General features: G+C 31.5%; 8 protein-coding genes across 11 annotated transcripts in view; 5 read left to right on the top strand and 3 right to left on the bottom strand.

Moving 5' to 3' along the window:
- Positions 1–539, top strand: part of LOC133812709 (protein RTE1-HOMOLOG) — a 1,996-nt gene extending 1,457 nt beyond the window's left edge. For both annotated transcript variants that reach the window (XM_062246509.1, XM_062246508.1), the window contains exon 3: positions 1–539. This exon is cut by the window's left edge. In XM_062246509.1, the coding sequence (XP_062102493.1) occupies positions 1–230 (230 nt within the window). In that variant the 3' untranslated portion in view covers positions 231–539.
- A 2,112-nt stretch (positions 540–2,651) lies between these two features.
- On the top strand, positions 2,652–5,828 carry LOC133781260 (thioredoxin H1-like). Its single transcript, XM_062220293.1, has 3 exons — positions 2,652–2,777; positions 4,291–4,413; positions 5,670–5,828. Exons 1-3 carry the CDS (start codon positions 2,652–2,654, stop codon positions 5,826–5,828), a joined length of 408 nt encoding a protein of 135 aa, XP_062076277.1.
- Positions 5,829–6,556: 728 nt separating this feature from the next.
- Positions 6,557–12,340, bottom strand: LOC133812708 (beta-galactosidase 3). The gene is made up of 19 exons (XM_062246506.1): positions 11,854–12,340; positions 11,651–11,746; positions 11,414–11,526; positions 11,188–11,254; positions 10,994–11,086; positions 10,587–10,730; positions 10,301–10,389; positions 10,095–10,200; positions 9,880–9,967; positions 9,652–9,770; positions 9,397–9,561; positions 9,101–9,279; positions 8,681–8,790; positions 8,497–8,606; positions 8,237–8,347; positions 8,044–8,157; positions 7,750–7,952; positions 7,313–7,649; positions 6,557–7,214 (listed from the first exon to the last, which is right to left on the bottom strand). Exons 1-19 carry the CDS (start codon positions 12,022–12,024, stop codon positions 7,062–7,064), a joined length of 2,568 nt encoding a protein of 855 aa, XP_062102490.1. The 5' UTR covers positions 12,025–12,340; the 3' UTR covers positions 6,557–7,061.
- A 10,985-nt stretch (positions 12,341–23,325) lies between these two features.
- LOC133781998 (ribosomal RNA small subunit methyltransferase, mitochondrial) lies at positions 23,326–25,150 on the top strand. 2 transcript variants are annotated; one of them, XM_062221141.1, is made up of 3 exons: positions 23,326–23,830; positions 23,931–24,648; positions 24,998–25,150. In XM_062221141.1, exons 1-3 carry the CDS (start codon positions 23,450–23,452, stop codon positions 25,024–25,026), a joined length of 1,128 nt encoding a protein of 375 aa, XP_062077125.1. In that variant the 5' UTR covers positions 23,326–23,449; the 3' UTR covers positions 25,027–25,150. The 2 variants fall into 2 exon arrangements, with proteins under 2 accessions (XP_062077125.1, XP_062077117.1); XM_062221133.1 differs by lacking the exon at positions 24,998–25,150 and having other exon boundaries at positions 23,931–24,760.
- Positions 25,151–27,789: 2,639 nt separating this feature from the next.
- On the top strand, positions 27,790–30,151 carry LOC133812707 (uncharacterized). Its single transcript, XM_062246505.1, has 3 exons — positions 27,790–28,163; positions 28,557–28,675; positions 29,794–30,151. The coding sequence occupies exons 1-3, from the start codon at positions 27,896–27,898 to the stop codon at positions 29,956–29,958; spliced, it is 552 nt and encodes a 183-aa protein (XP_062102489.1). The 5' UTR covers positions 27,790–27,895; the 3' UTR covers positions 29,959–30,151.
- A 1,075-nt stretch (positions 30,152–31,226) lies between these two features.
- Positions 31,227–39,454, bottom strand: LOC133812706 (3-epi-6-deoxocathasterone 23-monooxygenase CYP90C1). Its single transcript, XM_062246504.1, has 9 exons — positions 38,973–39,454; positions 36,803–37,127; positions 36,582–36,731; positions 36,187–36,489; positions 33,506–33,601; positions 33,264–33,342; positions 33,066–33,172; positions 32,291–32,418; positions 31,227–32,160 (listed from the first exon to the last, which is right to left on the bottom strand). Exons 1-9 carry the CDS (start codon positions 39,200–39,202, stop codon positions 32,070–32,072), a joined length of 1,509 nt encoding a protein of 502 aa, XP_062102488.1. The 5' UTR covers positions 39,203–39,454; the 3' UTR covers positions 31,227–32,069.
- A 6,169-nt stretch (positions 39,455–45,623) lies between these two features.
- Positions 45,624–61,484, bottom strand: LOC133781244 (CDK5RAP1-like protein). The gene is made up of 4 exons (XM_062220292.1): positions 61,394–61,484; positions 48,436–48,883; positions 47,065–48,122; positions 45,624–46,343 (listed from the first exon to the last, which is right to left on the bottom strand). Exons 1-4 carry the CDS (start codon positions 61,482–61,484, stop codon positions 45,832–45,834), a joined length of 2,109 nt encoding a protein of 702 aa, XP_062076276.1. The 3' UTR covers positions 45,624–45,831.
- A 1,441-nt stretch (positions 61,485–62,925) lies between these two features.
- On the top strand, positions 62,926–67,920 carry LOC133812704 (D-2-hydroxyglutarate dehydrogenase, mitochondrial). Of its 2 annotated transcripts, none has more exons than XM_062246502.1 (15): positions 62,926–63,084; positions 63,226–63,581; positions 63,842–63,943; positions 64,134–64,181; positions 64,530–64,600; positions 64,964–65,082; positions 65,248–65,343; positions 65,423–65,532; positions 65,834–65,914; positions 66,207–66,307; positions 66,501–66,609; positions 66,839–66,944; positions 67,222–67,307; positions 67,386–67,511; positions 67,636–67,920. In XM_062246502.1, the coding sequence occupies exons 1-15, from the start codon at positions 62,985–62,987 to the stop codon at positions 67,723–67,725; spliced, it is 1,701 nt and encodes a 566-aa protein (XP_062102486.1). In that variant the 5' UTR covers positions 62,926–62,984; the 3' UTR covers positions 67,726–67,920. The 2 variants fall into 2 exon arrangements, with proteins under 2 accessions (XP_062102486.1, XP_062102487.1); XM_062246503.1 differs by having other exon boundaries at positions 62,928–63,084; positions 63,232–63,581.
- Positions 67,921–70,969: the final 3,049 nt, after the last annotated feature.

Here is a 70,969-nt window from a genome sequence, read left to right as displayed (position 1 = left end):
CAACTGGTGGGTGGAATGTGGTCAACCTGGCTGCTCTAATCTTTCTAAAGGGTAAATGGGTCAGCAAAGCTTCCATGGTGAAGTCTTTCTTACCATTTCTTGTAGTTGTCGGTCTTGGAGTTGCTTTTGGAGGCTCCACATTTCTAATGTTCTTGGCCTTCTTTACCTTTTTCCTTGTTGGTTGGTTTGTCTTTGGTACATACTTTTTCAAGAATTTAATTCAATTGTAACTTCTGCTATTACATGTTTATACTCCATCAAATAAGAAGATTGTAAAGTTTTGACAAGGTCCCTTGACAGTGCCCTTGACCACGGTTCTTAAAATGGGGAAGAAGAAGAAGGACACCATGTAATCAAAGGTTAAGCTATGGTCTCATGATCCTCTATTTTCTATCAATGGTGTATGGGACTTTAGTTTCCAACATTGTAGGGAATGAGTGTTTTTGAGTGTATTGTTATTCATTCATTTTTGGAAAATTTGTCAGTACAATGTGGTACTTTTTCGACACAAGTATACATCATTTCTCATTTTAAGGGCACTACTTTTGAACTATAAATACTAATTTTTGTAAGACTTGTCAAAATATGCAGCATTGAGCAGAAAAAAAAATGCAATGCATTGAGGAAAAAAAAGAGTAATGATATATGCACACATATTTTCTACCAAAACATTACACGGTAAGTTTTGTCTTAAATAAATATCACATAGTTGCCGGGTATATATCATTACTCAAAACATTATATACACTGATGTGTACATATCGTTACTAAAAAATTGTGGAAATTATCTCTTTTATATAAAAAGTGTGTAGATGTTGGGAATTTTTGATCTTCTATATAAAAAATGTGTAGATGTTGGAAATTTTTAATCTAACAGCGGAATATATCTTTAAAACTAATTAAAAATAGATATTTATTAGTTGTATTAATATAAACTTAAATATTATTATTATAATAATATTTAATATAAAACTACATTTATAATAATAATTATATTAATATAAATATTTAATCCTAATTTTTTACTATGAGAATTTACACTAAATATAGGAAACTTAAATAGTTAATATAAAAATGTGTCGGAGGGAAAGAAAAATTAGTATCAATTCTCATATTTTTTAAATTTCTTAATATATTTTCATATAAACAAATATACATATAATTATACAAAAAAAAAATTTGACAAAACATATAATTATACATTTAAAATTTATTGTAAGTTAAAAGATTCAACAAAATATTATTCAATTGAAATATAATAACTTATGTATTTTGAAAATAATATAATCCATTTAAAGTATTCTAATTAGCTTGGTATATAATATAAAATCATTTATATATATTAGGGTTGCTCATTTGATCCAACATTTTTACCCCTAATCAATTTAATCAAATTAAAAGTTAGATATTAGAAATCATCATTCAATCAAATCTAATTCGGCCTCAAAATCCAATCCAATCAAATTATAATTGGATTGGATCGGTTATTTTATCTTTGAAACGAAATTTTATTATTAAACAAATTAACAAATAAAAAAATGCATACAAAATAAATCATGCAAAAAACTAAAACTATTTAGTAATAATACTAAATTAAGTCCTTACAATTATCACATTAAGTCATCGAACTATTAACTTTACATCACAATTATTCAAATTTAAAACTAGTGTGTCAAAATCAATAACTAAAGTACTTAGATAGTAACAGAATATGAACACAACAACAACATCTCCAAAGTGTTAACATATCATCCAAAAATTACAACAATTAAATTAAATATATTTATATATAATATAGTTATATAAAAAAATATATATTAATTGTAATTAGATTGAATCGGTTCTTTATTCGATTTTCACATTCCGATCGGCCAACCGATCCAATTCAATTAGCATCAAATTTTTCAAATCCAATACAATCAATTGTGATTGGATATCCAACTTTTTGTAATTGGAATAGTACGAGGTAATTGGATTGGTTTTGATGCTAAACACCCCTAATATAAATATATATTTATATAACTATACTAAAAAATATATATTTTATTGAGTCATATTTTCAATGATAAATTAGCATTACGGTTTACTGGTTAAAGGTGTCATTAGATTGGATTATCCCTTTGTAACAATATAAGATAATTCAGAAAATCATTATATTAATTAATGTGAGATTTTGGTTTTGGATAACTGAAATGGGAATGTAATCCAATTAAAATAAATTATTTTTAATTTATAAAAAGGCTGGAACTGATTAAATCTAATCCAGCTTGGACCCTCAAATAATTAGCTATGGTAAGTAAAAAGTGGAATTTTTTAAGGTCGACCTAATTCATCATATTAATTTACAACCATTAACTTATAATTAACATTATTTTTGTTAACCCTTCGGAGTAATATAGTTCATTCACTTATACCAATATAAATATATAAATATTGTTTTTTTTGTTTGAAAGAAATTTAGTTATCAATAATCTGTTTTCTCTTAATCCAAAAGTAAATTTTCAGAGTTTATATACAGACGGATTTAATGAAATTCTCCCAAACTTTTGTGAGTGATAAACTGTAATATAATTTATAAGTGGACACTTTATGTTGTAATGTTAATTAATAATAAAAACAAATTAATATTAAAATTTTTATATTATCTCAAAATGTGTGTTCGTATTAGGAATAAAGGCAAGAAAAAAGTGGCACGAGATGATTTACATGTGATTAATTGTCACACTATTGAGATATGGAACGAACAACTTCAGAAAGGCAATGAGTCCAAAAACCTTGTAAGTTCTCTACTTTTATCTTTATTTTCTTTAATTATTGTTTTATGATTTTTTTTAAATTACTTTTATTCAATTTATAATTGCATTAATTTTCTGAAATATAATTGTATAGTTAATCATGTTTTCTTATTGTTGAAATGAATCAAGATTTTTGGTTCTTGAAAAATGCTATCAAAAATTTGAAAAATTGTTGATATTTTTTTCTAATTTTTTTGTGTCCAGATATCTAATGTGTGTAACAATTAGTTGTTTATTGAGAATAGAATAGAAAATATTCAAATAGTTTTTGTTGTTTATTACAAGAAACAATAAGTTTTTTGCTAATGTTTTCTAAAGATTTTATTTTTTATTTTTTTTAAACCTCAAATAGAAAAATTAATAAGTATATTTAGAAAGAAAATATTGTAAAAATGTGTAGTAAATAATGAGAGAAAGTATGTAAAAGTGATGAAAAAAATAGTGAGGAGAAAGATGAGAGAAAAAATGATAAGAGAGAAGGTAGTATGAAAGAAAATATTAAGAGATAAAATGATGTGAGAAAAATTAATAAAAAAAAATTCTTGAAGAACGCACATAAACAATTTTGTATTAGTTTTAAAATTTTCTATTTTTCTAATTTTATTTTTAAAAATTATTTTTTAAAACAATATCAAGCGCCTCTACTTATTTTCAAAAAATAATTTTTTATTTTTAAAAACAAAAAATAGTTTTCAGTATTAATACAAAAGAAAATCTTACTCAAAACCTATGTCTCAATTAATTGGGGTGTGGGTTTTTAATCATTAAGTTTTAAAACTCATTAGGGCATGGTTTCGAAACAGAGTACTTAATTTTGGTATTTCGACACTGATTTTGAACTATATAGTAGAAATTTTATATTTTCCAAATTCAAAAATCTTCTACTCAATTTCAAGACATTTTGTGTGCTTTCTTTCAAATGTGATTTTTAATAAAATAAAGTTGTATTTTTTTTTATTATTTTTTTTTTGTGATTTTCATTGGAAACTAGCTAGCAAGCTAGGTTTGGATTTATGATGTGGGAAATTTCTTTGGTAGAGCCTTCAAAAAGAGCCCTACCGGTAGGGCTCTTTTGTATTTTCAACCTATGAACAATTTTTGGCGCGATTTTTTTTATGACTGTGTATATTGTAGTTATTTAGAACATTCTGCAAATTTTCATAAAATTCAGAATAATTTACAGTGTCGAAAACTAATTTTAAACATGTTATTTTCCATGCGCATAAAAAAATTAGTCACGAGTGCAACAGCCTATGTTTTTATACTAGTTTTCGGCACTGTAAATTATTCGGAATTTTCTTAAAATTTGCAGAATGCTCTAAATAACTACAATATACATGGTCATAAAAAAAATCGGGCCAAAAATTATTCACGAGTTGAGAACACAAAAGAATTCTACCGGTATAGCTCTTTTTGAAGTCCCTACCATAAAATTATCCTATGATGTGTTATGTGGTAGTAAAATTATTGAGCTTCTCTTGTGTTGGTTGCACAGATGGTGATTAATTTCACTGCTTCATGGTGTGGACCATGCCGTCGCATTGCACCATTCTATAGAGAGTTGGCTAAGAAATTTTCCAATGTCATGTTCCTTGAGGTCGATGTCGATGATTTAATGGTATAAACCTTACTTCCCTACAAAGACTCTCACTATAACTATTACTACATTTTTTTCGCCATTTATAAAGGGACAAATAGTGATTTTTTTCCCTGAGCTATTTTTTGTGGTAAAATGCTTCCGAATTATGGAAATTATTGCAAACATGCTTATTTTGTTACATTCTGTTTATTTTTTTAAGTAGTTTGTTATGTAGTCACATGTCACATGCATAGTTACAACACGAGAGTCTATTTAATTAATTAAAGTTAGTCGAAATTGAGATTATCGACGTTAAACGTGCAAAAATTAGTTCTAAGAATACAGATACATATTCTCAAAATTTGTGATTATACTACTATATTATATATGTATTTGTCTGTTAGGACTGTCGAATCTTGTCACATTAGCACAACATGTTATATGAGCAAATTGTTTCAAAAATTTGAATAATATGCAATATAAGGGACATATTTATAAATAGTTGTCATAGTTTAGGGAGATTTTTGCCATGAAAAAAAGTTCAAGATGCAAAACTCAACGAAGACCATAGTTCTGGGAGAAAACTTCTAATTTACCCTTTATAAAGTTACCAAAATTATTTTATTTATAATTTTATACATTTTTGTTTTATCATTTTGGGACTAGGTTTAGGGGACCTAAGTTTGGTTTGGATCCGTCTTAGTTCAGAGTCAACTCTTCTTTGACTAACTCTTGTCAACGAGTGACATTTGAAATAAAAAAACTCATTTTTATTCAGTGGTCATTCCATTATTTTGTTTAACTCTTAAAAAATAGAATCATAATTTGTGTAATTAATTTAAAATGACGGATTATTTCAATCCTCATATCATAATAAGTTTTCCACCTCAAAATGGTTAAAAAATTATTATTTTACCCTTATTACTTTAATACTATTATTCTATTATGTATAACACTTTTCAAAAGTAAGAATATTTGTATTCATATACTATTTATTCTATTTTATCTAGCATCAAACCAAATAAAATAATTTTAATTTCAGAGTTTATTCTAAAAACAAACCAACCAAACAAGAGAATAGCATTCATACTGTCATTTTTATCTCATTTAATTACCATTCTAATTTCATTCATCTACACCACAGCATCTAATCAAAGAAGAATTGACTCTGAATTAAGACGAAGATAACTAAAATTATATGTTTATCGTGTTACATTATCAATTTTATAATTTGCATTAACATTTATAAATAAATAAATGAATGAGGTTGAGGTTGATTGTGTTGTGTTATGTAGTCGGTTGCTCACGATTGGGAAGTGGATGCAATGCCGACCTTCTTGTTTTTGAAAGAAGAAACCATACTAGACAAGATGGTGGGAGCAAGGAAAGAAGAACTCCACCTAACTATTCAAAGGCACATTCCCAATTCAACTCACCATTCTCATAATATTTAATAATATAATTGTATTTATATATATATATATATATACATAAAGACTAAGTTGCAGTCATTTTTTGGCATATTGGATGTTTTCTACACTTCAATAATTCTTTTTCATAAATTTTCAAGAAATTTCAAATAATTTACAGTGTCGAAAATAATGTTCAAACAGCTTATTACACGCATGCTTAATTTTTTGTTTATGCGTGTGAAATTCAATCGTTTGAATTTTGTTTTTGACACTGTAAATTATTCAAAATTTCTTAAAAATTTGTAGAATGACTATATCGCACACTGTGATATAAAAAAAATTATCGAGCGGCTGCACCATAGTCTCACCCTTTATATATATATATATATATATATGAGATTATCTATCTTTTGTAAATTTTATAAAGATTGTTACTTTTATTATTATTATTTTAAATTTTTTTCCTTCTACGGATTAAGGAGGGATGTATTAGAGACCACCGAGTGACTCAAAAGACTGAACTAAAATCTATTGTTTTCCCACATGTAAAGTAAATGAGAGACAAAGAACTTAATCATATCTGGGATATAGTAGAGACATAGAAAATAGGAAGGAACAACAAGAAATCTGTATTCATGAAATGGAAAGTCTTTAACGTTATATTTTAATCCAGCTATTAGTTCTTACAGTTATCTTCTAATCTAAATAAATATAAATGTAGTAACTTCGACCAGGTAAACAAATACATGGAATTTGCATAAGATGCAAAATACTTGTAAGGCACTTATAAATTCATTCATCAGATACTGCACATACAAACAAATATGGTCATCCTAGGATCCGCTCCTAACATGAACCCAACTGGGGTTTTGTGTTGTTCTTCTTGGTAGCCCCAAAAATAAAACAGAATAATTAATAATAAATCACTCAATAGACACCACAACCACCAACCCACCTCAATTCCCAGTGCCAATAACCCGTTAAAAGGCCGGGGACTGGGGCCTCAACTGAACTGAAACTCTCTACCTAAGTCCTCCTAAGGACCCAAAAAATTGTAGGACCTTAGGAATATACAAACTTTCTCTAAAGGGTTCAACATAAATGAGCAACTAATTGCCTTTGGCAGTAAAAACACTCAAAACTTAAGAAAACTATGGCGTTCCATCTAACTAAATCATGCTCTCTGACCTTTTACTGTCTTTCCAATCTTCACTCTCTCTGTACTATTTCTCTTATTCTTCTATGTTGTCAAGTAGTCAAGTCATTCTCCTGTGCTTAATTGGCCCCTCCAACTGGGTTGAAGGTTGTTGAAACCATCGGAGCGCAAACAGCTTCGACTGTCAGACGCTTCAACACTTTAGGACATGGATCTTGCCCAAAGTTACTATTGGATATGGTGACTGCACATCTTTGTTTCCCTATGCATTTCTGTGAGAATGAGGAATGAAAATGATTCAGTTTGGTTAGATGAAAAAAAAGCAAGCAAGCTAACTACATTATGCAATGCAATGCAGTCATTTTATTACCCTCTCTATGACAGAATATGAAGCAGGTGAATGGCAAGTTCCTTGCTGGTAACTTCCACAGGTTCCCAAAGGAGTTCCAAAGCTGGCGAATTTGATAGAAGCGATAGACTGGCCTTGATTACACCGCAGATGAACCTTTGGACTGTGGAACTCTTCTGATTTTCCATAGCTTTCAATGTGCCAGTTCTTTATCGTTGGGTGGTACTCGGCGACCTCAGCACACACACTGGACACAGACCTTTTCACAAGAGAAATTCTTGAAGGATCACCTCCAAGTTCCTCAAAAAGTACCAAGAGATTCTGTGTTGGCCTCAACCAAGACCGAGGAACATGGTACCTGAAAATGAAAGATTGGTGATTAAAGGTCACTAATTAATTGCTTTATGGAATCTAGTATACTCTCATATGGTAACACATGTTCTTTTAACTTCCATTACCATCGTTGAGTGGGCTGTCCACAGCCGAGCTGACACTTGGGAGGTTTAAAACCTCCAGCATAATGGCATCCGTTGCAGTTACCATTAGCATAAGCAGTCCAGTATCTCCCAATGCTCTGGCCATTAATCCATATTTGTCCTTTCCCCATGCCTTCCATGTCCAGGGCAAGCGGTTCGTCTCCTTCAGGCGCATTAAAATAAGTCTGCAAGGTTAAAGAGACAAAGTTTTAAGTACTTTGACAGACCTTCGGAACAGCTTAAAAAAACCGAAAAAGCATTTTTCTTGTTGCATACCTTGTGCCATGTCAATGGTTGTGGTCTTTGCTGAGCTAATGATCCACGCATCCATTCAACAGCGGAAAATTGGTTTGGAGAGACAAGATCCATGGATTCTCCTTTCAGACCAGTCTGTATAAATTAAAAGCCATGAGGGAAATATTTCTTTGAATAAATCATAACAATTTGATGTCAAAGTAAATCAAGTAACCTGATAGGTCCACTTCTGCCAGGATAAGTCCCACTTTCCTTGGTTGAGTCCATGCAGCGCAACTGGACCAAGGATTCCGGTGCTCCATGTTTCATAGTGTCCTCCCACATTCTTCGAAAATGAAATGCAATTTTAGATCAGAGATTAATTGAATAAATGCTAATTGTCATCTGTTATAATATAGCTTTGTTTCTTTCAGAGAAAGTTGCATGATTATATTTAAATGTAGAAAACTGAAAAGGCTGTGGAAAACAACTAACCGGTAATCCAACAGCGACACTCAGAAGCGCAATTCTGTTTGTTCCAGCATGAAGATTGACCTTGCCATTATATGTAAATCTCCTGCTTCGCCTTGTTCCAAAGGCAGAACCTGTTACAAAAAAAAAATTAATTTTCATACTGACTAAAGAAGAGAAAATGCATGCAAGTGAAACAAAATTTTACCAGTTAGCTGTCCGTTGATAAAGACATGAACAGCGTGGCCTGTTGATTGAACAATGAGAGTGGGAAGTTCCCCTCCATGCAAAAACGATTCAGATGCACTGATATCAACACTGTATTCACATTGACAAACAAAAGAGTTGCATTAATATCAACAAAAACTATTATCTAAATCTCAACCATGCCATTGAAATTGTCTAGCATACATGCCCAGGAACACACTTAAGTGCTATATGAACTTCAAACACAATTAGGCATTAAAGTTGACCAATTTGGGAAAGGTTTGATGGTCAAGTTAATATCTCATCTTTCTTCTGACTTATGAGGGTTAGAAGTTCTCAAAGAAGAAACTTGAGAGCAGAATCAAGCGTGAACAAAAGGTTGCGAGAAGTGAGTTGCTAAGCATTAGCATTTCAGTCTCACCTAGTTATGTACCACAAGTAATCACTAGTGTCTCTTGTGACATTTATCTGTTCCAAGAGACCTGGAGCTGTGAATGTTGATCTGTCATCTATGGAAGAAACATCTTCATTATAACTCTCCCACGAGAACAGTTCTGCATTAGTTGGCAACATTTCCATCTTTGATGTTTGAACACCAATCTGAAGAGAAAAAACAGCAAATTGGTAAGTCAATTTTTTTAAAAGCCTTTTTTAAGGTTGAAAATGTGAAAAATGAAAAGAGAAAAGGTCCAACTTTAATTTAATAGCTTACTATACCTTTGCAGTGTTAAAAACTACATTCCGGCAATCAGGGAGAATGCTGATGGACCAAGGAGGCAAGTTATAATGCATGTTATTGAACAACACTCTTGCAGCTGACTCTGTATCATAATTTGAGAGAAAAGCTGCACAGTCTCCATTTTCTGCGGTGTATACATGAGACTGGAATTCCAAACATAGCCCAGCGTCAGTAAAACTATCTAATAAACTAAACAGTCAGGAGATTGTAGTTAGAGATTAGAAGCTAAGAACCTGTTGGAAACTTCCCAGAGAAGTAATGATAGGATCGGCTGAAACTAGAGGTCGCTCACACATCTTAATAGCTCTATGAAGCTCCTTAAGATGACCATACTTGGGTTGCCTGATCAAACCTATCAGAAATAGCAGCACAGCAGTTAGCTATGCAAAAACTTAACTCTACAATGTTGTCATAACAACAGAATATTACTTGCAGAAATAAGCTCAGATGTCAGTTCTCACCATATTCATCTAATGGGGCATCATAGTCATAGCTGGTAGTGATGAAAGGTCCACCAGCTGTACGTCCAAAATTCGTACCTCCATGATACTGTTTGGCATTGAGGAAAAAGAAGAACAAATCAATTATTTTTTCTCTCTTTAACTTTGCAAAAGAAAAAATAATTGCATTATATACGAGTCTCCTTGTTTGCAAACCATGTTAGAGAAAATCTAACCATGTAGTAGTTAACAAATGATCCTCCTCTCTGAATGAATCGAGCTACCGCAAATGCCAAATCCTGAACTGGTCTTTGATGAAGTGGACCACCAAACTCTGTAAACCTTCATATTTTTATGAACAAATAAAAGATGAGTTGATTTCTCACCAAATGGTTTACTCACAAACTTGGGAATACTAAGAAGTATTGCATAGTACACATACCAGCCACTCCAAGCCTCTGTCCAAATGGTAGGTTTGTAAGGTTTATTGGGAGTGAAAGTGTCACAGTAGAAACCATTGCACGTGTTTATCTATCAATGTAATTACAAACAGATTTTCATAAATCCCTTGTCAAAAGACAAAATGCAGCTTAGAATGGAACTTTACAATAACTAATAAACAAAAGTTGAAAGATAATGTTTTGCCAACTCACTAATAAAATAAAATAAAAATGTGCAGCATGTGACAAGTCTAAGATCAGCTGAGTAGAGATTATTGGAGTACTTACCACTGGATCTGGGGCATCTTCTTCCTTGCACATAACCCAAGGCACTCCAGTGTCCAACCCAACAGCCATTTTTGCAGCCCAAGTCATGTAGTTATGAGCAGGAGGGCCAAATAACTTACTTTGTACTCCATATTCATTCTCAATCTGAACATAATAAAAAAAAACAGACTTTTATTGAAAATTGACCCTTGACAATAGTTTTAGTGCCAGTAGAGCTGAACTTAACATAGACTTTTCCACTTATTATATTAAAAAAGCACACAAAGTTCTAAGCTAGTTTGCATTAGAGTCACAATTTAATGTTTCCCATAATGATTACTGCTTCACATGTATTTGCAACTCCAAATTGCAAAGGAAGAAATCAGAACTGGAAGTTCAAAAGCTTTACAAGACTCAAATCCTCATACCTGAGACAGTATGATGGGACCTCCCTGAGACTCAAATAAATGTTCACTCTTCATCAGCCTCACAATCTTTTCAGTGAACCCTTGCATTGCATTCTGAAAACACCATAAGAAATTTAGTATAAAATTTGTACTAAATAATAATAAAACATATTAATTTTTGAAACTGGGCGTGCAATAAAATGAGTGAAGGAAACCTTAAAAGGCTCATTGTCTGTTCTGAAGCTGATTCCGGGAACATACTTTAGCCAAACAGGAAAACCTCTGTAAAAATCACAGGTGGAAATTTTTAAGGGTCAAAATGGTGAATTAATCTCAATTATGAAAATTCAAAGATGAACAAACATGGTCAAAGTTACATTAAAGAGAAAAGTGTGCATAAAGATCTAGGTAGAATGGGAAATGAAAAGGAGGAGTGAATACCCAAAATTCCACTCTGCACAAACATATGGTCCAATGCGAAGATGAGCATAGAGACCTGCTTTCTGTATGGTTTTTATGAACCTTACCAAATCATATCTCCCTTCGAAATTGTACTGTAAAACCCACAAGAAAAAAGCACAGTAAAATACAAAGTTGGGAGTAAATTAATAATGAAAACAAAGCCATAAACACAGTATGGACAGTAAGAGTCAAAATGAGTATGAAGAGAGCAAGTACATTTCCGGGAGAAGGCTCGTGCACATTCCAGAACACATAGGTTTCAACCACATCAAGACCTCCATCTTTGGCCTTCTGTATCAGATCTTCCCACATCTAAACACACCCATTTTCCCAAGAAAATTAGGAACAAAAAAGCAACCCCACAAAAAGAAAAGAACAAAATAGACTCTACAGAAAAAGAAGAAGAAAGGATTTTGTACCTCGGGGGTGCTTCTGGGGTAATGTATTGAACCAGAGATAAGAATTCTTCTTTGCCCATTAATCACAATGGCCTTCCTATCATAAGTGACACTACAGTGAATCAATTCTAAACTCAAAGCACAAACCAAACCCATCAACAAACACAACTTGGAACAAATATTCATCTCCATTTTCCCTCTCTTTTTTCCCTTATCTTCGTCTGATACCAATTGGGTAGTAGACAAGACTCTGCAACTGAATGCAGAGAATGAAAATGGCGAAAGAGAATAGGAAGAAGAAGAAGAGAGAGAGGTAACAAGAAAAGGGTGTCTCCTAGTTTTGGTCTACTTTTAAGAATGCGGTGAGAGAGGTAGAGCTACAGGGTCCATTTTCTTCTTCCACTCTCTCCTCACTTAATATGGTCTGGGTCTCTGGCAGAGGGGCTATATGTGTATTAAGTAATATATATACACAAAGGCACCAGCTTTCACTCATTCACAGTCCACAGGTGTCGAGAGAAGCTACACTGCGTGGCTGCCAATTATAAATGAAAACAAAAAACTTGTCAAACGTAATGAAAAGGGTAGCCAAAAACAGTAAAAAGAAAAATAATAAAAATCAAAGCTTTATACAGTTCATAGGTTAAGATTAATTAACTTAGTTGTTAACATGCGTTATAGAATCTTGTAAAGTGTACTTTTGAGGTTATTTCCTCATATAAGTTGTCAGTATTCCTTTTGCTTTAGCGCCAAATTTTCTTCATAGTGCTTTAGACTAAAATACTTAAACTATATATGTACATGATGTGACAGCTTTTAATACAAAGTTTCCAGTAAGTAATTTACTCAAATAAAAGAAAATGCATCAAAAGGGTATATATCAAACAACTTAATATGGCTTGGTGGAGATTAAACCAACCCAATTAATCAAATCTCATATCTTTTTTTGGACATTTTTCAATTGAATAGACCAAAAGGGCCTTGTAGTAATGACACAAGGAAGGTGAGAGAGAGTAGCCAACAACACCAAATCATGTCTTCATATCACATTTTGCTACTTCTGTCAAGGTCTTGGCTTTCCACAAAGGCATGACATACCGTACCATCTCCATGTGAACCCCAAAACCCCTTTTCTTTTCTTTTCTTTTTTTCCTTTTAATTATTTTGGTGCTATTCTTTGTGTTTTGGGGTCATGTGAATATGAAAAGGAAAATAAGGAATAGAACTCCCTCCATTCCCATCCATCAACTCATTCATTCATTCATCATATTTTCTTTGTCACTATCTTTCTTTTCTTTCTCAACTTTAATATTGTCTTAAACTCATTTCATCATATCTATACATCTATCTTCAACCTTCCATAGATAGATCTGTTATCTCTGCCTAAGATCCTCATCTAAGACCAGCTGTCACTTCAAGCTACATAACAATATACTAACATTATTGTTCTCTTGCCAATTTATTCAAGTGTGATAATTCTGACTCTGTTTTCTATGCACTACTAATATAGAAAATTTTGTTATTATCCCAATTCCTCAAACACTTGTAATAATATTATTAAAAGTAAATTAGTGAAGGTCAAAAGAAAATGAATAGCTCTTGCAATCTTACAAGTAGTAATAGATTCGTATAAAGTAGAGAAATGTTAAGAGCCAATACTGTTGCCAATACCATAAGACAGGTGATATATTGTTATTAGTACAATTCAATATTGAGTCTCATATATTTATATTTGAATTTAATAAGTATCACAAAGTATAACTAATCAATTATAAGATGTCAACTTATGTGGTATTGAGCTCCTTAAAATATCAAATAGCAACACTCTATAAAGTATTAGCCTATTATATGAAACCAAAGTAACATAAAAAGGTTGAAAGAAAATTTATTAATGTTGACATGTATTTCAAGCAAAAACACTAGCTAGTAAATTGAAATATATTGGTATGAATTTCACACCCTTTTAAAAAAAATACAATTAGTTTTAGTTTTAGCAATTATCATTTTATTTTATATTACTATTAGACCTACAAAAACAGCAGCGGGACATTGGAAGCATAACTTTGACTGTAAAAGTTTATAAGCATGATGTTGACTGATACATTCTACTAACATAACAATAATACTATCCAATCAAAACATGCCACTTCAGCAATGTATACTCTATTATTATCTTTAGTTTTTAAGAACTTCTTGATCAGTGGTAACAGACTGGTTCCTTTAGTTAATTATCAATTCCTAAAAAGATAATCAAATGCTGTGTGTGTGTGAGCTTAGCTTATATATTAATAAAAAGAATACTTATATTACTAAATAATAACACAACCCCCTATGCACTTTATCAATGAATTACTAGTCAAAAAAAATTGAATAATCATAGTCCACCAAAAACAAAGTCAACTGAGTTTTGTTGTGATGAGATGGTATGGTGGTGGGTTAGTCTTTATCTTTTAATTATAAATAAACTAAAAGAAACCATGGGTTAGTTAGAATGTGGAAATTGGTCTAAAATTAGAATGGGTTGTATGTTAAGAAACACGAGGTTCATCTCAAAACTAATTAGTGATAAGGTTCATATTTTTCATTTTCATGTGGGGTATTTTTTTCTAACATTCTCCCTTAAGATGGTGGCTATTTTTGCTCACTAATCGTTGACTGCTCTCTTTTACTTTTTTTAGGACTAGTTTTGAATTTGGATTAGATACACACTCTACCAATTGGTGACGAGTCGAATAAACTATACTCTTATGTATTTTTGAATGTATCCACACACTTTCTACGTGGCATATTTTTCTCTAACAGGGTTGTCTCCAATCTTTGTTCCCTTGCTAATTTCACTTTGGCTTTTTGGGTCTCTCTCTGCTACTTCTCCTTTCCTTATAATCGCATATACATTTTTTCACATAACATTCCTCGGCGTGAAGAGTGGAGAGAATAGGGAAAATTTGGTTACCCAAAGCCATGAGTGGGGACCTTAGTAGTCCACTCAGGCCTAATTAATTTGATTACTATCATCAACTTTTGCGCACATTACGCACTTCGTTTAATTTGGCTACCCACTTAATTGGTTCACACAACATATATTATCCATAACATAAATAAAAAAGATGTTATGTTACAACTTTTGGTATATAGATCATGAACTGTTTCTTTTACTCCCAAACTAGTTCTTGTGGGACAACAAAGCAATTAGTCTTATGTTATATATCTCATTAAAAAAAGTTGTTGTGTAGGGTTAGTGGTGATAAGGTCCTACAACTCCCATACCTAATATCTTTGTCTTTATAATATATATATCACAGAGCCCCAAAAAAGAGAATAAAAGGATATATATGTGTATATTATAAATGAAAGTGCAAACCCATTAAAAGCACAATGGAATTAGGCACATTAACACATACAGCATAACCCTAATTACTTATTGGTTTCACCATGGTTGATCAGTATAAATATATTTGAAGAGCTTTCAAGTTAAGCACTATTAAATTTGCTTACTTGCAAAGAAGAACATATATATTGGGAAAATATTAGTTTAGGCCCTGTGTTTTTTTCTCAAATACATGTCGATCCTTGTGTTTTGTTAAATAAAAATTCGGATCACGTATTTTACAAAATTGAATAAAATAGTACTTTATACTCAATTTTGGTAAAAAATAAAATAAAATATAATCTTTCATTCTCAGTTCCTTGACCACTTTCTTAATTTATCTGAACTCATCGTATCACTAACGACCCGAGAATTGATCTTATAATTAAAAATATTTTAACCGAAATCGAATCTAATGTACTATTTTGATATCACGTATTCGAAAAAATTACAGGGACCAAAATGATATTTTCCCATATATAGCTATAAATGTTGTAGGTATTTGTGTTAAAATGCCATCCAATTTATTGAATTGATTTCAATAGTGGTGAAATAGAAACACATGTACTACCTCTGCGGATGTGTGGCTCTTGTTCATATCATTTATATAAGCATATATATATGAATCTTTTTTTATTTCTGTGCCATTAATGATCACTAGTGTGACAGATTGACAAATTAACTTGTTGAGCTATATATACAGCTAGTAAAACGTGTTACTAACGTCACTACACTACCATAAGAAAAATAAAATATATGACATTCATGTTATAAATTCACATCAAACTTTTGGTCATCTTTTTTTGCTGGAGAATCAAATTTGTTTCCTTCATTTTCTCTCAAAATTTTCTTGGATTGTCTCTTCTACACACACAATTTCATATTTGGTCTCGTACTCGTATTATATTTTCCACACAATTTGCTTCTAAATGATACAAATATCTTAATCTTTCAAATGAGGTCACACATTGTCTCTCGTGGTCCTTGTCTCATCCTGGACCCTAGTTAAAATTTAACGTCGGAGTTATTTTAATAAATTTTTCAATAAAACTTATAAATAATTTAATAAAAAAAATTAAATAAGGAGGACCCTTAGCGTTATACCTTACCCTAGAATCGACCATGTGCGGCCCCTAAGTTAGTGGTGTTTGATGATCTACATCAAATTTATCGAGTTGTGCAGTTGCCAATAGTATATTTTTTATTGGTGAATTATATCGAATTAGATAATAATGTTATAAAAAAGTAAAAAAAATAAAAATTTGTATTATATTGTAATATGTAATGTCTAAAATAAGAAAATAAACAAAAAAGTGACAGCATATGTACTTAACTAATAATTACAAACTAGTACATGAATATAATATTGTCAAACTTACTTGTACTTTTAAATAGTGCTCAATTCTTTCCTATATTGATCAATTAGACAAAAACATAAACACTACCCCACATTTATTTATTTATTTATTTTCATTTTGATAAATACATTCCACAATTTAAGTGAACTTAAAGGAAATAAATTTATATAATTTCCTTAAACATATACATATATTGTACGGAATGAAGTTTCCAAGTGCTCATGCTTAACAAATCAAAGAAAATTATTCCACGATGGCTCCAATTGTTCCCGCGTGATTGGCTGGCCAGATCATGGTCCACGTGACAGCGAGTGGACCCGACCCCACTTGAGGTAGTTGAGTGTGGGGTCCACGACTAAGAAAATGCGTCGGTGCGGGCGTTCCACCGTCACCGACCCGTCATCTTATCAGACTCGATCTAACGCCGGTACTCGCCGTCACGCCTTTACTCTGGCGAGATCATTCCGCCGTTAACGTCGGCGAAAGCGATTCCGTTACTCAGAGTTGTTGCATGCATCAATGTGAGTGTACTGTACCTTTTCCTAATCGTCTAGAATCTTCGAAATATTGTGTTGTTATATCTCACGCGCTACCAACCAACGTGAGAGTACCGCTTGGCTTTTTCGTTGTCTTTACTTTCAATCTGGTCCGTCGCTTTGTAGATAATGATTAGTTGATTTTATGTGGACGGTTTAGATTCATTCATGATTGGGACGCGCGGTGGTACTGCGCATTGTCTTTTGCTCGTACGATTAGTGGCCGGGATGCACGTAGAGCAGAGGACAGGATCCCTGTTGGATCCTATGCAAATTTTCTGCCACGTGTCAGTTGAGTCAAAGACTATTTTTTTGGGATTTCTTTCTTTCTTTTTTACAATCCGAATAATGAATTATTTTATGCTTCTATGTATTTATAAATTATATGTACATAATTTTAGATTTTATTTTATGATAATGCTTTTTCAACTTTAAAATTGTATAAAAATTATTGTAATGAAGATTGGGTGATATTAAAATATAAAAGTGTAAAAATAAATTAAGACTAGAAGTTGAGAGGAAAATTAAACTTATAATGATCTATTAATATCAATAGTGTAAAATTAGATTCACTAATCTTTCATAGAAAAAGAATATATATTATTTATGATATTGCTATTTTATTTTTAGTATTATACATTCTTGAACCATGAATTTTGTTATATTACCAAATTGACAATTCAAAATAAAAACATAACCATTCTGTTTAATAAATGTGTTATTATATTCAATTTTTTGTCATTAAAATAAGATTTATGAATCTATTTAAATAATTTTATAAAATACATAATTTAAAAAGTAATTTATCAAAAACACATTATTAAAATTCAAAGAGATAATATACAAAACTATGCATCAAAAACTTATAATCTCATAATACTTTATTTTTTTTATAAACGAGTTCACTTAATTGATAAATATTATATTACAAAAATTTAAAACATAAGCATTTAAAAGAAAATCATTTGATGTGACATAGTGAAAGTGATCAAAAATAGTAATAATATATTGCAATAATTATGAAAAGGAAGTATATCCAATACCGTTAAGATCCTTGGTTATAATAAGACTGTAATTCTTGATAAAGTAATGCAAAGTAACAAAATATATGATTCTCTTCCAAAAAAATCATGAGATTTTGTGACTATGGCCTTGGACGGTGCAAACTATATTCAATAAAAATTCACCAAAATATTAATTAAAGATTTCAAATATATAATGTCTATGATTAGCCCGTTGAGGAATTAAAGTCCCTTAAATTTAAATAATACAAAATTGATTATTTATTATGATATCCAGGGGTGTGCAAACTATATTCAATAAAAATTTGATATCAAATTATTATTGAATCGAATCGAATTAAATTAAAGTTCATTAAATGTAAATAATGCAAAATTAATTATTTATTATGATATGTAAATATGTGCATGATATATTAAATCTAATTACAACTGATCGCTAAAAATTTGATATTAAATTATTATTGGATTGGATGGGATGTAATTTTAAAAATTCAAATTGGATCGATCGGTTGTTGGATGGGAGTCCAACATCCAATAAAAACCGACCGAACCAATCAAATAGTCATCCAATTACATATATGCTTCAAATTTAGATGTATCTATGTTGTATGCCTCTAAATTATTATAATTAAATAGTGTTTTTATTTAGATGAGTAATTTGTGTGTTTTATAATTGAAATATACATGAAAATTATATTTTAAAAAAACTCTAAATGATTGGATAGATCCGATCCAATCCAACAAATAACCAGGGAATGTATATAATAGATAGAACCGATCCAATCCAATTATCTATTTGATTGGATCGGATCGGTTGACTCAATTCTATTGAATTGGATTAGATTGGATGAGCTTAAATCTATTGGATGTGATCCAATGAACACTCCTAATGATACGAATAAATAGGAATTAGTTTAGGAAAATCTTTTTCACTTTTTGCCAAGGAACAAGGTTGAATCTAACATGATTAATTAAAAGAATAAAAAAGCAAGAAAAAGTTGGATTCACTAGGTGAATAAATTTCTCCAAATTAATTATGAACAAGCACATGCATGGCTATATCAAATTAATTTAGAGTTAATTAAACGTGAAAATTAATTAGACAACTAGTTATAGAGTCGTTGGACCAAAATCTTGCCGTTACACAATTATGATGAAAAATTAAAACAAAGAAAAACAATTAAATTATTATTCATTACTGGTTTTACACGCTGCTAAGTACTATTTCTTCAACTACAAGTTATAATATTTCTATTTGACCTTTTTATTTAGTAAAAAATAAAGCCATAATTGGTTTTGGGGGCATAGACGTTGGGGTTCCATTATAAGTTGTTTTTCTTTTCTTTTTAACTATTATTATTATTATTTATTTTAATTTTTACGTGGCAATGACATAATTATAATGTTACCTATTTAGAAACTATTCTCCTTTATGTTCCTTCAACATCACTCACTACACTCTATAAAAGTTAATTGAGATTTCTCTCTTTTATTCACTCTTTGTCCCAAAATAAACACCCATCATCGATCAAACCACTTTTTGGCCCACAAAAATAATAAATATATATATATGGGTAGGCACCCATTTGCTATCCCGCACCCACCCCACACTCAGTATTTTGAAATCGTACATATTTAGTACTCTGTATTTTAAAATCATACATATTTGGTACTCTAAACTTAAATTTAATTAATAAAATTTTATCAATTTAATCAATTATATAAGGTATAAAATTTAAATTTAATTACTTAATTACACATAGCTAATGACAGTTTGATAATATTGACAAAATTTTATCTATCAAATCTGAGTATAGTGTATCAAATATGTATAATTTTAAAATACAGGGTATCATATGAGCATTATTGAAAACAGAGGGTACCAAAATGATACTTTGCAAAGATATAGGGTACCAAATGAGTAAATTCTCTATATATATATTAAAAATTAATTTATTTTACTTAATATTGTTTTAACATGACATGACACAACTCAAATAATGCCACTAATTAAATTTTTGGTGAAAAATATAGAATGCCATTTTAATTCTATGTATATTAGTTGAATATCAAACTTAATTTTTTTACTTTAGAAATATTAATTTTCACTGTTTGTCATATATCATGATCAATTTATCTAACTCTCTACTTTTTTTTTAAATGTTTAGCTGAATGACCTGTCCGACTAACTAGTTAGATAGATGAATGTTAGTTGTCTATTAGTAAGAAACATAAATATTGTACTTTATATTATTTTAACATGACATGACACAACTCAAGTAATGCCACTAATTAAAAATTTTGGTATAAAATATAGAATGTCAGTTAATTCTATGTATATTAGATGAATATCAAAATCATGATAAATTTATCTAACTCTTTTACTTTTTTTTAAGATGTTTAGCTGAATCAATTATCCGACTAACTAGTTAGATAGATGAATGTTAGTTGCTTGTCAGTCAGAAACATAAACATTTTACTTTATATTGTTTTAACATCACATGACACAACTCAAGTAATGCCACTAATTAAAAATTTTGGTGAAAAATATATAATGTCCTTCTAATTCTATGTATATTAGTTGAATATCAACCTTAATTTTTTTACTTTAAAAATTCTAATTATGCATTTGATTTTGGTCAGTTTTTTAAAATAAGATATTATTTTTCTTTTATCATCATTAATATAATTTAATATATTTCATTTTTAATGTTTGAAACTAAAAGTAAATAATTATAAAAAAATAAATTATTAAGGATTTTTTTTATAAATAACAAATATATTTTTGTTTACAAATATAACTGATTTTATTATTTATAATAATGTAATATTATTGGGAAAAAAACAACCAAAGTGAACTAGAAAGTTAATTTTGATAAATTTTGCAAAATAGATGGTTATTATTGATTTTTTTAACTAATAGTTAAATTTAGTATTTAGTGAAAACGTAAGGATTAAAATATTAATTTCCATGAAAAAAAAAATTAAACTAGATGAGAAAGTACAACTTCTAATTAGTTACCATAGGTGAATTTTACATGAAAGAGCCACAAAGACAACAAATTAAGAGTACTACTTTTAATTACCACGGTAATAATTTGTATATGATATATAGTACATATTTACTTTATTTTAATCATATATATGTTTGTTTTTATAATTCTCTAAAAGAAACAGGAATTTATACATCAAATATTAATTCAGCTTTCATTATATGAAAACTAAGTCCCATTTGGATTTGGAAGGACCCGCTAAGATATATATATATATATATCAATAAAAGAGATTATATAATCAATTATATATATGTGTATAGTCTTAATGAAAATGAAAGAAAGAAACAGATCTTTGTACATTAATATATATATATATTAAAATTAATGTTGTCTCAAACCCTAGCTAAAGCAAGTATCCATTAATTACTAGCCATGGCTCCATTTGTTCTGAAAAAGTATATAATTAATAATAATCAAACGTACGTAGTAGTCATACCATGCACAACCACATGATATATATATATATATATATATTTATATGAGATAGAGACAGTAATGATCAATATTTTTCCATGCTATAATCATATCTTGACTTTTTCTTAATTATCATAATCTGGATAAGTATAACGGTTGAAACACTATATAACGTCTTTGTTGAAAATTAAACCCATTAACATATAAGTTAGTTTGGTTAATTATTTGATGTTTATAAATTTTATATGAATGAATAGACAACATTATTGGAAGAGCAACAATAATTTTTTTTAGACTTTTGTGAGTGTCGGTGCTTAATTATTTAAGCCATGAATTACTGATAAAAACTCATCTTATAATCAAAATTTTCATAAAATGAAATAGCGACAAAGATCAGATAAGAGGCACACCAAGTTATTATATGGTCCAAAAAAAAAAAAGAAGATATTATATGGTCTTGAACTTTTAAGACATTACTCTTTATATATTGCATTAATTTCTGATATTAATAAAAGTGTTTATGTGAATTTTAATAGGGTTCGAAAATGTAATGATATTGTCCTGTATGTTGTAATTTTCTTTTTTAATTAAGTTTTCAAGATAACCCATATTTGGATTTTTTTTTTTTTTAGTAGATGATGAACCAACTTTGTTATGTCTCAAGTTTCATCCACTAAAAATTGACAATTGTGGGGGTAAAATGGACTTAATTTTACAATTATTATTTTTTCTTAAAAATTTAATAGTTGTACTTTTGTTATAAACACAATTTCAGGTTCTTGGGGTTAAATTACCAAACATTACTTTTATTTTCTAATTAAATGTTTTTATTTACCATTTATCAATACTAAAAAAATGACAAAAAGATGAATTGAGCTTCATATAAAGATTATTATGTAAAAAATGGTAAAATACATATAACCCAATATTTCTAATATTACAAAACTTCAACTGAAAATAAATAATAATAACATGCTATCTAAATAATACACCCTTTGGTGTAGACTAGGCTTCTCACTTGTCAATTATGGTAAATTAATGCCCATCCCAGCTGCTAGGCTTGTATTTTTTAACCTGGGCCCAGAGCCCAAATTACAATGAAAGTCCTAGAGACTAGGGCTCTTCAAAAAAAAAATACAAACTCATATAAATCGCCCACACTACACCTCACCAATTAAAATTCTTTATGGTGCTATATGAGTTATACTTTTACTAAACCGCATGGTGTGGTAAGATTTGGGATTTTAAATTATGTAATTATCGTTCAAATCACGTCACACCACATTTTTATAAATATATCAATTTATATATATTTTTTAGCTTTATCATTTTAAAATTGTAATTTGACATCTAGTTTTGCATATATTATTTAAACTTGAGTTATATTATTAAAATTTGAAATTTTCATTGTATTATTCAAATTTAGAGTTAACTTATTTATGTTTAATTGATATGGATATAAAATGTTACTAAACTTTTCTAATGTTTAATTATAAACTGCACTGCAATACGATTTGAGGTTATATGTCATCGGAGTATGATTTGAAAATTTATTCAAATAATATATAAAATGTAATTTATTAAAATGACTTAACCTCACCGTCCACACCTCGAACAACCCGAATTATTAAGAGGTGAAATTGCTTGCTACAAGGCCCATGGCCCATTTTGTTCAAACAACAACAACAAAAGCCCAAGGCCCATATGGGGGCCCATCAAAATTCGGTCTTCCCGCGCGCACGGTGGATGGAGGGATCAATATGTTTCTTAACGCAGTGGCTTCGACGTTGATCGGCAACTGAATTTCAAATCTCAACGGTCGTTTTCTTTAGAACCAAAATAATCACTCGCCGGAGAAAACGACATGATTCGAGCTTCGAAACCTATATCCCGCCTAATCCCTGGCCAGTTTTCCGCGTTCCGGCAACTCCACTCGGGGTCTAGACGGCGTCGCTACTCCAAAAACGACAACGACGACGATGAAAACGACAAGGGAACCCATTTGTATTTGTACAAGAGCAAAGGCCAGCATCTCCTTACCAACCAAAGAATTTTGGACACCATTGTTCGAAAATCTGCTATAAAACCCACTGATACCGTCCTTGAGATTGGACCCGGCACAGGGAATCTAACTTTGAAACTTATGGAAGCGGCCAATAAGGTTTTCGCCATCGAACTCGACAGTCGGATGGTCGAGATTCTTGACAAACGGGCCTCGGAAAGTGGGTTACAAGATCGGTTGACTGTAAGTGGGTTGCTCATTACGTGTTCGATGAAATGCCTGAACGTGACTTTTGAGCTGTTGTAGTGACCAAAATAAGTTATTTTCAAATGGGGTTTTGCAGGTTATACGTAAGGATGCACTGAAGGCCGAGTTTCCGCTATTTGATCTTGTTGTTGCGAACATTCCATATAGTATATCTTCACCTCTGGTGGCTAAGTTGGTGTTTGGGTCAATCCCATTCAGGAGCGCCACACTTCTCCTTCAGAAGGAGTTTGCGAGGAGGTTACTGGCTAAGCCTGGCGATTCTGAGTTCAACCGTTTGGCTGTAAATGTGACGCTTGTGGCTGATGTCGAGCATGTGATGGATGTAAGCAGGAGGGAATTTCTTCCTTGTCCCAAAGTGGACTCTTCTGTAGTCATTATCCGTCCAAAAGCTCAACTTCCAGATGTTAACCTGGGAGAATGGTTGGCTTTCACAAGAACCTGTTTCGGTAAAAAGAACAAGACACTTGGAGCTACGTTTAAGCAAAAGAAGAAGGTGGCAGAGCTGTTAAACTTTTCTGAAATGGCAGCCTCAAATGCAGAGTACAATGTCAGTCTCAATAACATCATTAAGGAAGATGATGATGAAGAAAGTGCAGACAGTGATGGTGAAGAAGAGTGCTGTTCATGTTCCGGCTCCGAAATTGGGGTGAGCCCTTTCAAGGAGAAGATCATGAGGGTTCTAAAATCAGGTGGCTTTGATGACAAGAGGCCTTCAAAGATGTCAAACGAGGAGCTACTGCGTTTGCTAGCATTGTTTAATCAAGCGGGAATTTATTTCCATGGCAAGTCAAATAGTAAGTGTGGAGATAATAATAGTGAAGCATCTTAATTTCACAAATACATTGTCAAATCTTTTGATTACACTCATCATTTTTTTTTTCATATGTAAGTTTAATTCATCTTTCAGTTATGGCTTTTGGTCACCATACCAAAATTAAGAAACAAAAGGAGCAATTGGAATGTCATTATATATTCTTATATTGCTTGTGGTGTAAACTTTAAAAACATGCACATATTACACATACTATTTATACTGTAAAGTACTGTTTTTTTAATATCTAAAGCTGTTTACTTGCTTATTTAATTTCTATTTGATGAATGGTTGATATACTCGGATCCCTTATTTCTTTTTTGTTTTTTTAGGTTTTTCAAAAGTGAGACCATCTAACTAACATCAAAGAGGAGTAGGTTGTTCAAGGAAAAACGAAAATTTGCATCGAAGCCTTTGAATCAATATATTCTTTCAAATGATATCATGCTAATTAAATGAATTAAAATAATTGCCACATTACAGCATCTCCAATGGAGTGTTAAATTGATTATATATTGCTAAAATATTGCTAAATTAATGGTGTGTCAAAAGATGTACCAAATTTGGCACAGCTAAAATATTGCTAAATTAATGGTGTGTCAAAAGATGTACCAAATTTGGCACACAATATAGCATGGTGCAGATTTTGCATCACTATAAATGCTACATTTTTTTATTTACGTTTATGTCATTTTTATTATTTTAGTATTATTTTTAACAATCACCATTAAATGCTAGACTTTCTATCTTATTATTATCTCTAACTATCATCAATAAAATATAAAGAAATTCTTTGTATATTTTCAATAAATATCAAATAAGCATTAGTGAAATATTGCTTTTTACATTAGCTTTTACAATTGTGCATTGTAGCATAATACTAAAAATTGTGTCAAATATAACACATTAATTTTTGGGAAAATTACATAAAATACTAATTTTCGTTAAAAAATTACATTTTTACAGTTAAACATTTTTTTCTTTCAATTTTACGGTTTTAAGAAAATTTTTACATTTTAACAATTTTGTTTTTTGTTTTTGTGTTGTTTTCGTTTTTGTTTTTTTTTGTGTTTTCAAGTTGTTTTTAGGTTTTTTTTGTTTGTTAATGTTTAGTTGGTCCAATGAGTTATTTTCAAGTTACTTTCATTTTATTTTTTAGTTGTTTTTCCTAAAAACCATATTTTCATAATTATAAAACTTTGAAAATCGTATTTTTAACGACTTAAGTTTTTTTTTTTTTTAAAAACAACCTTAAAAAAGTAAAAAAAACAAAAAAAAAATGTATCCCCAAAAATCGGTACGTTTTTGTGTCAAATATAGGACAATAGTAAAAAGTGTGCCCATATCATTACTTTTTTTAATGAGAAAATTACATTTTATATGAGATTTTTAATAGAGTGTGCAAAAATATGATTTTTTTTCAAAAAAAGTTAATCTATGGTTTTTTTTAAGAATTTTCACTTTTATGGGTTTATTTTCTCATATTTTTGTATAAAAGTTGGTTTATGCCATAGTTTTACTCTTAATCAAATTTGGAAGGGTATGTTTGTAATTTGATTATTATTTTTTAGGTTATTTATTTTTTTATATTGTTTTTATATTACTAATTTTATATTAAATTTTTCTTTGGTTGTTTTGCAATTTTTTTTGTAATATGAATTGTTTTTAAAATTATTATTTATTTATTATAAACATGTTTTTTTAAGATTGTATGTTTTTTTTTTCAAATCCTGAGTAGTGTAACTAGTTACTTGATTGATCTTAAAAAATAATAATCCTAGAGCTAGGTTAAATAACATGTACCAGGAGGGGTAACCAGTTATCCTGAGATAAGTAACTTTCTGTCATAATAGGGGTAACCAGTTACCTAAGAGGGGTGACGAGTTAATTATATTAAATATGAAAAGAAACATCAAATTTGAAGGAAAAAATGGAAGAACACTTCATTAAAAAAGGAAGAAGAAGTAACTATGATTTTAGTAACATAAGTAACTAGTTACCATAAAGAAACCATAAATATACACACACCAGAACGTGAAAGTAACCAGTTACCCTCAGAAATATACACACAAAGAATGTGAAGGTAACCAGTTACTCATTCATGTTTTCATATTTTTATTAGTTTTCTTTCCAAATTTTGGTATTCCTATAAATGTTATAGTAAAAAGAAAATGCTAAAAAAATTGATTTGAATTTTTTTATATATAGTGGAAAAAACTATAAAAAAATTACAATAATAAAAGATAATAAGTAAAAAAAATAGTAGAATAATTATGTAATGTTAAAATATATGTATGAAAAAAAAGAAATGGAATAAGTACAAAAATGAAAAAAAAAAACAAAAGAAATGATGAATGAAAAAAAAAGATGAATAAATAAGAATGAAAAGAAGAAGAAAAAGAAAATAATGGAAAATGAAAAGAAAAAAAAATATGAATGAAAAAATTGGTAGAAAAAAAAGAAAAAAAAATGGAAGACAAAAAAAAAGCTCATATATGTGAAAAAATAAAAAAAAATGAAAAGAGAAAATAATAAATACAAAAATAAAGAAAAAATAGAATGAAAAAATATGAAAAAAAAACAATACAATACAAATGAAAGAAAAAAAAATAGATAAATGAATAAAAATGAAAAAAAAAGAAGAAGAAGAAGAATGAAAAAATGGAAAGAAAAAAAATATGAAGGAAAAAATTGGTAGAAAAAAAAAAAGAAAAAGGAAAAAATGGAAGAAAAAACAAGTAAGGAAAAATTAATAAAAAATGATGAAAAAAAATAAAAATAAAATTACCTTCAAAATCAAAGAAAATATAACTATGATAAAAAAATGTGATATTTCTATATTTTAGTTAGCTACTAATTGTGTTTCCCATACTTTAACTTTTTCTTTAATAAATTTCCCATACAAATTAAGAAAAGTATAACTCCTATATTTTTGAACATTAATAGTATAAAAACCATATTTTTGAAAAATTCCCTCTTTTTTTTAATTTTAGCATGAGAAGTGTGTTATATATTAGATTAGTTTGTCACGTAGGATTTGAGTTCATTGGGCTGAATTTAAAAGGCCCATTTTATTGGACCAACTCTATTTGGTGTTGTATCAATAAGCCCAAGTTAGTCCTCGGCCTGGCGTTCTCTTCCTTCGGTCACTGGGGTTCTTCAGTTTCGCAGTAAAGCTGGAGTCTTGAGTTGTTGTCCGACTCGAAGCCGAAGCCGAAATCGACAGAGAAATGGGATTTGGAGCTTTAAGATCCATTATTCGACCACTGTCGAGAACCCTAGCAGTATCCCGCTCCTCCGTGTGCGCAACGACGCCGTTTTCTGCCACTTCAGCCTCAGTGAAATCGGAGTTCCGATCAGTTATCGGTAGTCCATTTCGCAGCCAAGTTCCATGGTTTCCAATTGTGAACCATTTACACAGCTTAACAGATACTCGCTTCCCAAAGCGACGGCCTGTCGATAAGTCTCGTCGAAAGAGGGCCACCATGAAACCCCCAGGTTTTTTCATTTTTATCAAATATTTTATTTATTTCTTTGTGATTTTGTAATAAATAGATGAAAGATCAAAACCCTTTTGACTATTTGTAAAATTTTAATTTCTAATATTAAAGTTGATTTCTTTTGGCCGTGTCCCCCCAAAATTGAACAATGTATTATGTTAAAATATACCTTCCATGCAATCATGTTGATGGGTCTCTTGCGTTTAATTTGTTTTACTTGAATTTAGGTCTTTGATATTTGTATGTGGGGAACTTAGTATCTTGGTTTTGGTGGTGCTTCCGACTTTTATATTAAAGGGTTTAGTGGGTTTTGGGTACCAAGTTTCAAATTTAGAATGGAATCCGTATGAGGTTCAAATTATAATTGTTCTGAGAATTTTTTTGAGTGCAGGACCTTATGCCTTTGTTCAATATGTTCCTGGTGAACCAATACGCAACAGACCCAATGAAGGAAGTGTGAAAAGAAGGAATGAGAAGAAGCGTATTAGGCTACGTCTTGCTTTCATTTCGGTGCGTGTTTCGTTGATCTTTTTCATTAATGTTAGCTTGTCTTTCGAAATCATAATTTGAATTGTGTTAATTTTTATATCTTACATTCCGGTGCTAGGGGCTATAGGGGTTGCCATTGTATTGAAGCTGTTAATGGTTTTGGATAGACTTACTAGGAGGAATATGATTGAAAAAGAGTTGAGAGTTATAGCTTTTCATGTAGTTTGCCAACTCTCGAAATGGAACATTTCACCAAAAATGGCTGACATTTCATGATGTAAACCAAAACTTCTAGTGGGAATGGTTATTTTGATTATAGATGTTTAGTCAAAGAAGCCATTATCTTCATATTTGGAGCACTATATTAGTGTGAGACTGTGAGTTCGTAACCCATAAGCTGCTCGGGCATTACTGATTTATGTAGGTGTGATTTGTGATAAGGATAGAAATCTGGAAATAAATTTGGATGGCTGGTTCTTTTAGGTATGACCACTTCAACAACACTAGTTTGACCATACTTCTGCCTCTGGATATGAGGTTTCATCAGTATGCATTTTTTGAGTTGGATTTTGCAAGCAATTTGAGTATATGATTGGACTAATTTCATCACTTATACGATCCATAGTTCTCTTTAGTTATATTTTTGTCACATTACATTTTTATTATTTCATATATGATTAAGATTAGTTTTCCAATGGTAGTCTTGTTATAACTTTCTCAAAACTAGTAGCTGTAGCATTTTTATTTATGGGACTTTCAGATATAATCTTGAGAGCTCTGAATGGTATAAGCTATCCTTTTTCCTTTGGTTGCTCTCAAAGTTTAAGTTATTGTCTTTGTATACATTCGTAACGATGTAACAAATTGGGGTCCTTGATTTTCTGGCATAGATATATATCACTATTTTTCAGCTTAAGTTCTTGTATAGTCATAAAATCTTGTATTTCTTATTCTGTTATTTTTATCTGCAACTTTACAAGCTATTGCCATCAGTCGAGTTTTATTATTAGCTTTAGACATCCTTAGTTGGGCACACATTCAAATTTGGTGTTATACCTTGGAGCTCCTCTTTGTTGTCATCTTCCCATTCAGAGATGATGACCTTCCTTTAATTGGGACTTGATTTTGAGCTTGTGCAGTCAGAGAAAAGGAAACGGAAGGCTGAGGTGCAAGAAGCTAAAAGGAAGAAGAACATTAAGAAAATAGAACGAAAAATGGCTGCGGTGGCAAGGGAAAGAGAGTGGGCTCAAAAACTGGCTGAGTTGCAGCGGCTCGAGGAAGATAAGAAAAAATCCATGGCTTGATATTATTATCACATCGAACCTCATTAGGCAGCTAATTATGCTTTTGTTTGGGTTTTTTTTACCTCACTAGCAGTGAGAGCATATGAGAATTGATTTTTCTAGATCAATAACTTGCATTGCAACAATTTATATTTAGATGCACTTAGTCTGCTTGTGCGGCAGGGTATGAAAAGAGAAAAAGGACTTCATTTTTTGTTGTTGTTGTTGTAAAGTTAAGCTCAATTTTGCTCTATCATCTAGTAGTGACAATGCAGCATTTCTAAAGCCCGGGACTCATATTTTTCACTGTTCCAAATGATCTATAATAGGCATCACCTCTTGTTTTATAAGCTGACTTGGTCAAACACAATGCATGTAGATAGAGATTACAGTGTATAATAGGCATCCCCTCTTGTTTTACACCTCTTGGAAATGGCAGCTTATTTGTACATATGGAATGGAACGAAGGTTGAGATATATAGAGCTGTAGAACGTGTACTAGTCTAGTGAGTCTTTAAGTTTAAGTCTCACTAGACTCACTAGGCTAGTACATGTTCTACTATTAACTTTCCTACTCAAAAAGATGGCCAACTGACCTTTCATTAAATTATCAACTCACAAAATCCAAAACAGAACTTCTGTTACACGATTCTCTATGAGAGAGAGAGAGAGAGAGAGAGAGGGTGTTTTTTTGTGGGGGGTGGAGGGTCTCGGTGGTTGGCAACTATTTGGTTGTTGCCTTATGTTTTGTATTCAATCTTTATTCCTGCAATAAGATTTATCTAGGTTTTGTCTTTTAAGTGTCTTGTATAAGAAAGGCAGACTCACTAATTTATTTTTATGTGGAAGATTCTTGTTGTTGTTGCCATAAGTTTTGTATCCGATCTCTTTGTACTCAAATATATTTAGGTTTTTATCATTTTGGTGGTTCGTCAGTCCCATCAAAATGTCTTATCTAAGAAAGGCGAACTCACTAGTTTTTTTTTATGTGTGGATGATTCTGATTTGGCTTTAAATATGAGTTTGTATTAGGCTTGATTAGCCTACTTAGGTCATCTCCTTGAGTTTTTCACCATGAATGAATTTTCGTCTTTTGGCAAAATGACATTTTTTTTTAAACTCATTTTGCATTCTAACTTAATTTTAATAATTTTTTGCAAAATAGTCTCTCATAATTTAGACAGCTAGTCGAAAATTTAAACAGGTAGTAAAAAAATTTAGACAACTAATTAAATTTTAAACAGATGACGTTTTGCAAAAAATTATCAAAAGTAGATCAGAGTGCAAAATCATTTAAAAATAAATGTCATTTTCACCAATTTCTCGTAAAGATACCTACAAAAAGGGAAAATGCCATTACAACCTTAAGAGCAAGGCACTTGCTTGCTAACTTTGATCCAAGCTAAGGTAGAACCATTCAGAGGACTGGTTTTTAAATCTTAAAACCACTACTTCATATTGTTTTCTGAGCCAAAATAGACAGTTGTTGATAAGCCTGATATGATATCAAACTGTCTTTGCACATCTTATCTTTTTGGGGAGACCCTGGGGATTTTGTAATTTTTTTTCTTTTTCTTTTGTTGGTGTTCGAGTACAGTGTGCAGATGAAGGTGTGTCTTCGATGGATGATGTAGATATGTGTGGAGGGGTTGGACAAGTAACCGTGACCATTTTTGGCACCATTGTAGTGAATGGCTCCCACCAGTTTTCATATTATTGAGTGTGTTGATTGTACTGGTGGAGGGAGAGTCTGTGAGCCCCTACGAGTGTTGTATGCGACAAAGCACACTGTGAGCCTTATTTTGAGTACACAAACTATGCCACAAGAGTTCATCAAACGCACAAAAAAGAAAAGAAAAAAAAAGCAGAAGATTTATTATATGGGGAAACTTAAGATATGGGAGTTGGATTTGATCTTCCCCACTTCAAAATTTTGTTAATAAACCTCTTGCTGTAGACAAAGACAGTGACACTAGAACTAACACAATGATATGTTCCTCCCAATATCTTCACAAATATATATATATATATATATATAATGAAATGAATAGATATAGATTGAAATATAACAATCCCTAAATTAAATTATGTATTTGTACATGTTATGCATGATGGGTCAATCAAAAGACTTTTCAAGTGCTTATTGATGTGACTCTAATGGGCAGCTTCCTCTTCATCTTGACAGTTGGAAAGTGAACAATTTCATCCTTCTCTGCTATCCATCTGTGGTGTCATCACAAACATGAGTTTATCATTATCGTTACTACTGCTACTATTATTATTATTATTAACCAATATTGTGCATGTATGAAGAAGCAGCCCCAAACTGAGAGAGAATTTTATGTTAGATTACCTGTATTTGGTGACAAGTTGATGAAGAAATATTGCTAGTTCAAGTCTAGATAAGTCCAAACCAGGGCACAGTCTTTGTCCACCACCAAATGGTGTAAAGATATTACTATTAACGGTTGTACCTGTCTTCTGCATTAGAGTAAATCAAATTAAGAAATATGTGAAACTGATTTATATATATATATATATAGGAATTCACTTGTACGTCTTCACTCTAAGTCATACCGGTGGGGCTTTCAGTGTTCTCGACCCGTAAATAGTTTTCGACGCAATTTTTTTTTATGACCGTGTATATTGTAGCTATTTAAAGCATCCTGCAAATTTTCAGAAAATTCTGAATAGTTTACAGTATCGAAAACTAAGTTCATGTAGTTGCACGCGTGACTATTTTTGCTCGTGGAAAACAACATGTTTGAACTTAGTTTTCGGTACTGTAAACTATTCGGAATTTTCTGAAAATTTGCAGGATGCTCTAAACAACCACAATATACACGGTCATAAAAAAATCGCGCCGAAAACTGTTCACGGGGTCGAGAAACACTAAGAGCCCATTAGTAAGACTTAAAGTGAAGCCCCTATAAAAGAATTGTTATATATAGGAGAATTCTCCTATAGAAGCTTCACTTTAGGGTTAAAAAAATTGTTCACGGGTCGATAAATACTGATAGCCCCATCGGTAGAGCTTAAAATAAAGCCCCTATAAAAAAAATTGTGATATATATATATATATTATTAGTTAAGCCAAAGTTTAATGCAGAAACAAACTGTTTAATTACCTCCCATCTCCATGGATTAAACTCATATGGGTTTTCATAATTCTCTTCATCCATGTGAACCGAAATAAGAGATGCCAAGACACACCAGTTTTTCGGTATAAAATAGCCTAAAATAAAGAAAAGAATGACAACCTTAATTAGCAACAAGCTTAAATAATAAACTAATTAATTAAGACTTTTAATGTAGTTAATTATTACCTTTGATCTCAACATCTTTTACAGCTTTTCTCCATATCCCATTAATGATATTTGCTATTCTCAAAGTCTCACTTATCACCTATATATATTTTGTAAAATAACAACATGGGCATTATTTGGTACATTTTGCATTAAATAAATCAAAAGTTTTTTTTTTATCATATATAGCTAGACATAAGAGTACATATAGTGATAGTAATTTATATATATACATTATTTTATGAAAGTATTGGAAAACTCACATTTTGAGTAAATGGCAAAGACTCCATGTAATCAGTCCATGTACAATTACCCAAGTTATCAATCATTTTCTTCTTCTTCAACTCCATGTTTTCCTCCTGCCCATAAATCATAGTAAAATATTCCAAGTCAAAATAATAATAATAATAATAATGTATTTCACTTTAATAAATATTTATATTTAAATGTAGTATATGAATGTGACAACACTATGAGCTTAATTATTAGACTCATTTGGGTTTTTGGGGCAATGGAACATAGGTGTAATAATTGCATTTAGTATAAGATGGAGGATTAGAAACATCCTTAGAAAATATATGTTTTTCCTCTTAAGGATTATTATTATTATTAATAATTATTCCTTTTACTTTGTTTGATGTGTAGTATGGGGATGGTGACTTGTTTGCCATTTCAATCCAACTTCTGTCGTCAAACATTTATTTTGTCACAACTATTTTCGTCCCCAAGCTACCTATAAATCTATATATAGGTACTAAGTATATATATATTTATATATATATATATATGTATATCAATCATCACCCTTTTCTTAATCATTATCTTGTTAACATGTACTAAGTATTGTAGTTTTCAACTCCAAAAATTGGCATATAATCGTATTTATATATATATATATATATCAAACTATATATATAACATAGAGTTTATTATGTAACTTCATGTTTCTTAAATTCTGATCAAAGTTAACCTTTATTCTAGTTAAATTTTATCAGATCCAATTATGACTAAATAATACTATATGTGTTTATATTTGAATTTTTAATTTTAGTTAAGTGTTTTTTTTTTTTAAAAAAAATGCTAAATGTATTTTATATTTTGTTTTATTAATTTTATTAAATTTATTAATATAATTGTTTAAACAAGGGTGTTTGGGGATTTTTATTGAAAAATTCATCAAAATTTACTAGAATATAATTAAGAGCACTTTGGATCCTCATAAAAATAATATCAAAAAATTTAACTAGAATTAGTTCATAAATTATCTCTAGTTCCTTTTGATAATTACAGAAAAAATACAAAGCTATATAATCTAGTTTCTAGTTGAAATATTTAAGAGTATGAAATGGTATAATATATGTCCTATAACATAATGTGATGATGAATAATTTTAATTTAACTGCATACATATATAGTTTGAGGGAAAATTTTGGGTGCAACCACAAAAATGGGTACTTCAGTGCACCATTTTCTAGTTTTTGACTTGGAGTGTATTTTCAGCGCAAATACTTTTTTATGGCCTAATTCGAAAAGAAATTTTTTGTATTCCTAGTCTTTGACACAAGAAAAGATGTATATTGTATTTAGGGTTTATACTTTTTTGGATTCTGTGTTTTTTTCCATTACTTGTTTGGACCCTATGTTTTATAAAATTGTTAAAATAGAACTTTAAACTCAATTTTGATGAAGAAAAAATTGAATATAACAACACAGATTTTAAGCAGAATGATTTTATTTTTGTTCTGAATTGTTAGTTTGGTAAATTATTTGTGATTTTAGTTGAGAAAACATTGACCAAAATCGGGTTTAGGATTCTATTTTAACCATTTTACAAAACATAAGGTCCAAAAAATAATTTGTCAAAACACAAGGTCCAAATAAGTAATGGAAAAAAATACAGGGTTCAAAAAGGTATAAACCCTTGTATTTATTTAAAACATTTTACAAATTTTTTAAAAATTTCGAATAATTTACAGTACCGAAAAATAAAATTAAAGTAATTTATTACACACTTAATTTTAATTTTTTTTATATGCATGGAAAATAACTTATTTAAATATTATTTTCGATACAGTTAAATTATTTGAAATTTCTTACTCTGTACAGTATATATATAATTATAAAAAAAATTGCAACCAAAATACTTCCCCACCCAAAAGTTGGAAGAAAATATGTCTTTTTTCGAAGGGTGCACCAAAGAAATAACCATAGTTGGATTTACTTTACTACTGTGAAAAGTGGAGTGGTGACTTTAGAAGAAGGTACTGCTAGATTAGTACTATACCGACAATAATAAAATATACAATAAATAATGTGGTCCACTTCAGTACTCACTGGTCCTCACCTGGCAGCCGTCCAATCTCAATCGTACGGCTGCAAATTGTCCAGTGACAAAAGACGAAGAAGTATACCTCAAAAACAAAAACAACACCAAAAAATTGTGGGCCCCTCCCATATTTAATCATTAATTATCTCTCGTCCATACTCTATTTTTTCTTTTTATTTATACATCTATTTATGAATATCTAATCCATAAATAAAAATAATCAAAGAAAACTACGGTTATAATAGTGTATAGTTTTGTGTATTATCGTAGTGAATTATATATTTGACTCCAATTATTTTACTTAATTATAATCGCAACCAACCACTCCTAAATTAATTTTCCTGAATAATTTAAATTATCGAAAATAAATTCTAAAATAATATTTGCACGTGTGAAGATACTAAAAATTTAGAATCTTATTTCAACATCTTAAATCATTTAAATACAATAATATATAAAAAAAAAATAATTACTAAAAATATGTTCTAAAATAATATTTGCACTGATATTTCAATTTTTTTTTAAAAGTTGCAGAAGAATCACTATCAATACAATAATATATAAAAAAGTTTATGATGATAGTGTAAAAATATGATATATATATATATAGGTGCGTACCCTTAAGTGGTCTAGAACGACGGGGTTGTCACTTAAGTATTTGACAGCCAAGGTCATGGCCATGGGAACCGTTTCCTCACCAGGGATCATCATCTCTATGATGTTTCCGGTGATGAAATCCAACGGCAGTCGTCGACTCTCGTCCGAGTCATAGCTTTCCTGTAGTAGCACGTCCACCACATCATTCCCTACACCTCTTTCCTTATTATCATCATCATTATTATTATTATTATTTCTATTTTCCATGGCTGCTTTTCTCTCTTCTACTATTCGTCCCACTATCTTTAACAACCTCTCCTTGGCCTGCACCCCCACCAAAAACAATCACTTTGATTCAATATATACATACATATCATATATATATACATACAATATATGTATATATATATATATACCTTGAGAGATTTGTAGAGTCTTGTTCCAGGGAGCTTGACAGGTAAGCAAATTAACCCTTTAATGAATTCTTCAAAGTCAACTTTCAATGAGTTCAAATCTTCACCAGGACCAACGCTCATTAACACTTTCACCAACACTTCAAAGGTAATCTGAAACAGTAGTTTTCATCACACACACACACTCACACACAATATTATTATCAATATATATATGTATATACCTTTTGGGCTTGGTCTTGGACGTAAAGGAGTTGCATGTTGGACCAAGAAGCCAAGTTGAGTTGAACAGAATGGTGAATGGCTTGGGTGATTCGAGCTTTGAAAAGTGGTGTTCTGAGAAAGCCCCCAATGAGTGCATGAACTCGTTTGTGAAAGGCTCCATTGATTTGGAGAATGGAGTTTTGACCTAACAATTCTGTGATGGATTTTGGATAAGCTGGAATGAATGTGTTGCCCTGGTTTTGTAAAACCACTTTGTTCACCTCTGCATCTGTTGATACTATTATGGCTGTTCCCAATATATGTGTTTTAAACACCTTCCCATACCTTATTAGACCAAAAAAAAAAAAAAAACACAGTTTTTATATCAATTTAACATCCATATATTAGAGAATTGCTTTGGGAGAACAGTAGTTAAATTTAATATTGGGTACACTTATTGGGAGAACAGTAGTTAAATTTAATATTCGTACACTTATTTGAATTTAATAAGTATTATGATCAATTATAGATATCATATCATGTTTTGATAAACACCTTAAGATACCAAATAACAACACTCCATACATTAAGAGTTTGATTGTCATAGTTTACGGCTGTTGAGGTTTTAGTTTCTTATAAGCACTTTTTCACAAAGGCACTCCTTGTGGCTTCAGCAGGAAGAACTTTTTTAAAATAAAAGTTTAAATTTGTCTTTCGGAAGTCTTGCCAACCAAATACTATATGTACATATAATAATAATAATAATTCAGATATTATTCTCGTTTTGGTTTGAAATAATTAGATTTTAAATTATAATTTTTTAATTTAGTCAATCAAATTATTAATACGATATTTATTTAGTTTCATATTAATTAAGTTTTCAAAATAGTTTGTTCCTTTTTAGATTATATATTTTATTTTATTACTTATTTGAATACTAAAATTTAAATATAAAAATTAAATTGTAAGACATAATAATAATTGTAATTTTATTCTACATTGTGAATTTAATAAATTATTTATAATTTTAATTTAAAATACTTTGATCAAAGTCAAGTTTAAAATCTATTTAAACTATTTTACGATATAATATAAACCCTTTCAAAATTTCAATAATTATTATCCCCTATGTGATTAATTTAATCCAACCATTGTAGAATAACCTTGGAATAAAAATTCAGTTTAGTTTTTTTTCTATTTTAGGAAAAAGAAATAAATAAAAGATTTAATTGTTTATGGGAGAATATATATAAATTTCATTGGGAGACTGAAATATATTGGAGAATGGAGATAAATAGGCTGTGGTTACTGTCTGCACACGCAATAGAGTTTCAGACAGTCTAAGGTCTAGTTAGGGCACAGATCTAACCAGCCTTAATTTATTGTAACTCATCTCTATCTTCTTTTTTTTTATTATTATTATTATTACAATATATTTATATATATATATTATACTCTCTCATCAATTTCTTTATTTTTATTTTTTGCTGAAAAATATAATTGGACAAATTTTGTTGCTTCCATATAATTGTTTCAACACGTGTGGAGATATTAATGTATTATTGTTTTCTTATTAATTTTATCTAACGTGTATTGTATTGGAGTTGTATATATAGTTACATTTTTCAGTCCTTATCTTGATTTTAATTATATTTTGTTTTTTATTATCTGTTTCACATGATTTCTCTACTACTCGTACAAATTACAAGTTAAAAAAGAAAAAATTCAATAATTAATTAAAGATTTTTATAATAAGCAAAGTAATAAATTAAAAAATGCATGCAAAACCATCTAATAATGGTTTTTCAATTTTCAAAATTAAATTATCATATCTTTTATCGCAAAGTAACATGTAATAACGTGATCATACTTAACGTGATCATCATCATCATTAATTTAATTATTAAAATATTAGAACCAGAAAAAAAGTGGCTAATTAATTAGTATAGACAGCACTTTTACAGCAATAAATACACGAATTTATTATTCTCTATATATAAATATAATTAAAACCACAACTGGACATAGTGATATATAATGATGACGATTATCACAAATTGTTAAACTAATTAAAGGTAGTGTTCCATCGATCTTAAGATATATATATATATATATATGAAACTAATTATTACCAGTTTTTTTTTCTTCATATAATTAATTAATTAATAGTGGTAATAATAGTAAGCTTACTGAGATCTGCGTTTTTCCATGAAGCTGACAGGTTGAGATGTGTAACCAGAAGCAATGAACTCAATGGTTTCTCCAAGAACAGGCCAACCCTTGTTCCCTTTAGGAACTCGATGAAGAAGATGAAGTTTCTTCTTCTTATTATTATCATGATTAGACCAAAACCACCATAGCCAAAACGACGTCGCTGCAACAACAATTAGTCCCATCCATAAAAACACCAATTGATCCATATCTTAATTAGATCAACTACTTCTAATGACTACCCTTTTCACCTATTTCATCGAACACCCTGAAACCCTAATAATCAACAGTTTTTCTCATCTACTCCATGCAAAGCTAAGCCAAGCTCTAGGGTTTGGCTATGGTGTATATAAGAGATTGGAGAAGAAAGAGATGAACACACACATATATGGAGGAAATGAGTGTGAGTATATATGTAGTAGTAGTGGCAAATAAATGTGTTGTTGTTGTTGAGTGGCTCATAAAAAGAAAAAGAAAAAATATAATTAAAGAAATAATAATAAAAAAAAAAGAAAAAGAAAAAGAAAAATGTTGAATGAGAGAGAGATTTGGAAGATCTAGGGCTTTGCTATGGTAGTATGTCATTTAATGAGTTGGCCATGTTTGGGTGTACTAATACCACACGCTTGCTTTCTTTGTCTTCACTCCATTTTAGATAAACTGAAAATCAAAATCAAACTTATATTCATTTCCAATCGCACACACCCTCTCCTCTATGTACTTTCATGTCCCCCTAGATAAAAAAAAAATATATTTAAAAAAAAAACTTCAAATATCCCTCTATATTAGTAATATTCAGATTTTATGCCAAAAAAAATTATGGCTCAAAAAATCTGATATCTTACAATTAAGGCAACCTTAAAAGAAAAAAAAATTGCAGAAATAGAAAAAGTGATTGCTGATTAGCATGGTATTGGTAAATTTCATGTCATGAGATGTAACTTTTGGAAATGTTTGTGTGTTATTTGGTAAAATATCTTGATATTATGAGGAAATGATTCAAAAACTGTGTCTCAATTTTTTTCTTTTGTGGAAAGTTATCACCTGAAATATTGTATTTTGGAAATTTTTGATACACAGAGATCTCCATAGATATGGAAATATCTTTTTTTTTTTATTATTCTAAAATAATCTCTGTGAATTTAACTATTATTGAATCTTTCCATTTGAGAATTATGTTTGTACAAGAACAATTTGTCCCTTGATAATTAAAAAAAATAACCAAACAAACAAAATTATACATAAATTTGACACACAATCATTATCAAAGTTGAATGGGTAGGTTAAAGCATTTGATTAAAAAAATCCCAAAAAAATCAAGATTATGTGATGAAAAAAAATAACGAAAAGTACTTAAATTTAAGCAACTTATAAAAATATTTTAAACTAAATTAATTATAGTTGACATAATTATTTGTGTTAGAATGTAGAAAGTGATGCATGGTAAGAAGTATGAGGTTCCATCTCAAAACCAATTGGTGATGAGTGGAGTAACTCATACTCTTATAAATGGTATGATGATCCCACATACTTTCCATGTGGGATTCTATTCTCTAACATCCCCCCTCAAGATGGTGGCTATTTTTGCTCACCAATCTTGGACGGCTCGATCGCAAGTGGCTCGTTGGCTCTTTTTGGCTCACTATCCCCGAATCACAAAGGGCTCTTTTGGCTCTCTTTTTTTGGACCGGTTTTTGGATTTGGATCGGACATACTCGTTAGAGTTTTCTTTGGCTCTGATACCATGTTAGAATGTAGAAAGTGATGCATGGTAAGAAGTATGAGGTTCCATCTCAAAATCAATTGGTGATGAGTGGAGTAACTCATACTCTTATAAATGGTATGATGATCCCACATACTTTCCATGTGGGATTCTATTCTCTAACAATTTGGTTCAAGTAATTTGTTTAGTTACTATTATATAACATTTGACAATTAAATTTAGAACTAATAATTATATTAGCAGACATTGTATTGTTTTGTTTTGAATCTTCGATAAGGTTCATGCATTTCATGATTGCAATCAAGGGGTGATTTGATAATTAAATTAGAAGGTTTTTTTTAAAAAAAAAAAAGTAAAATTAACAAAATATAAGGGTTTATCAATGCTCATAATTTTTCAAAATAAAAAATGATAATTCTTCTAGCCATATTAGTGACGGAGCCAGTAAAATGTAGTGGGGACCAAAATGAAGAGTGAAATTTGTGTGGTAACAAAATAAAGAAAGAGATATATATATATACTCCCAATTCTTACTATTTAATGATTGCTATTATGATACTAGGAAATTTGCCATTTCATTTTGTTGGGTTATTTGAGATTATAAATATATATATAATTTTCTGAAATTTGTTTAGAGTTTATAAAAATATATTATGTTAAGTACACAAAGTTTGCACTTTGTATATATGTGTACCATTTTGAAAATTTTTTGGGTAATGATTGTTTTTAATCACTATTTATAGGTATTTTTTGTATTTTCCATATATGGATAAGTTGTAATTTTTTTTTTTTTATTATATGACAGGGTACAATGTGGTTACATGAGACTTCTCATAAATTTTTAGGAAATTTTGAATAATTTAGGATTTCGAAATCATGATTAATTTTAATAGCTTGTTTCACGCGTGCGTATAAATATTGAAAAAAATATACGTGTAACAAGCTGTTTGAATCTTGATTTCGACAACCTAAATTATTCGAAATTTTCTGAAAATTTATAAAAAATTCTTGTAATTACATTATACACTATCATTGAAAAAAAAATTATGTACCAAAAATATAGTCACATGATACCTATTTTGTATGGATATATATATATATATATATATATATTGTAGTGAATTTAGAGAAACTAGGTGCACAAGCTAAATTCTTTGGCTAAAATAGCTGTGATGCTTCATTTTTCTAACTCCAACCCTTTTGTGTATCATTAATTATTTTAAAGATTTCAAATAATCCAAGACAAGAGAGTCGAGAGTCAAATGATGCTAGCTAAATCTGTTATGTTAAATTCTCTTTTTTTTTTTTTTTTTTTGCAGAAAAATAATCTATTATGTTAAAGATACAAGTTTGCATAAAAGTAAGTAATTTATTTAAAATATATATATGTATTACTTCTTTGATTTTATTTTATAAAATATTAGTGATTAATTATCTAAAATAAAGAGGATGAATGGAGCAACATACTAAAAAGTAGTAGTAGTTAATTTTAAAATTTAGAATACTATGTCTTGAAGATGCTCTCTTGTAAATCGAGGTGATTAAGCAAGTGTAATATATATATATATACTTATAAGATATAAATTTTAAATACATAATAAGTAAAAAGATAAAAACAATAATTTTAAAAGAAAAATCTATTGTACATGAAAGATTATTATGAACACGAAATATTATTAACTCGAAAGCATATAAAAATTAGACAATAAATTTTGTCATTTGAATATATTTCCTTATATATATATATTACATTTTAAGATATAATATATATTACAAAATCTACTCACATAAAACTAATATTATTTTTTTCATATAAATATTTTATAAAATAAGAAAAGCTGAAAGTAGAAATTAATAGATGAATAGAACTTTGAATCCCACGCTGGTTAAGGTATGAAAATTGATTCATATAAGAAAAGAAAAGAAAAGAATGGGACATGAGAGAGAGGAGCCCATCTTGAGCCGAAAGAAGCCCATTGGGCCAGGGCGCCGAAATTGTCAGTTTTGGTATTCATTTTCTACTCCCCACCACCCACACCCACACCCACACCCACACCCACAACCACTATATAATAATAATAAGAGAAAATTTCGTGTGCAACTCAAAAATGGGCATTATGTTGTACTCTCTTTCTATTTTGGTTGGTTCCTATTTTGGTTGGTTCGGAAAGTATTTTCCAAGCAAATTTATAGTTATTTTGAACTTCTGTAAAAATTTTTGAAATTCTAAATAATTTATTGTGCTAAAAAATAAGGTTCAAATAATTTGATGCATGCGAAATTATTTTTTTACGTACGTGAAAAGTAATTTATTTGAATATTGTTTTCAGCCCTTTAAATTATTTGGAATTTCTTAAAAATTTGCAAGATGTTATAAATAACTATAATATACACTGCCATAAAAAATAATTCACCGAAAAATAATTAACAAGCCAAAAACTAGAGAGGAGTGCACCGCTATGCCTCTTTTGAGGTGTGCACCGGAGAACTATACCCTAAAATTAATAGTATAATTAATAGAGAAAATTGAAAAAATGTCCTATTTCTTGAAGTTATTCTATCATTTGACATAGTTTTGATAATTATTTATAAAATTGTCTCTCTAAAAGTTTGGACTAAATTTCTAAAAAATATTTAACCAACTCCGTGAAATAAAGTGTCGGATATCAAAATTAGACTAGAGTGTAAACTCTCGTTCTGAATTGCCAATAGAGTCTCATTAATATAACTTATTACAACACTCCATTCTCTCTTACTGACACACACAACACCAAAACCATGGTCTTGTCTTCCATCAATCTTTGGGCTACGCCATACTTACAGGCTCCACCACCACCACCACCACCATCACCATCACCATCACCATCACCACCACACCAATATACTCATAACCCTCTTTTCCATGCACTCTTATTCTCCTTTATTTTCTCTTATAACTTATTCCAAGTCTGCGCACCTTCTTTTTGACGAAAACTTGTACGTGACTTAGTGACACACACACACTATACTAAATCACAGCCATGAGAAAATTATAGCCTCCTCATCAGTGAGTGAGTGTTCTATCTTTCTTTCTCTTCTATTCTATGGCTGCATGTGAAAGTTGTTAAACCTTAGTTCATGTCATTATTGGTTGACCACTTTATATTATAGCCTTCTTTAGAGTATTTTGAATCTTTGTGTTGTGTGGTGGTGTTAGTTAGGTAGGTAGGTCTCTCACCCAAATATATATATTCTATCATGATGTAATGACTACTATCACAAATTATCTCTGATAGAGACACTTTGCACTTTTTTTTTATTTTTTTTATTTTAAAGATACCTTGTTATCATGCTTGCTTGCTTGGGTCAATGCACTATCATCATTCATGTCATATTTCTGATTTTTTAAGATGTTTTAAAAAAAAATAATGAAAAAAAAAATTGTCAGACTTAGTTGAGCTTTTATGATGAGGATGTCTCAGATTGTATTATACCTATGTGGATTACTACAACCAAGAAACAGTAAAGATTCTCACTTTTCATTAGTTTGGTTTCTTTGCATTGCATTCAATTAGTTTCAACAACATTATTAAGTTCTATCTAACCTAATAATAATCTTTGCTGGTTTCTTTCATTTAATGTTGTATGTTTATGGATATTCACATACAAGTCTCTTAGTTCACTAGAGAAGCAAGCATTTTTGTCAAGCTTTATTGGGTAGTATAGGGAAAGAAACAAATGTCACTTTTTTTTCTTCTTCAAGCTTTAAAGTGATTTACTATCTAAGTATTGTGAACTTATTGAACTAGCAATTTAAGATTCAATAAAAGCTTAAATAACATGTAAAAAATTATCACACAAAGTAATTTTTACAAGATTCACCATTACACAAAGTAATGGCTAATCATTGGAACCTAGTCCAGAGAAAGAAATCTACTAAGATAAAAAATGCAAGTTCTATAAAGTATCTCTGATTTTACATTAACAACAAGAAAATCTTCTATACTTGTCTCTCTTGCAAATTTCCTTAAATTAAGTACTTCAAGTCTTCACACTTGAACTTTCATAGATCTGACATTCTTTAAATACTTCACCTGAAGAACATTATTGTCTGGCATAAATGAACATTCTTCAAAGATCAGAGTTCTTCAACCTGTCAAATCAACAAAAAAAAAAAAATACCAAGCCTAGCAGAGTTAAGTTTCTCACCAAAAGATACAATCAGAGTTCTAACTAACTCGACAAGTCAAGACACCACTATAACAGAAAATCGTTAGGAAATATAACACAGCACAAAAACCCAAAACCAAAAAACCAATCAATTAACCATAACAGAAGCTTTAATCCATACCGCGTAAGCAACAAGAAGACGTTATGACAACACCAAATTTCCAGATGCAACTAGAAAAACAACATATGAATCATAATATTGCCACAATACAAAACAAAAAGTATGACACTTACAAAACTTAAAGTGTTGCAACAACTTTTTTTTTTTAACAAAGTGTTGTATCTTCTTTAATTAGCAAAGAAATATATATCAAATACATTCTTTCTCCATTTCAATATTTTACATATGAAATCTAATGGAACTCCACTTGTGAATTAGGAATGAGTTTATACTAATTTAAGTCCATCGATCTCTCTATTGATACTAGTTTGAATTATCGGTTATTAAATAATTACAAACAAGATCTTTTGTTTTCATAATTAGTTAAAATGAAATTCTCAGCTCAAATTTCAACAGCAATACTCTTTTGTGGCAGACTAAGTCCTTAAGAAGAGAAAGAAAACATCCAAGTTGTTGAACTGAGGTTATAATTCTTTTACAATTTATAAAACAAAGAATTTTATTTGTAAAAGTATATTGTGTTGAACTCCAGCTATAATGCCATATTGTATATTCACATTCATGGGAATAGATTCAGTTGTATTATGAATCAAAGTGCTCCAGTTAAACTCAATTACTAAACATAAGATGTGTCATGATGGAATTAATCAACTTTTTACAAATGCCTGTAATCAAAATCCCCAGCAAAATCTGCTCAGCTATTGCCAAAACAAGAAAAAAAAATTTATTATGCAATAATTTTGAGTAAAGAGTGCAAAAAAGAGAGGTAACTAAGTAAATGATTCTCAACTTCTGCTTCCGCAAGCAACAGCTTCTTCATACTCGATGTTGTAAAATGAAGTCAATTTAGTAATAGCAAGAGCTTCACCAAATAAGGATGCTCTTGTAGATTTCAATATACGAACTTCCACATAATCACCCACCATTGGCTTCCTTGTGCCATTTGAATCACAGTCTCGTTGTGGGACCGGAGCACTGACAAAGATAACTCTATGGCCTCTGTCACTCTTGCCAATAAGTTCTGTATCTGGAGCTCTCTTATTAGGTCCCTCAACCAACACAAGTTGAAGAGTTCCTACTTGTGAGTCATAACGCTGACCGGTACTTGAACGAAAAGCTTCAATAAGTTCGGTGAGCCTTCTCTGCTTAACTTCCTCAGGAACGTCATCAGAGTAGTTTCTATTTGCATGAGTTTTGTCCCTCATGCTATATGCGAACATGTATGCCATATCGTAACCAACAGCCTTTATAAGACTTACTGTGTCTGCATGTTGGTCCTCCGTTTCTCCACAGAAACCTATAGAAAATTACAAATTATAAAGCTATTACTAAAAGAAAACAAGATGGATTTTACACAAGTTTGGAGAAGCCAAAATATGAAACCACCAAATATATATATCACATTCATGAGTGAAGGTAGGCACATGAATATTTTGCAGACAAAGTGTAGATGAGAGAGAACAAAGAACTATTCCCAAGGAATGGAATAAGGTATGTGAAAATTCAGTGCAAATTGGAAGCAGGTATGAATTTATGAAGAGCAATTCTGGATGATAAGCTACATAATATAATCTAAAATCCTCACAGTGAAAAAGTAATACTTACATACTAAAAGGAGGAAATGTAGAAGGCAAGACAAGAACAGAACAAATAGGTAGCTAAAAAGTACGAATGGAGTTGCACCATGCACCAAAGCTCAAGTAAAATACTAGAGTCAAAGTTACAAAGTTTTAACTATTTAGCAGTCCTGCTTGTTTCTGAAGAAATTTTTCTATCAACACCGCAAGAAGTTTTGCAAGATAATTTGATCCCCACTATATTAACACCACAAAAAGTTTTGCAACTACCCAATGCTTGTTTTTGTTTCTATACCTAAGTTCATGATATGTCACAAAAAAACGAATACAACATTTTTACTACTGCGATCAAATTTAAAATAGCTGATAATGACATTTCCTCAAGTTAGCAAAGCTACCAAAGTATTGCACTGTAATTTGTCAAAATGGAAGACGCCTTACCACATATGAAATCACTGCTTATCCCCATATCTGGAACAATCTTCCTTATCTTTTGCACGAGATCCAAGTATACTTCTCGGGTATATCCCCGGCGCATTCTTTCCAGCACTGTGCTATTCCCACTTTGTGCAGGTAAATGTATATATTTACATATGTTATGTCTGTCTCGCATTAAATATAGCAACTCATCTGGGAAATCTTTAGGGTGCGGGGATGTATATCTGAATCTCATCTCAGGAAATTCAGTGGAAAGACGATCTAAGAGATCAGCAAAACGTAAACCCACTTTCTTCACCTTGCACATGCTGGAAAATCCTTCACTTAGGTTCCAATTAGTTCCTGCTTCAACTTCATCCTCATCTCCAGATGTATCATTATAACTGTTTACATTCTGGCCAAGAAGCATTACCTCTTTCACACCCTCTTTCCAAAGCTCACCCACCTCTCTCACTACAGACTCCACAGGGCGTGACCGCTCTCTACCTCTAGTGAAAGGAACAATGCAAAATGAGCACATATTATTGCAACCCCTCATTACTGAAACAAATGCAGTAACAGAATTTTTTGAGATTCTAACGGGACTAATATCAGCATAAGTCTCTTCAAGAGAAAGCAGGGTATTGATCCCTTTCTGGCCATAGTCTACCTCTTCAAGCAACTTAGGCAAGTCCCTGTAAGCATCAGGCCCACAAACGACATCGACCATTTTATCTGAATCTAGTATCTTGTCCTTTAACCTCTCAGCCATGCATCCCAAAACGACAACTTTTGGGGGGCGTACGGATTCTGACCTACCAGTAGCAACATTGCTCTTCCAATGCCTCTTAAGAAACCAAAAGTAATTCAGTCGCTGCCACACCTTCTGTTCAGCATTGTCCCTAATAGCACAAGTATTGATAAATATTACCTCAGCGCTCTCTGGGTCATCCACAGTTTCGCTATACCCAGCATTTTTCATTATGGAAAGAACGATCTCCATATCATTTACATTCATCTGACACCCATAAGTCTCGTGATAAATACGACCCTTTGAAGAAATTTCAGAAGTTGCTACATGGCTAGACATATAATCAAACAGGAAGTGGGCATAAGATTCATATACTATCTTCTAATAAAGTAAGTGAAAATCCCAATAAAGTTCGGTGTGTTTTTTACTATCCAAATATAAAACTGAGTCTTTAAGCTTGTACTAACAATCATTCAAAATGTAAGGCCATAAAGATCAGTGGTTTGAAGTTACTTGGTATAATTATTGCAACCCAATTCTAATTATACCATAAAGAACCAAAATATCTCCAAATTAAACCTAAATTCGAATAATTCAATATCGAATAACAATCTCTACACGAGTATCAGAGAAAGAAAACTCACTCTTGTTGAGCTTCAGAAGATATGAGAGCTGCTTGAGCAATGAAGTGGTGGAGACCTGGAGTCTCGGGCTTGCTGAGAGGAGACTGAGACGCAGAAAAGCTTCGGGAAAGTTTAAAACCGGAGCCTCCATGCTGCGTGCGGCGGAGGTAGCACCGCGAAATAGGCCTCTCAGGTTGCGAAGCGATGAAACGAAGCCTGAGACCGAAGCCGCATCTTCCGTGGAGCTTTAGCAAGAGACCGCAATGAGGCTGGTTAAGGATCGAGGAGAGCGAAGCCGCCATTGAAGAGAGAGCATGCGTTTGAGATTTTTGTGTGTTCTGAAACTTGGATAAGAGAATACGAATACGGTGGACGAAAAGATAAATGAAACGTTTCGTTATTTTAATCCCGTAAAATGAAACGAAACGGTAAAAAAGATAGAAACCATTCCCCTTACAGGGTAAGGTGACTTGGCAAAATGAACTATTTTGATAATTTTGTACAAAATGGCTTAGGGTCTGATTGGTTCGCGATTAGAAAACTGTATTTTTGAAAAGTGGGATTCTGAAATGAAAATCTGAATTTAGTGACTGAAAACATGTTTCTGAAAATGTGATTGGTTTAATGTGAGTAAACTGTTTTTGAGTTTTAAAAAACTGAATCTGTGATTGAGATTAAATTTGAAAATATAACAGAAACTGAATATGTGATTGGTTTAGCTGAAAGTAAAATTTAATTATATTGATAAATTAAAATTTAATAATATTGCATTAATTAAATTCATAACAATATTGCATTGTCATTAACTTTGATTTTTTTTATATTAAAGTTATATTTTTTTAGGACACGATTGATTAGTGATTTAAAAATTGTATTTTGAAAAAGTATGATTCTGAAAAAAGAATCTAGATTTAGTGTCTGAAAATATGTTTATGAAAATGTGATTGAATGTATTGTCCGTTAACTATTTTTTAGTTTTATAAAATTGAATAATTTTTTGGTAGAAAATCTAAAAATTGAATATGTAATATATATATATATATATTTTTATTTTTTGTATAATAATAATTGAAGTGAAAATATATTTTTATTTATTTGTTGTAATTTTTATTTGATCAATGATTTTTTTTAGCAAATATATTGTAAATTAGAATTAAATTATATTCTGTTATATAATTTTATAATTAATTATTTTACTAAATTTATATAGATAAAAATTTTAAAAAGTAGATTGACTTGTAAAAATGACAAAAGAAAAAAAAATCAAGACTATAAGAAAAATAGCAAGAATTTTTTTTTTTTTTTAAATAGTAAGATTATACTGAAAACATTAAGGGGCTAATTGGTAGTTAATTCAAAAATATAATTTTAGAAAATTATTTTCAAATCAAATGATTTGAAAATAAAGAAAACAACAATTTGTTGTTTTCTCTTTTGCTGAAGGATTTTAACTTAGTTTTCAAAAACGGTTTTTTTTATTTTCTAAAACAAGTGTGCCAATCAAGTTTTCATTGCTGTTTTCATTTTTTTAAATCTGAAAATGATAAAACTGTTTTTGAATCCCCTACCAATCACACCCTTAGATACTTCAGCCGGTTGAAATTTTTAGATAGCAAATTAAAATTTTAAACAAAGTATATTTTACAAAAAATTATAAAAAATAAACCACTTTTACCGATTACTCTAATTATAATGCAGGGGTGTTCTCCAGTTCACCAAAAGGACACATTGCTGCACCCGAAAAGGGCATACTGTTGCACTATTCTTTAGTTTTTGACTCACGAAGTATTTTTGGCCTAAAATTTTTTTATAGTCGTGTATATTGTAATTATTTAGAACATCCTACAAATTTTTAAAAAATTACAAATAATTTACAGTGTAAAAAACAATGTTCAAATAAGCTACTTTCTACGCGCATAAAAAAATAGTCACGCGTGCAACAAATTATTTGAATCTGGTTTTTTGGCACTGTAAATTATTTGGAATTTCCTAAAAATTTGTAGGATGTTTTAAATAACTACAATCTACACGGTCATAAAAAAAATTGCGCCGAAAATTCTTCCCAAGCCAAAAACTTGAGAGGATTGCACTGGTGTGCCCCTTTTTGGGGAGTGCACCCGAAATTTTTACTTATAATGTAAAGCCATAAATTTGGGTAGTATTTTACACTAATGAACTCGAAAATAACAAGCATGGTATTCTACAAAAAAAACTTTGAGTTGTTAGAGACAACAAGATGTTGTAGATCGAGTTATGTAATGACCCAAATTTCCTAATAAGGTTTATGACATTGATTAGGAGACCGAGAGGGCCATAATTGATAATTATGTTATTAAATGATTATGTGAATTATATTATTATATGATGATAAATGCATGCATATGAGTCGACTTTTCATTGTAAAGACATTTTGGTAATTTGGCCCGTTGATGGCGGATTTGTATATTTTCATGCATCTTGGTGAATTATGAATAAGACCACATTATAATGTGGATTTGTTTGAGCTATTCGGCATGAGACGATCTTTGAATACAAGTTAGCGGTTTGGTCATAACGGGGTAATTTCGGGGCTCGAGGTGAGTCTCGGAGCAATTTGATGATTAGTACATTACCGGGAATTAAAGGGTAATGGGTTATGATTTATTAGCATTTGAGAATATTGGGAATAACGAGAATTGGATGACGTTAATTATGATTAACGGGATTAGAGGATAAATGATGGTTTTACCCTTGGTAGCCTTAAGAGGGAATTAAATGACCTAGGGCCATTTTGGTCTTTTGACCTAAGGGATTATATCAACCATTAAAGGCTGTAGAAAACAGAAACCAAAACAGAGCATTGTTTTTCTTCTCCCGATCATCACTTCTCCTTCTTCTTTCTTTGAATTTTTGAAGCCTCAATTGAAGATTCAAGCTAGGGAACCAAGCCTTGAGGGTCTAGGGTTGTGTTCAGCCATTGAAGAGGGTTCTATATTGAGCTTGAGGTAAGTTTTCAACCATGGAAAAATCTGGTTTTACTCTGTTTTCTTATTGAGTTTCAGTTGGAATTTTGAAGTTGATAGTTGAGAATTGATGGAAGTTTTTAGCAAAAATTGATTGAGTTTTGATGCCTAGGACTTGTAGAATGGGTATTTGGGTTCATTTGTAAGTTTGGTTGAGGTTTGGAATCAGTTTGTGAAGCTTGGAATTGGAGAACACGAAGGAGGAAAAACTAGGGCTGAAATACCCTGGTTGTAGCGCTACAACGCCCAAGGGAGGACGCTACAGCGCTGTCCAGGGCAAGCATCCCTGCTTGTAGCGCTTAGGAGCTAGGGGGCAGCGCTACACTTTTTTTCCAGGGTCCTATTTTGGGCACTTTTGAGGGTTTTTGGCTCGGGGTTTCAATTCCTAAAGCTCGGGATCAAATCTACTAACCGTTTGAGTACAATTCGAGGTCCCGGGAGTGAGGTTTACGTCAAGAGTCTTTCATTGTTGATTTCATTAATTGGATTCCATATTTGGTTATGAATAGGTGACCACTAAGGGATCAAAGGATCGATCGTTCTCAATGGCCGTTCATTTATTATTTATCGCTCGAACCAGAGATAAGAAAACTGCACCCAGTATGTGACATGCATGATTTTTGATGTAACATGTTGAATGCTCTATTTGTACATCTGGAATGCATATCAAATGCTTGGTAATTTGCTTACCTGTGAATGGTACTTACTTATTAGTCAGAATCGGCAATGGTATCAGTATTAATTGTGAAGTTGTGACTTATTAGTCAAGTTCGGCAGTAGTACTGAGCACTGGTCGTATAGTATAGGCTTATGAGTCAAGAACGGTATTAGCGTGTTTAACGCAAGCCGAAAATATTAGATCTAATCAACATAAGCATTATCATCAGAAGCATGAAATGTGTGACAGTCAGAATCCCGTGATCCGTAAGGAGAAAGACCGGGTAAGCTGTGCAATCCCACACCGCCTGGGGAAGGTGAAGTGTGATGATTTTAAGACTGTGTAGGTATGGGACTACACAGTTGAAGATGGCTTAAATAGATTAATGGGTACTACCTATATCAACAAGATGCATCTTCTTTTCGGTAGCCCATCACTTGAGAACTCCAAAGTTAAGCGTGCTTGACTTGGAGTAATCTCAAGATGGGTGACCTCCTGGGAAGTTTTCCCAAGAAGCGTGCGAGTGAGGACAAAACACACTGGAAAGACTCGTGTTGGTTTGTAGGGCCAGTCGTCATTCCAGAAAGTAGCCATAGTGATGTAGGGCGTACAAATGGTATCAGAGCCTTGACCCAGCTAGAAGTGTGGTCGACGGGGACGTTGGACCCGTAAGGGGGGGTGATTGTGACAGTCAAAATCTCGTGATCTGTAAGGGGAAAGACCGAGTAAGCTGTGCAATCCCGCACCGCCCGGGGAAGGTCAAGTGTGATGATTTTAAGACTGTGTAGGTATGAGACTACACATTTGAAGAGGGCTTAAATAGATTGATGGGTACTACCTATATTAAAATTAGTATTTTTATTATTTATTTTTAGAAAATTAATGATTATGGTTTTCCAAAAAAAAATTAAAGATATTAAAAATTTTAAAACCAAAGTCCTATAATTTCTTATTAATTCTAAAGTGTCACATTGAAACAAATTTAATTAATTTAGAATTAATTTGTTGCTAATCAATATTTATGTTTAACTAATATAATGAACCTGTACAATTAAGTCCAACTTAGGTAAATGGACCTTAACAATTGAGCTTGTATGGAGGAAGGCTGGGTCCAGTATGTCGTTCCCACTACAAAGGCCCCCTATCTTCCATACAAGGTCCAAAAGACAGGAATTTAAACCTTCTTTTTATTAATTGTTATTAATTGATTAGGCTTATTATAGTCATGCAAAGCAAATGAGCCTTCATAAGTGGAATCACCCATAAGAGAGGAATTTAAACTTTACATTTTCTAATGGGCCCAAATAAAACTTATCATTTTATGAATATTTTATTTGGCAAAATACCATATATCTAACAAACATATGAGCCACTATATGCATCTAAGCCAAATTGCAAAAATACCACATATAGTGCAAACATACATGTTATATTTGGATGAGCCTAATCATGTAACTATATGAGCAATTTTATGAATTTATGCAAAAATACCACAATTTATTTCATTTGCAAAAATACCACATTTAATTATCTAGAATTTATCAAAAAAATTCAAATTAATTAAATTTTTACAAAAAATAAGTCAATTGGTTTTAGGTTAATTTGATAAAAAAAATATTAATTTAATTTAAATATGATTTATCAACAATTAACCAAAGTTAATTTAAATCACATTTATTAAAAAAATATATTTTATTAATTAGCTGAAAAAAATGATATTTTTAAAAAATTTAACCAATTTTAAATTTTAAAATCAATATCTTAACTATTTTCCAAAATATCTTGTGTTGTTACAACTATTACCTAATATTTTAACCATTTAAAAATAATAAAATACAAATAGTTATAACAACCTTAAAATATCTCAAATAGTTAAACAAATTCAAATATCCATAAAAATATCTAACTAACAATGTTCAAATTTCAAATAATTTAAATATTAAAAACTATAGAATAAAAATATATTTATATTTTCAAATAAAGATTCAATAAAAATATCAAGAATTTAAATGAAAATATCTTAAATATCTGATATCATAATTCTAATATTTTAATATATTAAAAGATTTAAAATTAAGTTGTTAGTCTATTTTGAAATTTGAATTTGAATATTTGTAGAAAATATCTAATTATTTAAATCCCAACTAACAAAAATATATTTATTTTAAAAAAAAATTAAATGATAAAACAAAAAATATATTTTAGGTTTTGATTATAAATAATAAATTTCCACAATTTTAATTTTCTTTGTTTTTCAAAAAAAAAAAATCTGGATAAACAGTACCCGTATGGTACTGTTCACCGTGGTGTGCTCTGGCTGCTGGTGGCGCGCGCACGGGGCTGGGTGGTGGCGCGCTGGGCGCGCGCGCGAAGGGGTGTAGTGCGCGCGCGTACGTGCGCTGGTGCGCACGATGTGCACACGCGTGTGCGCGCGCGCATGGGAGCCAGGCCAAATTTTTCCAAAAAAAAATTTGAGCAATTTTTCAAACCAAAATCATTTTCTAATTAATTTTTAATATGTTTTACACAAAATAAAGCATATATAAAAATTAATAGCATAGAAAACACAACAAAATAACCTAAAAATTGCTAAAATTCACATAAAATCAATATGCTCATAAAAACATGAAAACCATCCAATTATTCAAACATATTAAATAATCCAATTTTAAACATGTTCATGCATGAAAATAAAGATTAACCTGTCTCTGAGGCCAGTTGTTGGAAAAAGCTTATACATGATCTTTATTTATTTTCATGTATATCTAATATTAAACAAATTAATACGAGATAGCTTAAAACATGTTTCTAAAATTGAATTCAAAGAGAAACAAAAATAGAATACTTACAGTATACGCAGCGGAATTAAAGAATCCTTCCTTCAGTTTCTCTAACTCTTATATCCTCTCTGTCGCAGAGTATTATCAAGAAACTGAACTGATCTTCTATTTTCTTCACAATCTTCCAATGTATCCTTAGAACCACCTAGACTAGTGTGGGCAATTCTCAACACATGAGATAGATATAGAGAGAAGAAGAGAAAATAACAAAGTGGCTTAAAAAATGACTTGTGTTTAGAGAGAATATAAAACTATCAGAAAATCTGACTTGTGACTTACAAACTTATGTTTTGACTTCTCTATAAGCACTCATTTTATAGATTCAATTAGGCCATTTAATTTAATTAAAAAAATCAATAAAATAATAGCTATTTTGAAGCTCTAGATCGAAATTATCATGGGCTATAGGCCCGTGAAATTTCCCATTTGATTATAAGCCCATTGGACATAAAATCAATGCCTGTATTATTTTCTATTGATTTAATTAATTAAATAATTATTTAAATCCTTTATCAAATTAATTATTTATAATTTGAACCTTGATTTAAATTTATTTATTAATTTAGATACCAATTTATCTTAATTAATAAATCTGCCATAATTTCTCTTTTTTTCTCAAAATTACACAACTCTGTGAAACTATCCAAAATTGACCTGATCAACTTTGATAATTCTAATTGATGATTAAATCAATTAATTGAGACTATCTAGATGATTTTATCCAAGGTACAATGGGGACCATGGGCCTATGAAATCAAGCTCCAATAAGTTATCATAAATCTAACAAATAAATTTACTAACTTATTAATTCCTCGTGACTCCACTATAGGCTCGGAATTGCACTTTTGAATTCATAGAACGCTCTATAACAAATATAGATACGCTATTAATTATCCATTGTTACAACCATAATTGTCACTCAATCCTCTATAGCGGTCTACAATGAGATAGGACTAAAATACTGTTTTACCCCTCATTGTATTTTATCCTTAAAACACTTAGTTCATTGTAAATGATATTTCAGTAAACTAATTTAATTACTAAAATGCGATCTCTATCATTTAACACCTTGAACCAAACTAAAAAGAAACCCTCATTTCACTTCTTCATCAGAAGCTATAGATGTTCATATCTATTGTAACGCCATGGTTACCCCAGAACAGTTACGGTGAACAGTGAACCGGAAATTTGACTCGCTACCCGAGTCCTTTGGTTAAAAACGTGATCTAGGTACCATTAACAGGTTAAGGTGAAAAAACCAATAAAAATGAAAGTGTACATTTCATTAAGTAAATAAACTGCTCATGAGCCTTTTAAAATGTTTACAAGTAGTTTGTATTACAAAAGAGTCGCTATAGTTCCAAATGTACAATCCCCGCCGGCCTAAGCGACAAAAATAGGGTAAACCCCTAGTCCCTCTGAGAACTCCTTGACCGTGGCAGTCAAGCGGCCCTGTATGTACATTACATCGCCCAAGCTCTCCACTCAAGGCTGGCCAAGCTTTTCCTTTCCTTTACCTGCACCACATAGCACCCATGAGCCAAGGCCCAGCAAGAAAACATAATAAAACATGATATAATATCAACAACGATCGTGATAACTATTCAGGACTATCAGTCCAACAAATAGGTGACAATAGCCAAGAGTCACAATAATGAGCATCGCTCCCTCTAGCCATGTGACGATAGGGTCACCAGGGCTTAACTGATAGGTGATTCTTTCATAAGCTTGTTCAGGACAGGTGCATGGTGATTGGTCACCAACATAACCTTCCTCACGACTCTAGAGTCGAAACTATGGACAACGTCCCTTAGCCACGTGACAAACGGTCATCGGGGTCATATACCTTGGCTATAGTCATCTGGTCGTAGACCAGGCAAGCGCTTATAAGTTCTTCGACCTTAGGGTTGGTCCCGCATTAATGCCATAGGGCCATTCAATGCGTGATCATCGACTTTAGAGTCGGTCCCTGACTAGTCAGTGTCTCAAGCAGGTAATCAGCATTCACTAGCATTTAACATGCAATCCATGTCCACATATATCAACCAACATGCCTCAAATATCCAACCATGCATGTCATATACCTGTACAGGGTGCAACTACATTCATACACTGTTTTCTTACCTCTGGTTCGAGTGAGAACGAATAAAGGAACAACCCTGAAAACGATCGACTTTTTGGTCCTTTAGCGGTTACCTGGTCATAACCAAATCATGGGATTCCATCAATAAAATGAATAATAAAAAGGTTCCTAAACCAAAACCTAACCTCCGGGACCTCAAACACTACTCAACCGGGTAGTAGGTTCAATCCCGAGGCCTTATGCTTGCATCCCCGAGCCAAAAAGCTAATTCTGGCCAAAAATGCCTTAAGGGCCGCGGCCCTCCTTGGCCATGCCGCGGTCCGCCCCTCAGACAGAGGCGCCTAAACCCAGGAGCCCCCAAAGGCCGCGGCTCACCCCTGCCATGCCGCGGCGCTAGCTCCAGTTCAGCCAAAACCCCTGTTTTTCTTCCCTTGAAACCAACCCTTCAAACCCAATTTAAACACCACCCAAACCTCTCTCAAACACCCATTTAAACCTCCAAACATCACCCATAACTATCCCTCATCATAACCCAAGTAAAACATCCCAAGAACTCCCCTTGATTCCAACTTTCCATACCAAAATCTTAAGCTGAAAACTATGAACGAAAACAGAGCAAAACCAGTAAAACAATGGATAAAACTCACCTCAAATTCGAAACGAAACCCTCTTCAATGGCTGAACCAAGTCTATAACTTAAGCCCCTTGATTTCCTAGCTTAGTTCCACCCCTTGAGCTCAAAATCTCCGAAGAAGAAACAAGGAAAGTGAAGGTACGGGAAGGAGGAGAAGTAAAATCTGTTTTTGTTCTGTTTTACTCTACAGCCTTCCAAGCTCATATATATCCTAGCCAAAAGACCATTATACCCCTAGGTCTTTAAAAGTCTCTAAAGCCAACTCAAGGGCAATTTTGGTACTTTCCACCTACACCGTTAACCATAATTAACGCTTCCCAATTCCCGCTAATCTCAATATTCTCAAACTCCAATATTTCACATCCCGTTACCCTTTAATGCCCGGTAACACTCTAATCATTAAAACACCCCGAGACTCACCCCGAGCCCCAAGCTTATGCCTGTTATGACCAAACCGATAATCAACATTCCTTGATCGTCTCATGCCAAATGGCTCGAGCAAACCCACATCATAATGTGGTCTCAATCTATATTACCAACATGCGTTCAAATAATCAATTTACCCTTAACGGGCCAAATTACCATCACACCCCTGTATAAAGAAACATGGACTCACATGCATGCATTTAACATCATATTATAATATAATTCTCATAAACATGCATAAACACATTTAATGGCATAATTAAACAGTTATGGCCCTCCCGGCCTACTAATCCAGCCATTAACCATAATAGAGAATCTGGGGCATTACATCTATGATTAACACTCCCACTCAATTATACTACCGAGTTCCCAAGATGTAAGTATGGGCTAGTCCGTAGGGTAAGCTGGTAACGAACAAGTCAAAGAACTCAAATAATACAATCAGTTAGAATACTAACCACTCAGAATTGAGATTGAATTGACCTATGGTCAACTATATGATATGACTAGAATAGATAATAACAGTATGTTTACTTAGCTTATCAACTGTCAATATCGGTCCTGTCCGATGTAACAAATACATCCGATCTTATCTACTTTGCTAATGTTCTGGAAAGAACATAACACTGTAATGTGTAAGTAGATCATATCGTAGATTGGCAAGTCAGTGTAAATCCAGTGCACTGACTAATCTTAGATTAACTTATTTTGAACATATAATCTTATTTATATTCCACTGTGATTACGTCACTATAAATAAGATTAGCTATATGCTCGGGATTTAATAGAAGTTTATATTAAACAAATAATCATGTAAATAAAACATGTGAGCAAAGTGATTGACCAAGTCAAAAAATGATTTCTATTCTTTTATTGATAATAAAATGAGATTACAAAGAATTTGAGTTTTAATTAGGGCATAAAACCCCAACAAAACATCCAAAGATGGGCATTCAACATGCTTACTTAACAATTGCGAGCATAATAACGATCATGCACAAACACAGAGACTTGAGCTCTGACCAATCTCACAGTCAATATCCATGGCATGCCCTAATCACATGTGTTCTCGTGCACCACATGCATCACACTTAATCATCCAGCATGCCTCAATAATAATCATATGCAAATGGGCAAGATTGCTAAGCATTCAATATGCTATCAATGTTTACATTTAAACATCCAACATGCATCAAGAGCAACCATGCATGTCACGCATGGGGTGCAGTTTTCTTACCTTTGGTTCGAGCGAGAATTAGAACAAGAACGACCCTTGAGAACGATCAATCCTTTAATCCTTTAGCGGTCACCTAGTCATAACCAAGTATAATCTCCAATTAATGAAAATCAACAATGATAGGGTCTTGGTCTAAACCCCACTCTCGGGACCTCGAAACATGCCCACACGGTGAGTAGATTCGATCCCGGGCCTTAAGGATTGAAACCTCGAGCCAAAAACCCTTAAAAACACTTAAAACAGGGTTCTGAAGAAACAGGGTAGCGCTACAGTGCTGCCCTCCTAGCGCCCCAGCGCTCAAAACAGATCCAAACCGCCCTAGCCCCCTCTGCAGGTAGCACTGTAGTGCCCTGCACTGGGCGCTGTAGCGCTACCTTCAGCTAGCTTCACCCCAGAAATCTCCTCCTTCGATTCTACCATTTCCAACCCAAATCAAAAGCTTCCAAACATCAAATTATGTCCCAAATGAACCCAAAAACCATCCTCACATGCCCCAAGCATCACAACCCCAAGAACCCTAGCCAAAACACCCATCGAAACTCAACTTTCCAACTCAAAAACCAGCTGGAACTTAACTCAGAAAACAGAGAAAAAGCTATAGTTCTAATGGCTAAAAACTCACCTCAATCTCAGCAACACACCCTCTTCAATGGTGGAGCATAACCCTAGCTTATCCCGGCTTGGTTCCTTGGCTTGATTCCTCAAACAAAGCTTGAAAATTCAGAGAGAAATGAAGGAGAAAACCTATCGGGAGAGAAGGAGAAAGGGTACTATGTTTTTGGTACTCTTCTACAGCCTTAATGACTTATATCAATCTATAAGGGTGAAAAGACCTAAATGCCCTTAAGTCTAAAATAAAACCTTAACAGCCACCAAGGGCAAAACCGTCCTTTCGCACCTATTACGTTAATCATAATTAACACTCTCCAATTCCCGCTGTTCTCAAACACCAATAATCCATATCCCATTACCCTTTAATTTCCGGTAATGCTCTAATCATTAAAACCACCCCGAGACTCACCCCGAGCCCCGAAATTAAACCCGTTATGACTAGACCGAACACTTGTATTTCATGATCGTCTCATGCCGAAAGGCTCGAACATATCTCCATAATGATGGGATCTCATTCACGAATCACAAAATGCACCCAAATACACAATTATGCTCTAAACGGCCCAAATTGCCAAAACAGTTTAATAAACAGTTGTGGACCCACATGCATGCATATAACATCATATTATAATATAATTCTCATAAACATGCATATAATCATTTAATAACACAATAAATCAATTATGACCCTCCCGACCTCCTAATCAAGGTCCTAAACCTTATTAGGAAATTTTGGGCATTACATAGAGGTTCTTCCATCGTCTACTGGTTTACATCTCAGCCAGACGAAATATATTCGGGATATTCTTACTCCGAGAGGTATGCTTGACTCTAAACCTGTACCTACACTTTTGCTTCTGCCTTTTTATCTCTTCATGAGGGTGTTCCTCTTGCTGATGCTACTCAATATCGAAGTATCCTTGGGTCCTTGCAAGATTGCACCATTACCAGACCAGATATATCCTTTGCTGTTAATTGGCTCTGTCAATTCATGCATGCTCCAACTGATATGCATATGCTGACTATCAAACGACTACTTCGTTACTTGAAAGGTACTGCTACTCTTGGCTTGGGGATTCATCACCAATCTGCTTACTCTCTTTTTTGTTACACAGACGCTGATTGGGCGTCTTGTCTGGATGATCGAAGGATTACGAGTGTCTACTGTCTGTTTCTTGGTGTTCTGCCAAGCAAAAGGTGGTCTCTTGTTCCAGCACTAAGTCGGAGTATCATGCTCTCACCAATGGGGTTACTGAAGTCTCCTAGGTTGTCTCTTTGCTATCTGAATTGCAGTTTCCCTCTTCTGCGCCTCCTGTGTTTTATTGTGACAATGTTAACACCCTCAATTTGACCTCTAATCATCATGTCTTGCATTCTCAGTCTAAACATGTGGAAATTGATATCCATTTTGTTCGTGAAAGGGTGACCTCTGGGCATATTGTTTTAGCTTATACAACTTCTGAGAATCGATTGGCTGATTGTCTTACCAAATCTCTGCCTACTACTCGGTTTCAATCTCTTAGGACCAAACTCACAGTCCTCCTTAGGCCCATGACTTCGAGGGGGAAGTTCACCCATAGTATTGTGCTGTGTTATTTAGCATTAAATATGTTTAGTTAATTATGTTATTAGTGTACTTGGGTACTGGTATGGGTTTGTTAGTTGGGTCATATATGGTGTAAGGGTCTATGACACATATATATATATATATCTTTGTACATTTTTCAGCTTAAGGAATTTAATATATTCTTTTCATTGCTCTGAATATCTTTCTCTGTTCTTTTATCTTCAAGAACTATCGAGGTGTAGTTGCACAGATGTACTTTGATACCTAAGTCATTCAAGCTCTTTCACCAATTTTTTTCTTCTTTCAAATCATTCTATTTTAATTCCGCCGAGAGGGGTTATTTATAACAAATCAAAGATGATAAGTTACTGAATTGATAAATTCACATATTGGTTTACATAAAGCAATGTTAGAACTAATAAATGAACTGTTCTTTATGCAAAGTCTTTGCCTTTTGGATTTGTTTTATAGCATATCTAATCTAAACTACAAAATTTTCTCTTAGGCATTCGCCACAGGACAAATCCAATCTCCACTAAGGATTTGCTTCTACTAACATATTTCATCATTAGTTAAGTTTTGTCAAACTCCATTCACACTTTTGCCTTAATCCCAATTATGCTTCTAATTAAAGCTAGGTTTCACCTTCATTTGGAACTATCAAATTATTTTATAAAAAAACACATTTTTTTATATTATTTCTATTTATTGGTGTGAGAATTGGTTAGAATATGTTTTATTTTTATAAGAAAGAGAGAGTTTTTATTAAAAATCAATCATAATCTTGTTGATCATATGTTTGACATGTTATTTAAAATTGTGTTATGATTTGTGAGTTTGGCATATATATCATTGGGTAAATAACTATTCGATACCACTACCACGTGTTTTATTGAAATACGTACCTGATATCTTATGTTTTCAATAATGTTCATTTTGTATTTTACAATTTGAAATTGTACATATTTAGTATCATGAACCTAAATTTTATTAACATGATCAAATTGTCATCAATTATATGTAATTAAATAATTAAATTTGAATTTTAAACTCATATAATCGATAGCAGATTGATAATATTGATAAAATTTTATAGATTAAATTTAAATCTAAATACACTAAATATGTATAATTTCAAATGATAAATATTATTGAAAACATAAATGCTAAGTCAGTATTTTCATCAAACACAAATTATCAAGTAAATTTTTACTTTATAATATTTAAAAAATTCGCAGTTAAAATACCTAAAATTTTAGTCGAGCCTAAATATCAATACCAAACAAAGCTTTAGTTGTATTTCGTAATTAAGTAGGTAGCTAACGGTTGGTCACGTGTAATTTTTTAAAATAACCACGTGTGTAGTAAGGATAAAGCTGCACGTTGAGGATAATCTCTAAAATTTGTTACCAAACACAACTCATTTATATAATTAATCAAAATTCTAATCAATATCAAATGAGTAACGACAGAAAACTCGAGGGCTGACCCGAGAGAGAACCAAAACGAAAATGGAGAAGTGGAGAGCTGGTCGTCGTTTTCTCACATACTCATGCACCAACTCTCGATTCAATCCCAATTCTCACACTCCAATCTCTAACTCTGCTTACGGTACTACTTTTCTGTCTCTTCCAATTTTCTTTTCTCGTTTCAGTTTTCAATTTTGAGATCAACCCCTCAAAAATGACATGAAAATTTTGAAGAGTGAAAAATTCTGATGATCATTCTATTTTATTGCAATTATTTTGTTAGTAATAGGTTCTGGGAATCATCAGCACCGTAATGAGACGCAAAAGTGGAAGCTACACCGTTGTTTTCGTTACTTAACAAGTAACAGAGTTCCTCTTAGAGCTTCTTCCATGGAAAAGGGTGTTTATGGAAATGCAGTTAGATTCCAGTTGAGGTGTTTTGGCTCAGCTTCCGCAGTGCCTGAGAGGAACCCTTCGTTTTCGATGTTGGGTTCTGATGACATTGAGTATTTCAAGGGAATATTGGGGGACAAAAATGTAGTTCAGGATGAAGATAGGCTTTTGACTGCAAATACGGACTGGATGGAAAAGTACAGAGGTTCAAGTAAGCTTTTGCTGCAGCCCAAGACCACTGAGGAGGTTAAATTTTTCTTTTGATAGCTTCTGTTTTTCATCATTTGGTATGACTTAGATCAAAGGATTATGATTTCCAGATTTTGAAATGCCCATATGAAGTGTTATAAATTTTTTTTTAGGAATTTACTCCCAAAAGGGTCAACGTAGTAATTGCCATTGTTTCTTTTTAGAAGCCGAGGTTAAAAGAAAATAGTTTTAGAATTTATCGTCACCTTTATATCAAACTAAGGCCTTCTGTGGATTTTCCCCCACTTTTCTTTCAGGTATCTCAGATTCTTAGTTACTGTAATTCCAGATATTTGGCTGTTGTCCCCCAAGGTGGAAATACCGGCCTTGTTGGTGGAAGTGTTCCTGTTTATGATGAAGTAATGTACTTTTTCTATTTCTTTGTTCGTTTACTTTAGGATAAGCATTAACAGGATAATGACTCTATTTGTGTTTTTATGTGTATAATAAACTATGCTATACATATAGGTTTCTACACATATTTTTGAAGATTGAAGCTGTAGTAATCATTGCTCTGCCCTGACTTGTTTTCTGCATTATGATTTTCAGGTGATCATCAATGTTGGTTTGATGAATAAAATCATATCTTTTGACAAGGTATATCTTTAAGGCCTCTACTCAAATAACCTTTTTCAAGTGTCCCCTATTTTTCACCAATTAACCATGCAAAATATTTTTTTAGAACCATGGCTGTGTTGTTTTTCAGTAATCAGAGTACGGAGTCGTATGCTTAAATTTTTTCAGCAATACCTATACTCCAACTTTTGGTTTTTCAAACTTTGTGAACTTGCCTTATTTTTTTTCGAACAATTGGTTCCTTTGCTTTGGAGATTTCTACTGTTAATTCTTGTCTTTTGGGATATTTTTCTTCAGTAAAGGAAAAATTGTAAACGGCTTTTATCAATATGGCTAAGATATGTAGTGATTTTCTTGTATATTTTTCAGGTCAGTGGTATTTTGGTATGTGAAGCAGGGTGCATACTGGAAAATTTGATAACTTTCCTGGACACACAAGGGTAATTTTTCATATTCATCACCTTTCTCCTCCTCAATCCTCATCGAATATCTTGCTTTTACGATAATGAAAGGTCAATTTTATGAATAGGAGCTGCACTGTTAGGCTACTCGTCTTGTTAAGATGAGATACTCATTTCTGCATCATATGTTTCTTTTTCTGTAATTGGCATGACTAAACATTTTAATCAGTCATCACTAATTTTTCTTTCTTGCAAGAATTTGGATAAATTTGTAGAAATGAGAATAATTCATAAATGGTTTGGTTGATATTGAAGACTATGTAATTCCTATATAAGACATGATGCATGAATTTAAATGAGTCTGAGCATTGTAATTGTTAAAGTACCTATGATTCTATTCAGATTTGTTATGCCGCTGGACTTAGGTGCAAAGGGTAGCTGCCAGATCGGTGGAAATGTTTCAACTAATGCAGGTGGTTTGAGACTAGTCCGCTATGGATCACTTCACGGGAATATACTTGGTAAGGCTTGTCTTATCCCAAATGTTTCGAACTCTGGTAGTGTAAAATTTGTATGCTTTGTCCCTGTTAATAGAGTTTAGCATATTCATCAAAGAGAATTACTCCATTTTTTTTCTTTTTCTTGGAGGCACTGTATATCAAGTATACTTTTGGATTCTCTAACAGGTGTTGAAGCCGTTTTAGCAAATGGTGATGTGCTTGATATGCTCGGTACTTTACGCAAAGATAATACTGGGTATGACGTAAAGCATTTATTTATAGGTATTTACCAAACCCTCTAATTGTTTTGCCAGCAAAATTAATTTGTGTAGATATTATACTTTTATTATCATTTATGTAGGAAGTGAAGGATCTTTGGGGATTGTGACCAAGGTTTCCATACTTACCCCTCCAAAGCTATCTTCAGTTAATATAGCTTTTCTGGCGTGTAAAGATTATTTTAGCTGCCAGGTATAATTTATTTCATACTGAAATTTCTCATACTTATTTCATTCTATTTTAATCAACATACTGAAGTACTAGGATTATAAAGTATTTACATTTATGATGATTATTATTTGTCAAGGTTGCCATCAGTTACATATTTATTTCAAACTGAATTACTAGAAAAACTTTAGGGATCAACTTTAATCAATTTCTTAGTTAACTAAATCTGTACTTTTTTTGCTGGAACTTTGCTTACTTTCTCTGTACCCTTTGAGATATCACAAATACTGTGTCTTGCCTTTGTTGCCAAAATTCATCATATCAGAAACTTCTTGTGGAAGCAAAGAGGAAGCTTGGGGAGATCCTATCTGCATTTGAGTTTTTGGATAATGCGGCAATGGATTTGGTAAGCTTATAATCTTTATTTTCTCTTCATAATATTGCTTTCTTTTTCTTTTTTTCTTGGTCATGAATGTGCATACCACTTAATAATTTAAGTTACTGGCTTAGATTTGCAATAGGAAGATTGTATAATTACAATCTCCACGCTATCTAGTTGGTAATTTGACATTTAAGTACTTGCATGCAATGTAATTTTCTTCTCTAGAAAAAGAGATCAAGTGGCAGTTTCCATTATTGCTTTTCACTTCTCTTCTGTTTTAAACGTGAAGGTCTTACTGATATTTTTGATACAGTAGGCCCTGAATAAATTGGAAGGAGTTCGAAATCCATTGCCTCCTTCATTGCACAACTTTTATGTATTGATTGAAACGACAGGCAGTGGCGAGTCTTCTGACAAGTAGTGTCCTTTACTTTCTTTTTCCACTTTTCTTCTCTTTATTTATTTTACAGTCTTATGAAATAATTTTCCATAACATCCTTCTCGGTGCAATGTTTTCTCTTAAAAAAATGTATTTTCCCCCTAAATTCCTCTACAACAGATGGCATGTCCATACTAATAAGACTTTACTGACTTGTTTGGGCATTTCCAGAGAAAAACTTGAAGCTTTCTTAATTCATGCAATGGAAGTTGGCTTGGTTTCTGATGGTGCTCTAGCACAAGACATTAACCAAGCATTATCGTTTTGGCGTTTACGTGAGGTATCATTTTGCCTTCTGCTTATCAATAGTGATTATAATATGGGTTGATCATTGCCTTGTTTTTAACATCTGTTTAGTTAGATGGAAAGTATTAGTTCCAATAGCCATTGATTCATTCTCAATTACACAGAAATTTGGAAACAAATGTTTTATTGATTTTTCATCTTTACTTTGCATTTAAAATACAGAGAAACAATAAAGAAAAACGTCTTATGCTATACTGATGCAGGGTTTACCAGAAGCACTGCAAAAATCAGGGGCAGTTTACAAATATGATTTGTCTATACCTGTTGAAAAGATGTATGATCTTGTAGAGGAAATGCGAACAAGACTTGGTAAGCAAACTTTATGGTGTTACTTTCAATAGCACGAATGACAGACTTGACAAAATGTACCCTCTTTACAATAGAAGTATGGGGCTACTGTGAAGGTGCAAGATTGCAGGATGTTCCTTTGAGATACCAGTTTTGCTTTTATCTAATGATAGCTTGGTTCTATATGCCATAAGATTTATAATCAGCTCGAGTTTTAGTTTCAGAAACGTTCTCGTAGAAACTACATTCTTTTGGGACATCAAAACCTGAACTTTTAACTTTCTTTGAAATCGTTAAGGTGCCCCGACTAAAGTAGTTGCATACGGCCACCTTGGAGATTCTAATTTACATCTCAATATTTCAGCTCCCCAGTACGATGAAAAGGTAAATTTTTTTTTTTCAACATTGCTATTGTATGATATCCCATATTAGGTTTTTGCAAAGTACTGAATGAGTTTGCAGATATTAGCGCAAATAGAACCCTTTGTCTACGAATGGACATCTAAACATCGGGGGAGTATTAGCGCAGAGCACGGTCTTGGTCTTATGAAGGCTAACAAGATTCACTATAGCAAGTCGAAGAATACGGTGAGTATTGCATGGATTACGAAACATAGGACATGAGCTGATGCCTGAACTTTCATTTCTTTCTCACTCTTCTGGAGTTTATAGTTGCTTTACACACTTCTATTCACACAATGTGTTTGGACAGGTTCAACTAATGGCTTCCATAAAGAAACTGCTGGACCCCAAAGGAATACTCAACCCATATAAAGTTCTACCGCACTCCTTGAGTACTTAAAAAGAGTTAAAAGAGTAAGAAACTTGGTCCTCTTCTCATCTAAATACAGGATGTAAAACTGAGAGGCCAGTAGACTATAATGAAAAATTTCTTCTTTCCCTTGGGAATGTAATTGTAACAGGTGGGGAATAAAACCATGTTGTAAGTTTTAAGTGGTGTTTACTGGTAAATAATTGAAGAGCTCTTGTTGTTATATTCTGATTCCATATTTGATTTCCCAGCAGCATTAGAATATATGGTGTTATTAGTTTCTAATGGATTGTGCAAATATTGTGCTAAATTTAACCAAAATAAAAAGTAAATGCTATATTTAACAGTGTTTGCATATGTGCTCTAATACATATAGATGCAAATTAAAAAAAAAAAAAGAAGATAAACTATAATATATTTTCATTTAATATTTATTGAAAACATATAAAAAAAAATTTATACTTTTTTAGATCTTGTGTTTTGTCTTATTACTTGTTTGGATCATATGTTTTGATCAATTATTTTTTAGATTCCGTGTTTTCTAAAATAGTTCTAATAGACATCTAAACTCGATTTTGATTAAAATTTTTTGAACTAAAATCACAAATAATTCTTTAAATTAACAACTTAGAACAAAAATATAGTCATTCTGCCTAAGAATTGTGTTATTATATTCAATTTTTTGTTCATCAAAATTAGATTTATGGGCCTATTTAAATCATTTTACAAAATATGGGCTTATTTATAACTTAGAACAAGTAATGAGGTAAAAAATAAGGTCTAAAAAAATATAAACAAAATAAATTCTAATTATTTTTCACTTTAAAATAAATAAAAGTAATTAAAAACTCTCTAATTGATGCCAATGGGATGTAGAAAAGTAATAATTAATGGCAAACGAGTAAATAAAAAAAGTCATTTTAGCACACCAAGATGTAGTGTTTTTGTAAAATATGATTTTGATACTATGGGTTTACAATAATATTTATTTGGTATTCTGTATTTTAAAATCGTACATATTTAGTACCATAAACTCAAATTTAATCAAATTGCTCTCAACTATATGAGTTCTATATTCAAATTTAATTACTTGATTACATATACCTGATGATAGTTTGGTTACATTGACAATTTTATTTATCAAATATAAATTTAGGGTACCAAATATATATAATTTTAAAATAAAAAGTATCGCATGAGTATTATTGAAAAATAAAAATACTAAATCGATACCTTGTAAAAACACAAAGATAACAAATGAGTAAATGAAAAAAGATGTTAAAAGATAGCAATACATTACTAATTCAACATTCCATTAGAGATTCTCCAATGAATGCATATAGCTCTAGCCTAATATATTTCTATAGAAAATAAAGAAAGGGGTTCAGCACAGTATGGAACTGTTATAGGAATCACCTTTATTATTTTTACTCATTAAATAATGGCAGACACCATTGAGGTTTTTTTTTTCCTTAACTACTAGGGTTAGGGGACCATTCCAAGGAACTAGAAACCTAGATTTCTAAAGAACACAAATTTCTTCTCCTATAAGATTGTAAATATCTTTCAGGGGTCCACACAAATATATTGAATTATGTTTTGGGTGTCTGATGTTGTCAGTTTATTTGTTTGTTTATATTCTAGAAACAAATTATGCAATAAATGGTAATTAAATTATAAAAAGACAGTTCCATAATACTTCTGATGAGTATTTATCAAGAGGGTCAAATTATTTCATACTTTATAATTTCTCATATGTTGTATCAAAGAAGAGAAAATGGAAAAAGAATCATTAAAAAGACATCAATGGGACAAATTGGCCGAGAACATTTCCATTGATTAAGGTTCGAATATGCTAGTCCTAGTCTGCTATAGCTGTAGATTTTAATTTTTTTTATTTTTATTGAAGTAATACTTAGAAGAGAAGTCAAGTCAAATTGGAGGAGCATAATACCTACCTAAGCAAAACCTCTTCTGACTCATTGGGGTGTTGGATAAGAAGGAATTGGAACATTTGATACATCATCTCATCCAACTCAAAAAAGCAAAGGGCCCATCACAAGTTGCCTCATACATACATACACACACACACACATATATATATATATATAAATAAATGGGATAATCATTATTTATGTTTTCACTTTAAGTCTTATTGGTAGGACTTTTAGTATTCTCGATACAAAAACAGTTTTCGGTACAATTTTTTTTTTATGATCGTGTATATTGTAGCTATTTAGTACCAAAAACTAGGTTTAAAATGTTATTTTCTACGCGCATAAAAAAAATTAATCACGCGTGCAACAACATGTTTGAATCTAGTTTTTGATACTGTAAACTATTCATAAATTTTCTGAAAATTTGCAGGATGCTCTAAATAGCTACAATATATACTGTCATAAAAAAAATCAGGCCGAAAACTGTTCATGGGTCGAGAAACACTTAGAGCCTTACCAGTAGGACTTAAATAAAACTCTTATAGAAAAATTATCATATATATATATATATATATGTACATATATATTTTTTAAAAATATATTGTAATAAGTGATAATACATGGTTCAAAATCAAATGGTTGGATTTGGGGTTTAATTTTGGTTTAGGCTTTGTCTTTGTCTTTTACTTAAGCCTGTCATGGCATGCAAATATAAAATGCAAGAAATTAAATCCTTTTAGAAAAAGTCCCAACCAAATCCACCTGTGTTGCGCAAATGCATATGCTTTGTTTTAGTATTAGTGCTCATGTAATAGGTTGTTAATGGGCACATTAATATTCTATAATAAACAAATGCATTTCCTTTTTTTTTTATTATGATGTATTAGGTTTATACTATTTTAGATTCTTGTCGTTCAACGTAATTTCACAATAGACCTTCTATTTTATAAAATATAGTTTTAGTCTACTTATTTTGTCAAATGGTTAAAAATGGTCATCTGAACCCAAATTTAGTCAAAATATTTTAAATATAACTCAATATAGATTGATGCATGTCGAAAATTCACACATTTTTCAAGGAGAATTGCTAAGCGGCACCACTGGTGCCCAACACCACAAATCTGTAGCATATCGCTATTGGTGCAATTTAATATCGGGTCCTACTTATTTGAATTTAATAAGTATTATGGGGTATCGCTAAACAATCATGGGGTGCCACCTCATGTAGTGTTGGGCACCTTAAGGTGCCAAATAACAATACTCTTTTTCAAGTCGTTGACCCCATACGTAAAGCATGAGAGCAAAAATATTTTGACAGAATTCAAATTGAAGGGATC

This window comes from Humulus lupulus, chromosome 1, assembly GCF_963169125.1.
Source record: "Humulus lupulus chromosome 1, drHumLupu1.1, whole genome shotgun sequence".
NCBI lineage: Eukaryota > Viridiplantae > Streptophyta > Magnoliopsida > Rosales > Cannabaceae > Humulus > Humulus lupulus.
Note: the sequence above shows the minus strand (reverse complement) of the source record. Positions and strands in the feature narration are given on the sequence as shown.

What these genes read in the sequence shown, in the direction of transcription:
- LOC133781260 (XM_062220293.1), top strand. Translation starts at nt 2,652, where the DNA reads ATGTGTGTTCGTATTAGGAATAAAGGCAAGAAAAAAGTGGCACGAGAT. An exon ending in GCAATGAGTCCAAAAACCTT is followed by an intron (nt 2,778 to 4,290) that starts GTAAGTTCTCTA and finishes TTGGTTGCACAG; the next exon opens with ATGGTGATTAATTTCACTGC. An exon ending in TCGATGTCGATGATTTAATG is followed by an intron (nt 4,414 to 5,669) that starts GTATAAACCTTA and finishes TGTGTTATGTAG; the next exon opens with TCGGTTGCTCACGATTGGGA.
- LOC133812708 (XM_062246506.1), bottom strand. Translation starts at nt 12,024, where the DNA reads ATGGAGATGAATATTTGTTCCAAGTTGTGTTTGTTGATGGGTTTGGTT. An exon ending in ACAGAGGCTTGGAGTGGCTG is followed by an intron (nt 10,201 to 10,300) that starts GTATGTGTACTA and finishes AAAAATATGAAG; the next exon opens with GTTTACAGAGTTTGGTGGTC. An exon ending in GTGTCGCTGTTGGATTACCG is followed by an intron (nt 8,348 to 8,496) that starts GTTAGTTGTTTT and finishes TCATTTTCGAAG; the next exon opens with AATGTGGGAGGACACTATGA.
- LOC133781998 (XM_062221133.1), top strand. Translation starts at nt 23,450, where the DNA reads ATGATTCGAGCTTCGAAACCTATATCCCGCCTAATCCCTGGCCAGTTT. An exon ending in GGTTACAAGATCGGTTGACT is followed by an intron (nt 23,831 to 23,930) that starts GTAAGTGGGTTG and finishes GGGGTTTTGCAG; the next exon opens with GTTATACGTAAGGATGCACT.
- LOC133812707 (XM_062246505.1), top strand. Translation starts at nt 27,896, where the DNA reads ATGGGATTTGGAGCTTTAAGATCCATTATTCGACCACTGTCGAGAACC. An exon ending in GGCCACCATGAAACCCCCAG is followed by an intron (nt 28,164 to 28,556) that starts GTTTTTTCATTT and finishes TTTTGAGTGCAG; the next exon opens with GACCTTATGCCTTTGTTCAA. An exon ending in TACGTCTTGCTTTCATTTCG is followed by an intron (nt 28,676 to 29,793) that starts GTGCGTGTTTCG and finishes GAGCTTGTGCAG; the next exon opens with TCAGAGAAAAGGAAACGGAA.
- LOC133812706 (XM_062246504.1), bottom strand. Translation starts at nt 39,202, where the DNA reads ATGGATCAATTGGTGTTTTTATGGATGGGACTAATTGTTGTTGCAGCG. An exon ending in TCCAAGACCAAGCCCAAAAG is followed by an intron (nt 36,732 to 36,802) that starts GTATATACATAT and finishes CTACTGTTTCAG; the next exon opens with ATTACCTTTGAAGTGTTGGT. An exon ending in TTAATCCATGGAGATGGGAG is followed by an intron (nt 32,419 to 33,065) that starts GTAATTAAACAG and finishes ACTCTAATGCAG; the next exon opens with AAGACAGGTACAACCGTTAA.
- LOC133781244 (XM_062220292.1), bottom strand. Translation starts at nt 61,484, where the DNA reads ATGGGTGAACTTCCCCCTCGAAGTCATGGGCCTAAGGAGGACTGTGAG. An exon ending in GAGTAGTAGGCAGAGATTTG is followed by an intron (nt 48,884 to 61,393) that starts GTAAGACAATCA and finishes CATTTTGCCAAG; the next exon opens with TCACCTTACCCTGTAAGGGG. An exon ending in TCTTCTGAAGCTCAACAAGA is followed by an intron (nt 48,123 to 48,435) that starts GTGAGTTTTCTT and finishes TTATATGTCTAG; the next exon opens with CCATGTAGCAACTTCTGAAA.
- LOC133812704 (XM_062246502.1), top strand. Translation starts at nt 62,985, where the DNA reads ATGGAGAAGTGGAGAGCTGGTCGTCGTTTTCTCACATACTCATGCACC. An exon ending in ACTTCACGGGAATATACTTG is followed by an intron (nt 65,083 to 65,247) that starts GTAAGGCTTGTC and finishes ATTCTCTAACAG; the next exon opens with GTGTTGAAGCCGTTTTAGCA. An exon ending in AGTGGCGAGTCTTCTGACAA is followed by an intron (nt 66,308 to 66,500) that starts GTAGTGTCCTTT and finishes GGGCATTTCCAG; the next exon opens with AGAAAAACTTGAAGCTTTCT.